At 31.7% G+C, this 59,500-nt stretch overlaps 5 protein-coding genes across 7 annotated transcripts; 2 read left to right on the forward strand and 3 right to left on the reverse strand.

Moving 5' to 3' along the window:
- Positions 1-13,868: 13,868 nt before the first annotated feature.
- Positions 13,869-16,219, forward strand: LOC129886476 (probable WRKY transcription factor 41). The gene is made up of 3 exons (XM_055961173.1): positions 13,869-14,379; positions 14,493-14,618; positions 15,380-16,219. The coding sequence occupies exons 1-3, from the start codon at positions 14,045-14,047 to the stop codon at positions 15,954-15,956; spliced, it is 1,038 nt and encodes a 345-aa protein (XP_055817148.1). The 5' UTR covers positions 13,869-14,044; the 3' UTR covers positions 15,957-16,219.
- Positions 16,220-26,982: 10,763 nt separating this feature from the next.
- On the forward strand, positions 26,983-28,703 carry LOC129886477 (hydroquinone glucosyltransferase-like). The gene has a single exon (XM_055961174.1). The coding sequence runs from the start codon at positions 27,075-27,077 to the stop codon at positions 28,497-28,499; it is 1,425 nt and encodes a 474-aa protein (XP_055817149.1). The 5' UTR covers positions 26,983-27,074; the 3' UTR covers positions 28,500-28,703.
- A 5,644-nt stretch (positions 28,704-34,347) lies between these two features.
- On the reverse strand, positions 34,348-37,848 carry LOC129886478 (protein trichome birefringence-like 25). Its single transcript, XM_055961175.1, has 3 exons — positions 37,399-37,848; positions 36,482-36,759; positions 34,348-35,315 (listed from the first exon to the last, which is right to left on the reverse strand). The coding sequence occupies exons 1-3, from the start codon at positions 37,682-37,684 to the stop codon at positions 34,560-34,562; spliced, it is 1,320 nt and encodes a 439-aa protein (XP_055817150.1). The 5' UTR covers positions 37,685-37,848; the 3' UTR covers positions 34,348-34,559.
- A 3,007-nt stretch (positions 37,849-40,855) lies between these two features.
- LOC129884023 (putative pentatricopeptide repeat-containing protein At3g18840) lies at positions 40,856-42,757 on the reverse strand. The gene has a single exon (XM_055958403.1). The coding sequence runs from the start codon at positions 42,755-42,757 to the stop codon at positions 40,856-40,858; it is 1,902 nt and encodes a 633-aa protein (XP_055814378.1).
- A 754-nt stretch (positions 42,758-43,511) lies between these two features.
- On the reverse strand, positions 43,512-49,071 carry LOC129886479 (uncharacterized). Of its 3 annotated transcripts, XM_055961178.1 has the most exons (6): positions 48,550-49,071; positions 46,810-48,294; positions 45,723-46,707; positions 44,995-45,055; positions 44,681-44,904; positions 43,512-43,921 (listed from the first exon to the last, which is right to left on the reverse strand). In XM_055961178.1, the coding sequence occupies exons 1-6, from the start codon at positions 48,662-48,664 to the stop codon at positions 43,867-43,869; spliced, it is 2,925 nt and encodes a 974-aa protein (XP_055817153.1). In that variant the 5' UTR covers positions 48,665-49,071; the 3' UTR covers positions 43,512-43,866. The 3 variants fall into 3 exon arrangements, with proteins under 3 accessions (XP_055817153.1, XP_055817152.1, XP_055817151.1); XM_055961177.1 differs by having other exon boundaries at positions 45,723-48,288; XM_055961176.1 differs by having other exon boundaries at positions 45,723-48,294.
- Positions 49,072-59,500: the final 10,429 nt, after the last annotated feature.

Here is a 59,500-nt window from a genome sequence, read left to right on the forward strand (position 1 = left end):
ATCATTAGGTACCCCGGTGTGAAATGTTCATCGTATATATATTACCAGTTGCGGCAGTAGCAAAAGTTGTCAAATAAATAAATAAATTATTGTCACGTCATCGATACATATTAATTTCTCTAAAGTAGCTAGGAGATATATTAGAATTAAAGGTGAATTGACGGTGATGTATGAATTCAGACACTTTCCTTGCTAAAGTAGGAGAAACCAACATGACAAAAGTTGGGAAATAAAGGGATGAGATTTATTTGTAACTTTCCTTTTCATTTCTCTTGTGTTTCCTAGCTAGCTAGCTAGATAGTTTTCGGACAAAAGTATAGTATTCACCATCGGAGAATGTTAGTAATGTTAGATAGTGTGTTAAATTGGATATCCACTAATGGATTATTTAATATACATGGGGTCCACTGAAAGTGGGCAACCCACCAATTTCTAATCTTTTTCTAGACTATATATAGCCTTGTTTTGGCATGGCAAGAGTAAAATAAGATACAGAAATAAGAACATTACTTTCTCCTATTTTCTTAATCTATTTTGTTCTAATTTTCTTCTTCTGAATTATTAATCTAGTCTATTTCACAACACGTTATCAGCACGAGGCTCCGGCTAATTTTTCAAGGTAACAAAAGTGGTAAGAATTTTATTTAATTTTATTTTTATAAAATGGCAAATATTTCCAAAATTGAATTTACTGCTCTTGATATCTCTGGAAAAGGCTACTCATCATTGGCACTTGATGCCGAAATTCATTTAGAATCAATGGGTCTGGCAGACACCATTAAAGATGACAATATGGCATCCAATCAAGACCGTACTAAAGCCATGATATTTCTCCGTCACCATCTTGACGAGGGGCTAAAATTACAATATCTCACATTAAAAGACCCCCTTAAATTGTGGAAAAATTTAAAAGAAAGATATGACCACCTGAAGTTGGTCATGCTTCCACAAGCTCGTCATTATTGGCTAAATTTGAGATTAATGGATTTCAAAAATATAACTGAATATAATTCTGCTCTATTTAAAATTATAGCTCAGTTAAATTTATGCGGAGAAGAGATCACTGAGCAGGGTAAACTGGAAAAAATATACTCCACATTTCCACCCGCGAATATGCTCCTGCAGCAGCAATATCACGAAAAAGAATTTAAAAAATATTCTGAATTACTTTCTCACCTTCTTATTGCTGAAAGGCATAATGAACTATTAATGAAAAATCATGATAATCGGCCAGTTGGTTCTTTGCCACTCCCTGAAGTGAATCAGGCAAATTCTAACCAACGAGAAAGAGGCCATGGCCCCAGTCGTGGTCGTGGTCGTAGTCAAAGAAGAAATTTTAATCATGATGCTCGGCTGGCACCGAGAAATAACCAGCAATATAAAAGGCAGGGTAAAAAGCCAAAAGCTTTACCGAAGAATAATTCAGAAATAATATGTCATAGATGTGGAGGTGTGGGGCATTGGTCGCGAATTTGCCGGTCATCAAAACGTCTTGTTCAGCTATATCAGGCATCTCTGAAAAGGGCAGAAAATAATGCAGAGACGAATTTTATCTCTGAAGATAATATTGAGCCCATGCATTTGGATGTAGTTGATTTCTTTAATTTTTCGGACGAAAATATGAATATTGATAAAACTAATAATATGTAAATATATTTCTTTTTATCTGTATTAAATATGATGTTTGTATTTTCCTAGACAATGTAAATAAATAAAATTTATGTAATATACCATGTGTTAATACGTATTTTATTTCTTATTGAAGAAAATATGGAAATGCCTCAAATCTTATTTGGATCAATGATAAATCAAGAAGATATTTGTGTAATTGATAGTGGAACAACTCATGCTATTTTTAAAGACGAGAAATATTTTTCCAATTTGCTTAGAAGAAAAGCTAATGTTAATACAATATCTGGTAATTCAAAAATCATAGAAGGCTCCGGAAGAGCTACTATAATTCTGCCTAAAGGAACAAAAATTGTTATAGAAGATGCATTATTCTCTTCTAAATCTCCTAGAAACTTATTAAGTTTTAAAGATATTCGCAGAAATGGATATCATGTTGAGACACTAAATGAAATGATTACTGAATTTCTTGGCATAACCAAGAGTGTCTCAGGCCATAAATATATTTTGGAAAAATTATCAACTTTGTCATCTAGTCTATATTATGCAAAAATTAGTGCAATTGAAGCAAATATGATCGTAAACCAGAAGTTTACTGATCCAAATATATTTGTGTTATGGCATGATCAAATAGGTCATCCTGGATCAATAATGATGAGACGAATTCTTGAAAATTCAACTGGACATCCGTTAAAGAACCAGAAGATTCTTACAAATGATGAATTTTCATGTGCTGCTTGTTATCAAGGCAAATTAATTGCCAGACCATCGACCCTGAAGGTTCGCATCGAATCTCCTGGCTTTTTAGAGCGTATACATGGAGATATATGTGGACATATTCATCCACCTAGTGGATTGTTTAGATATTTTATGGTCCTAATAGATGCATCATCTAGATGGTCTCATGTGTGCCTGTTATCATCTCGCAACCTGGCGTTTGCGAAGTTGTTAGCACAAATAATAAGATTGAGAGTGCAATTCTCAGATGCATTTACTGATTTGAAACGGATAACTAAGTCACATATCCCTGCAGTGAATGTACCTATCCGGATTGATGTCCCAAAAGGACCATCTACAAGTATCATAGCTTCTGAATTCCAAACACGCCAGAAGCGTGGTAGACCATTGGGTTCAAAGGATAAAAATCCTAGAAAGAGAAGCGTGAGAAATAATAAAGATGATACTACAATAGAACCTCCTGAAGAAGGCCAAGATTTGAGTAATCTTGATATTCCTGAAGAAATCAGTGAACCCGAGACTCAAGTTAATGAAGAACTTTCAATAAGTTCTTTCGGTGATGAGATAAAATTTGATCGATCTAAAATCACGGTTGATAATGTTTTTGCATATAATATTGCACTTAACCTCATGCAAGATAGTGAAAGTCTTGAGCCTAAATCCGTCGAAGAATGTCGACGTAAATGTGATTGGCCAGAATGGCAAAAGGCAATTCAATCAGAATTAGACTCACTTGCTAAACGTGAGGTTTTTGGACCTGTAGTCCAAACCCCTGAAGGTGTAAAACCAGTTGGTTATAAATGGGTTTTTGTTAGAAAACGAAATGAGAGAAATAAAATTGTAAGATATAAGGCACGCCTTGTTGCACAAGGATTCTCTCAAAGACCTGGAGTCAATTATGAAGAAACATATTCACCAGTTATGGATGGAATAACTTTTCGATATCTCATCAGTTTAGCTGTACATAAAAATCTTGAAATACATCTAATGGATGTAGTTACAGCTTACCTTTATGGTTCACTTGATAATGAAATTTACATGAAAATTCAGATGGATTAAAATTGCCTGAAGCATGTAAAAAGTCTCGGGAAATGTACTCAATAAAACTGCAAAGATCATTATATGGTTTAAAACAATCAGGGCGTATGTGGTATAATCGCCTCAGTGAGTACTTGATAAATGAAGGCCATATAAATGATGTCATTTGTCCATGTGTTTTTATTAAGAAAACAGAATCAGAATTTGTTATACTCGCCGTTTATGTTGATGACATAAATCTCATTGGAACCCCTGAAGAGGTCCAAAAGGCAATTGAATATCTAAAGAAAGAATTTGAAATGAAAGACCTTGGAAAGACAAAACTTTGTCTAGGTCTGCAAATTGAACATTTAGCAGACGGAGTTTTTGTCCATCAATCTGCCTACACTGAGAAAATCTTAAAAAGATTTTACATGGACAAAGCACATCCATTAAGTACTCCAATGGTTGTTCGATCACTTGAAGTGGAAAAGGATCAGTTTCGACCTCCAGAAGAGGATGAAGAAATTCTTGGTCCCGAAGTACCATATCTCAGTGTTATTGGCGCACTTATGTACCTTGCTAACGCAACTAGGCCTGATATTACATTTTCTGTCAATTTGCTAGCAAGATATAGTTCATCCCCAACGCGAAGGCATTGGAACGGTATCAAACATATTTTGCGATACCTGAAGGGTACTATTGATATGGGTTTGTTTTATACTAACAAAGGTTACGCAGACCTTATTGGTTATGCAGATGCAGGTTATTTATCAGACCCACATAAAGCTCGATCTCAGACAGGTTATCTGTTTACACACGGAGGGACTGCTATATCATGGCGATCTACAAAACAGTCCATTGTTGCTACTTCTTCAAATCATGCTGAAATAATAGCAATTCATGAAGCAAGTAGAGAATGTGTGTGGTTGAGATCGATGATACAGTTCATCAAAGAAAGATGTGGTCTGAAAAATAATGTTAAAGTACCCACAATTATATTCGAAGACAATGCCGCGTGTATAGCTCAATTGAAAGGTGGCTTCATAAAAGGAGACAGAACGAAACACATTTCACCAAAATTATTCTTCACACATGATCTTCAGAAGAACGGTGAAATTGATGTACAACAAGTTCGTTCAAGTGATAATCTTGCAGATTTATTCACAAATGCATTACCAACATCAACTTTTGAGAAGCTAAGGCATAAGGTTGGAATGCGCCGTCTCCAAAATATCAAATGAAGTTTTCATCAGGGGGAGTAAAATACGCGCTGCACTCTTTTTCCCTTAACCAAGGTTTTGTCCCACTGGGTTTTCCTGGTAAGGTTTTTAATGAGGCAGCAATCAAGGCGTATTACCAGATCTGTGTACTCTTTTTCCTTTATTAGGATTTTCCCACTGATTTTTTTCTAGTAAGGTTTTAACGAGATACAACATCAGAATAACTTAGTATATTATTTCTTGTAAAGTATTTTTATGGAGGCACATTACACGTGGACATCCAAGGGGGAGTGTTAGATAGTGTGTTAAATTGGATATCCACTAATGGATTATTTAATATACATGGGGCCCACTAAAAGTGGGCAACCCACCAATTTCTAATCTTTTTCTAGGCTATATATAGCCTTGTTTTGGCATGGCAAGAGTGAAATAAGATACAGAAATAAGAACATTACTTTCTCCTATTTTCTTAATCTATTTTGTTCTAATTTTCTTCTTCTGAATTATTAATCTAGTCTATTTTACAACAAGTAACTCATTTATTAATATCTGAATTTTCATTTTATTGATGAAAATGTAAGAGTTTGATTTTCTACCTTATAATCTCCTCGTCATTTTTGCCTTTCCCTAATACCCATCCCCAAGTAAAACGATAAAAGTAGTAGGGACCATCACTACAAGCAATATAATAAGCGTACAATTATTTGAGTTCCTTAGTTCTATAAATTTCATCAATGGAATAGAAGAAAAGGTGAAATATCGACCCCAAAATGCAAATTGTAGTAATTAGTGGTGAATCCAAGATTTTTATCGATTTAAAATATGAAAAACTAAACACATAAAAAAATTCGAAAAGAGTTCAAAATCTATTATATATATATAAAATTAATTTACTCATATATGTATAATAAATATAATTTTTCGTCCAAAAAAAGTTCGGATGAGCCTTAGACAAGTAGCTCCGCCTCTAGCTCTAGTAGTACTAATTATTAAAAGAAAATTTGAAAAGAAAGTAGTAATAAAACTAAGAAAGAAAACAGGAAATGTCTTAGAAAAAGACTAATTAATTAATACTGTTGTTGACAGGAAGAAAATCTTCTGAACAAACATTAAAAAAATTCAAAAGTTAGGTTGAATTGTATGCCAATCCTAAGGACAAATTATTTCATGTCCGTACGAGATTGATATCCCAAATTTCATCTCTGCTTTTCCTTTTTCTATTTAATTTCTTTTTCTTTCTCATAATAATAACATTTCCTAAAGTTTAGGGTCGGGAAAAGGTTAATAGGGAACTTTATAATTTATCTATAGTGTATTATGGTTCATTGCTATTGTACAGAATGCCGCTAGAAGAAACAGGTAGCTATTCGTCGATATGTCTCCTTTTAGTTGAAGGTATTTTTAAAAATTCAGTATTATATCCGTTTCAATATGTTTGTTTTATTTTTTTAGTCTGTATATATTTAAAATTAACGTACTATGAATCATGGTATTTAACATTTTAAAATATTTTTAGATCATATAAAAAATAAATTAATTATGAAAAGTCTATCAATGTCACATAAATTGGGACAGAGAGAGTAACATATATTATTTGAAAATTACGTAAAAAATACTATAAATCACAATAACTAATAACTAAAAAAAAATTAAAATATATAAAAAATTATAAGTACTCTCAAAATTTTATTAATGTCATATAAATTAGGACAAATGTGGAGTAACATGCCACGTAAATGCTCTTTATTGGGTTCTACTTCTTGACTTGACCTGGTAACACAAACATTCGTATATATCTGCAGTAAAGTAGCTGAATTTTTATCCCCACGCGTTTGAGAAAAAATGAATTTATGAAAAAAGTGCCCAACTTTGGTTGGTTGGTATATATTTCTTTGGAACTTAATTAATACTCGTTCAAAGATTCTTATAATACAAAATCATGTTGTGATTATAACATCCCGCAAAATCCAACGATACAACTCCAATAAATAGACAAGTCAGTAGCACTTGATGGAACTCATTTACGTAGATGTTGTTTGGTGGAATACACGGTATAAAATGAGATAGAATAAGGATAACTTTCACCTTTTTTTTCGAGTTACAACACTGTTTATCTTAAAAAAAGGTCCAAATAAATTTTGTTACGTAATTTAGAAGACACGTAAATTGAATTAATTGATAGGATAATAAAATAGAATAATAAGTAGCTAGAAACATACTAACGAATCAAAATGCGAGTAAGTAATGAAATTAATAAATAAAATTGAATTAGCCTAGAATGGAGTTATCCTTGATGAAGATAATGCTTGAATATCCTCGAAAAAAAATAGGAATGTTGGCATTTTGCTAATAGCGTATATGACAATTAATTGTTAAGCTTAGAAGTGGATGCCATTCAACGTCAAGGTCAGGCTCTCTTTATCAGGACGGGCATTAAAGTTTTAAGGATTGAATTAAAATTACTCTCTCAAAATTGACATTGATTGAGAAAATAAAAGATCTGTAATAGTTGATAGTGTACTAGACCTTTCACGTATGTTCAGCTAACTTGGCCATGTGTCTTACCCACTTCTACCTTGTAGAAACTTTTTTTTTTGGAATAGGACAATCCCTTTAATTATTCTCCCTCTCATCCATAATAAGTAATCGTCTGGTCTTTATTTTGGGGCAAATAAGTGTCCTTATACGTAATTAAAAAAAGATATTCACTTTATTTTCTCAAACTTACCCTTAATTACATATTCATAAATCATAAGTAGGCTTTTTTTTTAATTCCTCTATTTTTTTATGAAGGGTAATTTAGTCAAACACTAAATATTTTTAAGAGTTACTCCCTCTGCTTAGCCCAACTTTTCCAATATTTAACTTAGACACATCTTTAAAAAGCAATAAAATAATAATTTTACTATATTACTCTTTTTTTATATAATAACTTTAATATTAGAAATACATTGGGGGATGACTATCGTTAATAATGAAGATAAATGAAGAATTATCTTTTGATTATTTAAATTAAACAAGTAAAAGTAAAGAATCTATTGTTATATATAATAGACAACTAAAAATAGACTAAAAGAATAATACTTTTTCTTTAAGGGATGTACTCAAGATCAAAATATAGTCAGCTGATATGAAGTGTAAATAAAAAAACTGTTAATTTTTGAAGGTGAGGGTTGGGTGTTATGGAAATTAAGAACCAAAGATTTCCCAAAAATAAAAAAGAAGGAATAATTCTTGACTTTGTCGTATCGTACACTTCGGGATCACTTTTTTAAAAAAGAAAAATTAATACAATAGTGGGTTACAACTTTCAAGTGGTTCACTTTTAGTTTTTCATGTCCAAAAATTCTGTCCTGATTGATTTTTGTAAAATCTTTGGGATTATTATTGAAAATGAGATTTTAAGGATTGTATTTCAAATGAATCTTTCTATTTTGACAATTTTTGTCTATCCGACAGCAAAATCCTCTTGATTTGAACTCTTTATTGATACTTGTGATCTAGATGATAATATTTTATTTTTTTCGTTTTAAAATAATTGATATTTTTAGTTTTTTATTTTAACAGAAAATAAGTAATGTTTTAGATAATCAAGAATGCATTAATAATATTCTTTCAATTTCATCCTTCTTTAAATAGAGAGAATAAGTAAAGATATATCTCACTTTCTAGGAACGAGTAGTTTTCTCAAAGGGTGTGTCCAAACTAAAAACGACACTAATTTTAAAACGGATGGAGTATTACATTTTCCAAATTCATCAAGGGTGTGATTTTCCATTATCATTTTCAACTGAAGGAAGAAAAATCGAATACAAATACAATGGAGATAATATGTGGATTAATTAGACAACATGCTAATAGGGTTCAAATTCCTACCTAATGAAGTTGAATTAGTGAAATAGCTAAGCATATTTCTTTCGCAATACCTTTTTTGGTAACATTAATAGAACGGAATAATTCTTTTAAATAACTAAAGATTAGGTGTAAAAAAAAGGGCAGCCCGGTGCACTAAGACTCCCGTTATGCGCAGGGTCCGGGGAAGAGCCTGACCACAAGGGTCTATTGTACGCAGCCTTACCTTGCATTTCTGTCAAAGACTGTTTCCAAGGCTTGAACCCGTGACCTCCTGATCACATGACAGCAACTTTACCAGTTACTCCTGCCATTAGGTGTAATATCATCAAAATATTATTTCATCAAAATTGACAAACTACGTTTAAAAAGTAACACTAAAATGAATTGAGTCGATAAATCCTTATGACACAAAAGACCTGCCCAAATCGTGTTTAATTTGTGTTAACATATTGTTTTTTTTTTATTAGTTTGGGCTAAACAATTCTATAAGGTGGACACCATAAACAGCAATTTGAACATTTTATATTAAGCAATTTGACAATTTGGGCTGTATAGTATAATTGTTGGCGCAGCCTCAGACTGATAAAGAATTAATTAGTACTTAACTTCAAACGATTATAAATTTTAATTGAAGTTTGACTTTTCATGTTTGTTAAACAAAACCTCTAGTTTTCATGATTTTGTTTAACATGGCTTGTACATTGTACTACTATTAACTTAATCCAAGAGAAGAGGAGGATATGTTAATTATTTCTCAATTAAGCACAACTCACTGCCAGCATTAACATGAACCCATAATTAATGTTCAAATTTTATATTCAGCTCTCCATGGGTGTTGTTTTATAAACATAGGTATTATCATTAGTAATTTAAACAAGAAAAAATAAAAATAAACGGATTATGTAATATGCATATCGAAAAAATGAAGTTCGAAATATGATGTACTTCAATTCAGGTTATTCGTATATTTATATTTGATATCGGGTCGACGAATGTTTTGTTTTTCTAAGGAATAAGTAATTTTAAGGAAGAATGTAACAAATTATACAAAAGAAAAAAAGAAGAAGTTAATATTAATAAATATTTCTAATTTCTAGATTGTATATAACTCCTTTTTCCATTTCTAGTCTACCACACCTCATCGAATTTCAGTAAATAAGAGAACTTTATATCAGGTGTTATTTCTTAAAGTTGTAAAGATATTATATTAATAGTCTCACTGACTTTCTCAAAGAATATTCTTGAAACAAAATAGAGCACTAAAGAAGCACACACATTAATTCTACTTACTAACTTTATTTTTGCATGTACCAAACTAGCTGGATATAACATGGCAAGTCAAATCCAAACGAAACATTTTCGAGAGACTCTGTCAAAATGAAAAGAAAGAAATTTCAATTGAGAAAAAGAAAACATGACCAAAAAAAAAAGGATCTTGACATCATATAATTTATTTGACTACTTAGCAATACATGAAAAATTGAATAAATTGTTTAAAACGTTTAATTGTACGAATGCCATAAGCAGATAATATATATATTACCAAGTTATTTGACGTAATGAGCTACATATATGTTTTTTGTTCAAAGCCAATGAAACTATAACCGTATAAATTCCGTCATTTAGTATGACAAAAGAAAACATATTGTTTTCGATCTCAAATATTATTTATTATGGTACGTAACTAAATTTATTTAAAATATTTGATGTTTTAGAAAAATAACGAGTTAATTTATTTTCTCCTCCAAATCTACCATTTTTATTCTAATTAGCAAGGTGTTAGTTAAATAAGATATTTAAAGAAAGATGAAGGATAGTTTTGACAAATAATTCTAGATATGATTAGAGGTATGCAAACATTTTCTCTAAAAATAAAATAAAATATTACATGGACATAAATACTAGTAAATGTGTTGTTACTAGCTTAAAGATCTTGAATTGCCTCAATGTTAGCAAGGAAAAACACACAATCTATTATGAAGAAAAAAAAGCAACGCTATCTAACTGTTTTTTAATCCTATATTTGATAAAAATAGTTATTACTATACAAGTGAAATTCTTTGCAGTATCATTAAGTTTTACTTATAAAAATTGAATCACCAAAACAATTGCTATTTTTCAATTACAAGAATTGAAAATGATCATTTGTAAATTTTAACTATTTATTTTATGAGTTCATATCCCAAACTTAAATATGTATTAAACATTTGTCAAAAATATGTGGATATAATAAATTGAGAAACTAATAATAAATATGAATTAGAAATTTACTACAAATAATTAAGAAAAAGAATCAGAGAGAACTCATAAACATAAATTGTAAATGTGTAGATTTAGAGTCTAACATCAAACTCGAAACGGAAGAAGCTTCTTAACTTTTAGTTGAAAATATTGAGATAACAACAAAACAACATAAGCCACAGAATAAAAAAATAAGATTGCCAAATCAGTCAGGAAGAATATTCAAACGTGGTTCCGCGTTGTTTCCTTTAAAATATTGCTACTATATATCATAATATTAATTTTATTAAATAAGACAAATAATGTGAGAACAAGTTGACGTAGAATCGTGATGTCACATATATACAACCCCTTTGTTACGTTTATGTAATTCTCTTCTTTTTTTTTTAACGTTAATTGTGTAATTCTCCCACCAACCATTTTAATATACTATTGCTTTCTTAATATAATGCCTTTTTTTCCTCCTTTTTTTTTGGGTTCCAAAATTGATGTATTGGGATAATTAACGGTTAGAGTGGTGGGTTCCAAAATTGATGTATTGGGAAATGAATAGTACTTATAAATAAGAATAAAATGATAAATTATTTATATATAATGAATATCTATTTTTAATATAATAAATGGATGAAATAAATATATTTTATTAAAAAACATGGTGTATTTGGTTTAATTATGCAAAGAGGTTTTCTCTTCTTGCTGAAAAACCATGGGCTAGATCTTGCAGAATATCTTGGGTTTCACTAATTTGACCTTCTTTTATTTTGGTGCATATCTAAATTATTTTTGCTCTTAATTAATTAGTTACCCTTGGTTGTTTAATAGTCTTGATCTCTCTAAATGTTGACGTGGCGAAACATAACTACAATTCCTTTAGGCATATGGAATTTTATATATACATATAAAAAAACTTCTAAATATAATATTTTTCAACCGTCAGTTACCACAGTTAAAAAAGTAGGCAACGATAATTTCAGTAGTCTTGCATTAAGGAAATCTCAAATAAGTCATTTACGGTTTAAGTGTCTTAAAAAAAAAAAAAGAAGAAGAAGAGTTAACAATTAAAGCGTATAAACTTGACATACTTTATTATATGCACGTCTAAATTATGAGAAGTTTTAATTATTTCTTCAAATATAAACTTTTAGAACTATTTACCCCCTAAACTATGAGAAGTCTTTAATTACCCCCCCCTCCTTAAACATGAATTTTTGGAAATATTCCCCCCTCTAATATGCCACATGATTAAAAAAAATTACTCTTTTTAAATTTATATGACTCGCTTTCCTTTTTAATAAATCTCCAAAGGAATGACACATTTTTATATTTAGTAAAAATTTAACTTTAAAATTTTCATTTTACACCTAATGAAATAATTATTGCCACACAAATATTTATGACTCATTTTAGACCAAATCTTTCTTAAACTTCATTTCAAGTCAGATTACATTATATGAATAGAAACAAAATTAAATTTATACTAATTATAGAAATGTGTCATTTCTTAAGTAATTGTCTAATACAGAAAGTGAGTCATATAAATTGGACATAATATTTTTTTTGTCTTGTGACTTATTAGGGGTAAATAGTTTCAAAAATTCATATTCGATGAGGTAATTAAGATTTCTCATAGTTTGAAAAGGTAAATAATTTCAAAAATTCATAATTAAAAAGATAATTAAAATTTTTCATAATTTAATTATGTATTTAATAAAATATGTAAAGTTTAAGGAAGCTTTTAATTATTAACACAAAAAAATGGAATCGGCAAGGAATTCTTTCAATTAAGTCATTTTTCTAGAAAGAAATCCAAAACGAAACGGATGCGAATCTATTTCCTAATCTAAATGCAGTAGAAAATTACTGCACGTGTTTCCACGTTCACACACAACTTTTGCTCATATAATGTTTTAAATACTAATACAATGACAATTGAGATTTGCTTCTGCGTCACATTTGATAACTGAAAATATTATTGATTTTTAATTATAAAGTTTATATTATTTAAATTGAAGTATAATATTATGTGATATTTTATCTAAAAATGACTCATATTTTAAAATTTAATAACCTATTTGATTAAGCTTTTCAAAAGTTAAAAATATTTATTTTAAAAAGACGTGTACTATTTAGGAGTAATTATTTATCTAATCTTAGAAAGAAGTTACAAATTTAAGCATTAGTAGGAAGTTAACTTTTTCAAGATAAAATAATTATCTGATTAATTTAACTCATATATTTTTCAAATATTAATACAATCCTCTTAAAATAATTTCTTTATTTGATGAATAATACTAATTGTGAAATGAACCTTAGTACTGCCTTTTTATGACATTGATATCCACTTCAAGTTTAATATTTTAATATATAAAAATACGCTTTGAGAAAATTGACTAAACAGAGTATTATATTTTTCAACCATTTAAAAAAATAAAATTTCAGAAACGTATTGGCCAAATACGGATTGTTTCTCTTATAAGCTTTAACCAAACAAATTCTGTTCTTAATCATGGCTAATTACGCGCTCAATTCTTGTTAGTGATCCAATTTATTTATGATACTAAATGTGACATTTGTACCTAAAAATGGAATCTTCTCGTTAATCAATAACTAACGAAAATAAAATAAAAAAGCCCACATAATCTTTAATTTGGAAAACACTTGAAACTTCAACATCAATTATTGATCAAGAATAATAAAGATTACCGAGTAAAAGAAGAAAAAAAGGATATGTAAAGCGTGGTGGCCCAAAAAACGCACTCTTTGAAATAGTCATTGTAGGGTCTCTCTTGAATTTAATTCCTCCATAGTCCATTGTAAAGGAAAAACAAATCCTATTACTAATTTATTCTTAATTAAAAATTTTAAATTCAAACTTTGAATATAAATAAAATTATATTGGAAGCATCGTCTTAAAATAAATCTTGCAATTTACGAACATCGGCTGCTGAAAAATAGATCTTGCAGTATTGAACATCGGCTGCTGAAAAATAACTTTAAAAAATTATAAAACCTAAAGAAAGAAAAAGAAAATTCAAACAAAAGTATAATCTCACAGTCAATATTTGTTCCCCTCCCCCTCTCTCTTTCCACTTTTTTTCCTCCTTATATCCCCTTCACTTCTCTTTTTTTCTAACTATCCTAAATGCAACTTCACTTGCTCTCTCCTACTTCTTTCTTGGCAACTCTTCTTCATAATACATTGATTTTTATACACACACAATTTTTCTCCTTTATCCTCTATTTTCATTTTTCTTGTCCATTTGTCACCATTTATATAGTGCTTAGTTGCTTACTCATCTCAAATTAATTACCTATTTTTGTCATCATTTAAGTTACACAAAATGGAGAAAGTAAAAGGTTTGGAGAAAAAGAAATTGATGAATGAGTTAACACAAGGGAAGGAATTTGTTAACCAACTGAAAAATCAGATTGGTCCATTGTCTTCTCCTGAAGAACGTGATTTACTAATTGGGAAAATATTGTGTACACTTGAGAAATCATTGTCAATTCTCAATTTGAAGGCACTTCTTCTTGAAGGTGGAATTAATAATACTAACAACTCTACAGCTTCATGTTCATCAATGTCATTTCTTGGTAGTAAAAATAATAGTCCCAAGAGTGAAGTTTTGGATTCTTCAAGGGATCAATTCGACAAAAATATTGTCTCCAAGAAAAGGTGAATTTCTTTTACTCTTTTAGACCATTTTCTTGTAATTCAATTTATTTCTTGGATTTTAAAAAAAAATCTTTTTGGCTCATTTTTTAAAATTTTTTGGATTGGATTTGCAGAAAGAAAGCACAACCAAGGATTAATCAAACAAGCATTTGTGTAAATGGGCTTGAAGATCCACGTGAAGATGGATATAGTTGGAGAAAATATGGCCAGAAAGATATTTTAGGGGCTAATCATCCAAGGTAAAAATCATTTTTCCTTTTATTTTGCTATTTGTTAACATTGATTTTTGTCTTTTTAGCTCTTTGCTTAAGGTTAAATCTCATTTTCAAAAAAACAGTCTGTCCTGAAAATGGAAATAATTTGGACTTTTGTTTTTGTCCCATAGACGCAACTACTTAATCAACTGTTGAATTAATTAATGTAACTGTTATTTCACTAATTTAATAACTTAAATTAGTGACTTAAACGAATCTTTACTTTGAAGGAGGTGGTCAGCTACATCAATGGCAACTTCCCACTTGCTCCAAATATAAATTACCATGAAAAAGATGGCAGTAGATGGGATCCTTGAATTTCCCTTTTTATTTTCATTATTATTGAAAACCCCGTCATAAAAATATAAAAATAGAAAAAAGTAAGAAAAGAAAACATCATAGGTCCTAGGTTTTGTCTTGATAATTTTGATGTTTTAGGCTACATTCAGTGCATGAATTTTGGATCATTTCATGTGGTCCCTTCTAAATAAAACACTTCCAAATATCTCTTGTACTTCAGTAGCTGGATAAAGTAAACCAACAACTTTTTGAGTCATAAAAGCTCTTTCCTTTGGCAATGAATAATGTGAAAAAAATCCTTGATTTCATAAATGAAGTACATCGTATCGAGTTTAACTTATATACGTTAACAATGACAACATTTTCTTAGTGGTAGAGTATAATTTAACCTGTTATAATATATCGATATGTTGTCTTGATAGTTTTTTTTTTTTGTTTAAATGCAGGGCTTATTATAGGTGCACTCATAGGAACACACAGGGTTGCTTGGCAACAAAACAAGTCCAAAAACGAGATGGAGACTCTACAATCTTTGAGGTTACATATAAAGGAAGGCACAGTTGCAAAGTTGCACAATCAGATATCTTTTCACTTCAGAACCAAAAGCGCCAAAAACACAACAAAAAACAAGAAGAAGAGATGGTAATATTCAACTCTGCACCAAACTATAAAGTTGAAAACTCTAACATCACAACAACAAAAGAAGAAGTTTTCACACCCTTTCCATTCCCTCCTACACCACTAAACCTCGAGAATATTGAAGAAACAAAATTCTTCTTCGATGACATCGCGCCATTTTCATCTCCAATAGCCTCAGAATTACCCTCGTACTTCTCAATGTTGACGTCCCAAAATGAAGAATTTGGAATGGAAAACATGATTCTTCAGAACTCAGATTCAGATCTCACTGAATTGATCTCGACCCCGACTTCGATTTCATATTCCTCGTTTGGTGGAGATGGGGATTTGGCTGTGGATTTTGAACCTAATGTTACATTTGACATTACAGAGTTCTTCACTTAATTAAATATTAGATCATAATTCCTTGCAAGTTTGTAATAGCAGCAAGTTAGTTTTGTGCAATATTTTTTATATTTTTAGGCCCAATTGATCCTAAGCTAAAGTCAATTGACTCATATTTTAGAGAAATAATTGTAGTAAGAATTGCAACCTGATGAATTCATGTTTGTAATTACAAGCTTTGGCTATTGAAATTCAAGTTGCATTTCAATAATTCTTGCTTAGTAAACGAGATATTAAGGACAAATTAACGCACTTACAACTTACATGTACTTTTTATAAATTCAAAGTCAAGGTGTGTAATAGTAAGAGTCTCATAGGTGTGATAAGAATTTACCATATCTAAATAATTACACCAAATCAATATAAGCATGATACATGTTTGCACTTTGCACATACACTTCTACCATTAAACTTTGATTAATTATTACTATATATTTCACCTCGTTAAATTATATAACTTTTTCTCTTCTTGATAAAAGTAGTGAGGGGGAACTCGTTCATTGATTTGGCTGGTTGGAATATTCTTCTTTTGTGTATTTAATTTTTTTTATCAATAATCTAAAAATCAAAGTACATTTGACTTATAGTTTGTGTATTTATAAAGCGTAGCTACATTTGATTTATTAGAAAGAAGAGCTTTATCAAGCGGGTATCAGTTATATCAGCAAAGTAGTTAGTATTCAGGTGGCATATATCAATTGTATTAGCTGAAAACGTGCAAAAAAGTTATATCAGTGCATACTATATTAACATGCGTGTGTATTGTGTATTTGCCACAGAACTCAAAATATAGCTATGTTTTCTAATTTTTTTAAAAATGAAATGATATGTAAATACAGTCTAAATATTTGTCACGTCTTAGTTTTTTCGTCATTATTTTCACATATTTTAGAAAATTCTCTAATCAAAGCTCATACGCTAGTTCTATTGTAAAATGAGGAATTTTCAAAAATAGCAAAGATTTGAACCTTAGCTACAGTTTGCCTAATTACCTTCCATAGTTATAGTTTCAATTGATATATCTATTTCCGTTTGTATATCTCGTTGCATTATACAAATTGGATTTTCAAAGAGATTGTATATACAAATACAAATTTGCTTTAGTGATTTGTATATGAGCCCCTAAACTCGCTTTGTATACAAATACAAACCTTTAGATATTCTTATATGAGCCTCCGCAGATTTGAATTGTCTATGAGACCGAAAATATACAAATACAAAAGAAAATACAAATTTACTTTATAGATCTGTATATGAGCTCCTAAATTCGCTTTCAGATTTATACATGAGCTCCAAATTTATATAATAATAAATTTTATTAAAGTGTATCCGTAATTTATAATTATATAAAACTATAATTATATTAAATAATAAGCTAGTAATGCTTGTCATTTCGCTTAATTTTTCCTTCTAAAATCATATGGTCGAAGGGTTCTCCAATTTGGGTATTCTTGGATTTGATTGAATCGGGCTTCAGGTGAAAGGGCCTCTGATTGAATTGTGAGGCACATTCATAAAAATGACCCATTTATAATTAAATAAGAATTGTCCTTGAAAGTCCAATTAAAAAAAAAAACTATTTATAAATGTGTGCCAATTTGAACTAGATTCTGTATTTATTTTTTCCCTTCTCTTGTAATTTTTGTATATTTTGAATTTGCTGTAATTTTTTTAAATGATTCTAGATAGAATTTCTTCATGATAATGTCCTGAAGATTTACCTGTAAAATTTTAATCTCCATAACAATGATTTTTTTATTTTTTATTTTATAACAGAGGGTGAAAGTAACCATTTGTGATTTTTGCCTAACAAAACAAGAATGGACAAAGAAAATAATGGTGAAAATGTCATAATTTACAAATTGACGTATTAGAAGGGGCAAAAAGATTGCCATATCATGGATGATAAAAAAAAAAGAGAGAGAAAATTGTGTCGTATTCTCATTATTCATCCACTTTTTTTTTTTTTTTTTTTTGTAGTGGATCATATCTTATATTGGCAAACTAATTTTATTAATACCAAAGATAATATGTGATGATGAGCCAGCGTGGATCAAATTAAATTGTAATGTGTCGGATTATGGGTCATGGGTTGTTCATGTGGATCGATTCGATTCGATTTATTTTTTGTTTTAATTATCTGAATAAAGAAGATAAGAAAAATATAACCTACGGATTAAAGAAAGAGGGAGGAACAGTTACTCAATAACTGTTTATCCGCCCAAATTTTCCTATACATATTACTTCTTCTTTTTCAAATAACAGATAAAAAAGAAAACAAAAAAAAAAGGAATTTCTTGAGTATCAAAACACATTTCAAGGTATAAATACCAAAAAAGAGATATTAAGTTTGTGACACAATACTCTCTTTTCAAGAGAGACGAAGTGAATTTGGGGCAATTCTTTCAGTAGCAAAATCAACACCTTCTGCTGTAACCTATCAAGGGACACATTGATTTTTGCTCAATATTTCATTACGCCGAGGTTCATTGCCCTATTTTTTCAGGTGAAATCTCGAGTTTAAGTGTGAAAAAATTCTTGAAATATAGTGTACTACTTACCTGATAGAAAATGGACATAACCGGATGTAATCAAAATGGTGAACTCATTACGCCGTGGATTTCGTTATAGATCTTACTATTGACTTCAATTTGGAGAAAATAAAATAAATTTAGTCAAATTTGTATCTGCATTTAAATTAAAAAAAAAAAGAAAAAAGAAAAAAGGGCAGCCCGGTGCACTAAGGCTCCCGCTATGCGCAGGATCCGGGGAAGGGCCTGACCACAAGGGTCTATTGTACGCAGCCTTACCTTGCATTTCTGCCAAAGGCTGTTTCCAAGGCTTGAACCCGTGACCTCCTGGTCACATGGCAGCAACTTTACCAGTTACTCCAAGGCTCCCCTTCAAAAAGAAGGAAATTAAAAAAAATAAAGAAGAAAATACTAAATTGGACTATTGTTCCAAATACTCTTTTTTTTTGGTGGAATATACTGGACTGAATGAAGTAAGTTGTTATTTCTTTGTTCCTATTCTAATAGAGGAAATATATAGAGAAGTTTTTTTAAAAAAAAGAAGTTTAATGAAAGCTTCTTCTTGAAGAGGATAGTGAAAAATGTGTAAAGAAGTAATTGAACTACACTATTAAACATTGTACTACACACTTTAAAAAATAATAATAAATAAATATTTGGTGTACATCTTTTTCAATTATCTCGTACTTTTGTTTCTTTCAAGAAAACTATGGTACATAAATATGATTATGTCTTTTGCTATTATTTTAGATATTTTAGTATGTAAAATGTTTATTAATTAAAGTCATATTTTTTTCCGTATAAATATGTATAGAAAACTCTTTGTTTTAAAATAAATTTGACCAATTTTGTGACATGTTTATAAATTTCATAAGTGAATAAATATGACTTGATATTTTTTCTGTCTTAATAAGTCCCTAAATATTTTATAATAAATTTTGCCTTCTACAATAAATTGTGACATAAAATGTCACATTTAGTGTTAAACCATTCTTATTGTTTCTTGGTTCCTATTTCAAAAATGGTTGAATGGGAACAAACTCAATCACTCCAAGTGGGAGTTCTGGATGTCGAGCAAAGAAACAAAGTGGAAGAGCACGTCATCGAAGGGCATATTTTTGAGATCGTGAGATCATACGAAATGGTGTCACCAGAGTGATACAAAATCTGTTACAAAATGAAAGGGTTATACGAAAGGAAAGACAGAAGAAACTAATAGAGTTCAAGTCCTTTAAGATGTCCCCAAATATTTCTGTTGCTAATTTTACCATTTGTTTAAATTAAAGAGTGTAGAATTAGAAAACTATTTAGAAATCTCGAATTGGGAAGCTCTAGCTATTTTAGCAAAATTCTCTCCGTGATTCTTGGGGCGAGAGATTGATTAAAGTTTACCATGAAATTTGGCCTAGCGAGCCTTTTTGGGTGTACATAAGTCGTCTCGAATATTTGTGGGATGATTTTCATCTTTAAATTGACTTGTAACTTGAAGATGTTTATTAACCTTATATATGTGAAGATGTTCATTCATTTGTTTGAGTTTATAACGACTTAATTTAAATCTATCATTCTAATACACATTAAGAAATTAATTTCTAATTTTGGTCAAATATTTAGTTCGTAGATGATGATCGAAATTTTAAGTGTTCTTTCGATTTTACACTAAACATGAAACCTTTATGTGAAATGATTTGCTTGAATGTGTAAATTGCATGCATAAATGATAAAATACTTGCGTGATTGTCTCTTAATTATAGACATGACATCAAAAAGTATTATTGTTCACTTGAACAAAAGTGAAAAATTGAACGGTGACAATTACGATATCTGAAGTTGTAAAATATGATACATACTGGAAGAGAAAAATACTCTCGAAGGTATAAATCATGTTTTGAATCTACCAGAAGAGGGTAACACTACACAACACAGAAGAGAACTTGAAACTTATAAAGCTTGAAAAAAGGCTAATTCCACTGCATATGAAATAATAGTTATTTTTATGGTTGATGACCTCATACATGAATGTGAGGAATACCCAACTGCTCATGCTATGTGGGCTCATTTGCGAGCAACATATGAGGGTACCTATGTGACCCGCCTCTGACAGCTGACTATCAAATTTGACACTTACAAAAAATGTCATGATCAAAATGTCAAACAACGCCTTAGGGTGATGTCAAACATGATGGCCCCACTCAAAAGTGCTTGTTATGTTCTCTCAGAAGAACAACAAGTTCAGGCAGTTGCCCTAATTGGGAACATTTGAAGGTTAAATTGACCCATAATGATAGTATCAAAACCTTCTCTGATGTTGCCCACCATGTTGAACTTAAAGACGAGTAGCTTGGTGTTGCCCATGTGGACCGATCCGACCCGATTCATTTTTTTGTTTTGATTATCTGAAAAAAGAAGATAAGAAGAATTTAACTTACGAATTTGAAAAAAGAGAGGGAAACAGTTACTCAATAACTGTTAATTCGCCCAAATTCCCCTATACATATTACTTCTTCTTCTTCTTCAGACAACAGATGAAAAAGAAGAAAAAAAAAATTGCTTGAGTACCAAAACACATTTCAAGATATAAACACCAAAACTGAAACATTTGGTTTGTGAAACAATACTCCATTTCCAAGAGAAACAAAGTGAATTTGGAGCAATTCTTTCGATAGCAAAATCAACACCTCCTACTATAACGTATCAAGATACACACTGATTTTTGCTCAATATTTCATTACATAATGTCATAATAGTAATTCAATAAAAGAAAGGTCGAGAGTGGGGTATTATAAGTTACTAGGTTATTGGCACTTTAGTCTTGCATTCTTGGTGATTAATATAGAAAGGCACTTTTGAATGAGAATTATTGATGGTAGGACTTTTCATTGCTTTGAACTTTTGGATAAGTGGCCAACACATTAAATTTAAACCAACTTTCATTCAATTGGATAAAAATACCAAAAAGTAGTTGCAATAAAAGTTTTTAACTTTTCCAAGATTTGGACAAATGCAATGTGCCAAACAGCATTCACCACGCTATTGCCCTTCACTTTTCTGTTTCCCATTTCGTTCTTCGTTCTTTCTTTAATTTATTTCCAACTCCTACTATCAATCATAATTTAATTCTTATTATACAATTCTTTTAAATTTATAAAATGAAATTGTACTTGTTAGAACTTATTACTTACGGTTGGAAAATATGATTTAGGTCCATTCATAAAGGCGCTAATTAGCCAATTAAACCATTACTTTACCTTTTTATTAATTAAATCGTAAAGAATTTCCTATAAATGTATCATTATGATAAGAAAAATAATAGTTTTGTTTCATGTTTCTCGTAGGAAATAAGAACGGATAAAGAGGATTTTCGATGATCAAACTATATACTATATAGATCCACTTCCACACAAAAACTCGTAAGTTTATTAAATTAATATTTATAATTAAAATACTATACACTTACCAACTTTGTAATATTTGCAATTTCTTATTGAGGAAAACGATGTAATATGTGGGATGGGACCTTCTTCTATTCATCAACACGAGACTTTAGATCTTCTAGAAGAATTGAAAATATGAGTCGATTAATGTAATGGAAAGAAATAAATTTCCTCCTTAAGTTATATCGAAAAATTAGTTACACATTTAAATTATCATGGCGATTTATTACACGTTTAAACTATCTAAAAGTGAAACTATTACACACCTGAACGCATAACTCCACTTTTATAGTATGAAGTGTATTACACTCGCTGCCACATGACGCCACATCATAAATTATAATTTTTAATATTCTTTTCTTTTCTTGATTAATTAACTTTTCTTTTATTAACAATATTTTATATTAATTAACTCTTAATTAATTATTAACTATTCATTAGATTTTTTATATTTTTTCTTTTCTTTTCTTTATTAATTAACTTTTCTTTTATTAACTATATTTTATACTAATTATCTCTTATTTAATTATTAACCACCCATTCGAGTTTTTATATTTCTTTTCTTTTCTTTTTTCTTTATTAATTAACTTTTTTTTTATTAACTATATTTTATGCTAATTAAATCATAATTAATTATTAACTACCCATCAATTATTAACCATCCATCCAATTTTTTATCTTTCTTTTCTTTATTAATTAACTTTTCTTTTATTAACTATATTTTATACTAATTAAATCCTAATTAATTATTAACCACTCATCCGACCCCCGTCCCCCAAACCCCAATCGTCTTCTCTGTCAAAATGGGGAGAAAAATTCTTCTTCTTCGTAATGGATTTTGAAAAAAATAATAATCAAGATTTAAAGTGGGGAGTAAATAGAGGTGGGTGTAAAGAAGAAGAGGGTAGGTGGGTGTGAAGAAGAAAATGACGTGTGGGTGGGTGATTTTGTTTTTAATTTTTTTTTTACTTTAATGGATTTAGAAAGAAAAAAAAATCAAGATTCAAAATGGAAGTAAATGGAAGTGGGTGTGAAGAATAAGAGGGTATGTGGGTGTGAAGAAGAAGAGAGTAGGTGGGTGTGAAGAAGAAAGCAAGTGGGGTGGATGATTTTTTTTATTTTTTTATTTTTAATTGACTTGTATCGGACTGACGCGCTGCTCTTTTTTTTTTTGCCACGTCAGTTGTAGGGGGGTAATTGTTTCAATTTTAGATAGTTTAGGTGTATAATAGATCGCCATGATAATTCAAGTATGTAACTGATTTTTCGATACAACTTTAGAGGAGAATTTATGCTTTTTCCCATTAATATACTTGATAAAGGAACTTTTTAATGGGAAGACTCAACCCATAAAATCATAACTCGTACAATTCATTTAAGTTTGATGTCGTCAGAATTGTATCTTCTTCAACTATTATGATTTTCGTTTTAAAAGTATTGAAATTGGTCCTCTAACCTGTCCATTTGTCTATAATCTAGATGATAAAATGGTCAAGATGCTAATGCTGCAATAATGTTCGATACTAAAATGTCAAAGAAAAATTGCTATTTTCTTTGGGAAAATCATTGTTTGATGGAAATAAATTTAGTGTTTTTTCCCTATAATTTAATCTTAAGATTGTAACAAGATCAATAATGCCAGATTGATTATTGAGTTAGGTGATCAGTGATATAATTAAGAGGCTCTTGGTGAGTAAACCTTAATTGACTCTCTAAATTATTTTCAATTTTAATTTTGTGAATTGCGGATGGGGTTTATTTGAGATTCATTCAAAAGAGATAATTTAAATTAAAATTGGGATAATTTTTGTTGATTTGGAGAATTTCATCCAAATGAGTCATACTTTTAAATACTTTGATAATGATATGGATATTTTTAGCCTTATCGTATAACTAGAATAAAACGACCCCTTAATATCAATAAGAACACAAGTATTTAAGAGGAAAATAATAATCTATCTTTATTAAATAAGTATAACTTAGTAAATCAAAATCTTGTATAGTTATTTTTTATTTAACATGAACCGAGTTAAAGCAATAATTAAAATGGAAAGAAGTGAGCAATATTGTTTTGTTTTCATTGATATCAGGTGCTCATTTTGAAGTCTTAATTGATTAAAATGATATTGCATATAATCCGTTAAATGAGGAAACATTTTCTTTCAATATACCTAAGCCTTGAAATCAAAATATCTAATTAATCCGATAGAGATTCTATTCATCGTACCTCAATATTTGATGGTAATTATTATGGGGTCGTTTGGTAGCTTGTTAGAGTTATGTAAATATAAGTAATGTAGAAATTAGTTATGAGCGAATTTATGTATTATTTTATGCAATTATTATTTATATAAGGATTAAGTATTCATATATTATTTATACATGTATTAGTTATTCCACATTCTATCATGTATAAAATAATACATATATATTCCCTAAATTGTCAACCAAAAACTCGTATTAATTTTACACATGAATAACTTATATCATATCTACTTGCCAAATTTTATATAAGATATGAAAATTAATACATAAATAACTTATTTCTTATCCAATTATCAATTGCCGGGATGAATTTCAACTTAATACAAATATATTGTTTTACCAGAAAAATTCAACCATATAATATACAACTTTAGTTTGATGAGAAATATGAGTTGACCAGCCAGCCATGCGTTTGCCCTCCTGCTAATCAACGAAAGTGCAGTGTTCCGGTACGGAACTCTTTTGAGGCCTTTTCTTTATAATTTATTTGGATTTTCCCTCTAGTACATTTTCGAAAGGTGTCATGTTAATTAAGATGGGAAAGAAATTAATTAAAAATTCCCAAATCCAAAGAGATGCAAATACTACAGTTCAATTATTAGAAAAAACACAATTTAATTTAATTCTTTTAGTGGACTAAACCGCGGGTGAAATTTGAAGACATAACATTTAATTTATGTATTTTGATATTATATAAAAGGTACAATTATTTTATTTTAAAAAATTGAACTATAAAAAAGATCACACTTTAATTATTTCATTGTCGTAACAGTACCAATATTTCTTTTTCCTAACACGTTGTCACGTCCAAATGCAAAGAAGGAAATCAAGTTCTTGTAATATAGTATTTGTTTTTTTGGCCTCTACAGTTTTGACTTTTGATAACCCAAATCTTATTTTCTGTTTATTTAATTATAATACATTTGAACAAATGTACATATGATGAGAAATGTCTATATTAACATCCACATACAACATCAATTAACTTGTAAGTGAAATTTTCCAAATTCGTAGCAACTTTTACGGGCATTTAATTTTAGACCCCTAATCTAAATACTTAATATGTAATCTATCTCCAGGTTAAATACGAATTAAAAACTTTATTAGTCAAGTTATTAATGAGAGAATCAGTGCATATAATGTCACCGTTGAGGATTTATTAGAGAGGCATGCATGTTATAATCCTGGCACATACGTGTGCGTATCAGCCACTTCAGTTGAAATCAAATTGATTAGAATTTTGAATTTTGTTTCGAAATACAATTTGGATTTATTTAAGTTGTATATTTTCATTTAAAGATAAAATAGATCATAAATTGTGAAAAGTATCAAATTTTTCATAATTAACTATCATATCAAATGAATAAATATAGTTTATAAACCAAGATATCGGAATATTTTAAGATACCGTATTTATAAATCACATAACTCCATATTTCTTCTATAAATAAATATTTACAATTACAAATTTTTTAGTACACATAATTTTATAAAGATCCAATAATCAACAATTGTAAAAACTAGTTCTATATCATCCTTGCTCATTATACGTAGAATATTTTCACGTCGAGCATGAATTTAATTTCACAAAAATTTAAAATTATGGGTCTATTTTATTTTTAAATTTTTTCAAAATATAAATCCACGGATCAAATTTTATGTATATTAAAAAAATAAATTGAAATAGTGATTTGGGATCTCAAACCATGTACATTGAAAAAAAATAATTTTAAACTGCACATTCAAATATTAATTTAAAATTATGACTTCAATCACACATTTAAATAAATCAATTTTATATTTTTTAATATTCCATTTAATTCGAATTGTGCAATACAAAATTCATTTAATAATAACGCTTTCAATATTTATTTTTTTATAATCGAGACATCTAATAAAGAACGACAGTTGCACCACTAGACGTAACCATGTTTTTTAAAATAGATGAATCTAACCTTGAGATTAGAAGTGGCCACATGCTAATTAATTAGCAAACTGATCCAATAGTGGAGGTTTATTAATTTTGTCAGGGCAAACAAGGAAATAAAAAATAAGTAATGACATGAGGCTAACGTGTGCCTTGACATCACCGTACAGTTTTATCATTACAATAAAATGTTGAATTTTCTCATCTACCGTACAAATAAAACAACACCAGTCCCCTTCAAACAATTAAAAACCGACCCCTTTTACAAATATCACCACACGCACATATGTGGTGTATATTCAAATTATTATACATATGAAAATGAAGTAAATGAATAAAATTAATTTACCTAGTTTTATTATTAATACTATTTATAAGAATTTAGAAACAAGAAATATATGTTTATTAATTTATCCTTATTTCTCTTCATAAACAAAATTTTTGAACAATCATAACATTAATCAACAATTATTTTTAGAAATACTTTTAGCAACTTTGACCAATGGGAGAATATTCCTCCGTCTTAAATTATATTTATCATATTTTTTAATAATTGTCTTAAATTATTTTTTATTTTAAAATTTTAAGACAATAATTTTATCCATAATAATTTTTCAGTTTATTTGACCCCTATTCTTAAAATGAATAATCAAAAAACTTTTATTACATTTTCTTCCTATTATCCTTAGAATTAAATAACTATCTAAAATATTACTAATTTAAAGTCTCACCTCTTTCGTAATTTATATTAATTTGAGATCTATGGGTATACTAATTACTACTCTGTATATAGTAACAAACTAATCAAACGAATCTGTTATTGTCATCACACACTTACCAATGATACCCTATTTTTCTTGTATAAATATAGCCCCTCATTCTTCTCATTTTCTACCATTACAGCAAAGCTCAAGTAATTTTTACTTCTTCTCTCCTTTGTTGAACCAGAGCTCAAATACCTATGGCGACGCAATCACAAAATCCTCATATTGTAATTTTACCTTCTCCTGGTATGGGTCATTTAATTCCTCTTGTCGAATTCTCTAAGAGACTCATTCTCCATCACCAATTTTCTGTTACGCTTGTTCTCCCTACTGATGGCCCTATCTCTAATGCTCAGAAAATTTTCCTTAATTCACTTCCTTCTTCCATGGATTATCACCTTCTTCCTCCCGTTAATTTCGACGATTTACCTCAAGATGTTAAAATCGAAACTCGTATTTCCCTTACGGTTACTCGTTCACTTCCTTCACTGCGTCAAGTTTTGAAATCCATAATCGATACGAAGAAAACTGTTGCTATTGTTGTTGATCTCTTTGGTACTGATGCATTTGATGTTGCTATTGATTTCAAAATTTCCCCTTATATTTTCTACCCTTCTACTGCCATGGCTTTGTCTCTGTTTCTTTACTTGCCGAAGCTTGATGAAACGGTGTCGTGTGAGTATAGGGACTTGCCTGACCCGGTTCAGATTCCGGGTTGTATTCCTATCCACGGAAAGGATCTTCTCGACCCAGTTCAGGACCGGAAAAATGAAGCTTACAGATGGCTTCTTCATCATTCGAAGAGGTATGGAATGGCAGAGGGGATAGTAGCGAACAGCTTTAAGGAATTGGAAGGAGGAGCCATTAGAGCTCTTCAGGAAGAAGAACCCGGTAAGCCAACCGTTTACCCGGTAGGACCTCTTATTCAGATGGATTCGGGTAGTAAGGTTGACGGGTCGGAGTGTCTGACGTGGCTGGATGAACAGCCACGTGGCTCCGTGTTATACATATCCTACGGGAGTGGTGGGACCCTCTCTCATGAGCAGCTCATTGAACTTGCATCAGGCTTGGAAATGAGTGAACAAAGGTTCTTGTGGGTAATTAGATGCCCCAATGACAAAATATCCAATGCTACTTATTTCAATGTCCAAGATTCAACAAACCCTCTTGATTTCCTACCAAAAGGTTTCTTGGAAAAGACCAAAGGTTTAGGTTTAGTGGTGCCGAATTGGGCCCCACAAGCCCAAATTCTCAGCCACTACTCAACGGGTGGGTTCTTGACTCACTGTGGATGGAATTCGACTCTGGAGAGTGTGGTCCATGGGGTACCACTCATAGCTTGGCCACTCTATGCAGAACAAAAAATGAATGCGGTTATGCTAAGTGAGGATATAAAAGTAGCACTTAGGCCAAAAGTCAATGAAGAAAATGGGATTGTGGGAAGATTGGAAATTGCTAAAGTTGTGAAAGGACTAATGGAAGGTGAAGAAGGAAAAGGAGTGCGCAGTAGAATGAGAGACCTTAAAGATGCAGCAGCCAAAGTGCTGAGTGAAGATGGTTCTTCAACAAAAGCATTAGCTGAATTGGCTACTAAATTGAAGAAAAAGGTGTCAAATAATTGATGTAGCTACCCATTATTTTGTTGCAGAAAGACCAGGAAGGACGCAACCAGTTATCGTGTCCACGATCGACTATACAAAACTCTCCTATGTCTCTAGCTAGTTCCCCTCCTAGTTTGCAATTGAAAAGTTAGGCATGTTTTGTCTTATGACTTTGTATACATCTATGAAAACTACATATGAACTTTCAACATCGTATTCAAAATATCAGTCGTTGTGACAGATTGAATTTGTCTCGAATTAAATCCTTACTACTCCAATTAGTGTATATGTGATCAAGATTATTAAATATAAGATCTAGTATGGAAAAAGTTGAAGTTATACATAATATTTTGATTAAAGGGGGTAATTTATTTTCCTCTTTTCTGGTTAACAAATTTATCTTGGTAATTGATTGTCGTATTATGTAGTAGTAGGTAAGCAGGATGAGATCATCAGTCATCAGCAGCAGGGGAGGAGGACCCAACCACTAAGAAATTGTATGAAAATAATGGTGGGCACTAATTGGGAATAAATGGAGTGGTTGGTTGGCATTGACATATGTGGTCTATCACCAACAAAAAAGATATCTACTCTTATGTGTCGTGTAGTGTGAGTAGAACAAATTAGGGAAGTGTTTTTGCATGCAGGGACAAGAGTACAGCAACCTAAAGTGTTTATTGGATCACTTTGAGCGTCTATCTTATAAAATTAGCTAGGCCCCTCGTGTATCGTATTTAATATATCAGAATTTTAAAAAGCATATCAGTTTATTAAAGACAAAATTAAAATGTAGTAGATGAAAATCATGTTATCTAGAGAATATATTTTTTCAAAACTAAAAATAAATTAAATTAACATTAGAACAAAATTGAGTTTTAGTCAAAACAAAGAAACAATTCTAGATTTCAACACCTCAAATCTTTTTCTCATTTCGACAACTTTGATACAAGCAAAAAGGGAAAATTTTGGTTTTAGGTTAGATTTCTAGTGCCGGATTGTTAATCGCGGTTATTAACGATCTTACTTGTTATATCTTAAATTTTGAGAAGGGCTTAAACAATATCTATTTTATTGAATTTATTTTAGAATTGTCGACCCATTAATAAAGCGAATAATATTATTTTCTGTCTAAAATATATTCATGAACAATTTAAAAGGTCAGAATATGACCGATAGGTTAACAAAGGGTTTATAATTTGCATATCACTAATTTTAGTAACCATTGTTTATTTATTTATTGGGAAAGTTAAATGAAATTTGTTCCTTCAATCACGTGATGAAGAACAAAAGACTCAACCAACTAAGCTTGTTAATTTCTTATTTCTGGAATAGTGTTTTGTTCATTGTTTATTGCTTTTCGGGTCCTGGTGCAACCTTTTGTAATTAGAATGTAATTAATGGCAATATGACTTATATAGGCTTTTAAGTACAATTAGTTTCTGAGAGAGGGAAGAATAATTTAAAATTAGGAGGACAAATTCTAATTAAAAAGTTTCATATAACAGAAGGAAAAACAAAAAGGATCATTAATTTCATTGATCTCCTCTCAATTTCTGCTTCTATGTTAAATTCTCTTATAGTTTTATACTTAACTTCTTTCTTTTTAAAATCTGAAATATTTTACATAATTTAAGGGTAAATGGACTTCTTCCAATTTCCTCTCGTAATAAATGTCTACGTTTCGAACCTGTGACATCACCGATTGTCATTAGATATTGCTTCTTTCATTAGATCACACTAAGGAAAATCTAGCTAGCCAGGAGTATATCTAATTATCTCGAACTATTAACGATGCACAAATTTGGATCATTTTTATAATTCAAGAGTAAATTTGACTTTTTTCTCTTATTTTAAATTTGCTCCTAGCAAGGGCACCCTAACAAGTTTTACCTATTATATGATTCACAATTATCTAAATAATGCAATAACTTAAAAAAAATAATTATGTTGAGAGCGTTGCCTTCAAATAAATTTGCAATTTGCGATTCAAATTAAATCGAATTTCAATGTATACGTATATCTGGTAGAAAAAAGAAGAAGCAAAAGCCTTTTCCAGGCTTTTCTTCCTTATGCAGGCATTATATCTATCTCAATCAGTTCAACAAGAAATTAGCTAGAGAAATTTATTTTGTTTGTAATTATCCTTGTCTTTTGTCATATTCTTGGACCACACAAACACAAAGGCATCAAAATTAGCCAGATTTCATTGTTATCCTTGTTCTTTCGTTTCAGACAAAAAATTATTGTTGGGCAGGATGGCCCAATATAATGTAGGTGATCAAACCAGATTTGTATATATATATATAGCAAATTCCGCCATTTTTGACTTTGATTTCTTATATATTTTCCACACGTTCTAATTACTTCTAATTCCTTATTGAGTTCATTTGTGGCTTTTCTAAAGATATAAGCAATATAATGGACATGTACAACAAATGTAATAGTTAGGTGCCACGTTAATAATTGAATGAAGCTGATTTTCACAAAAACAAATTTCTTTGCATTTTATAACTTGGCATAGATTTGCTCTTTCACAATACAAGACAAAATTAATTAAACCAAATACACCAAAAGACTAATTCATCGTTAATTACTTCTAGAACTAGAATATTACTCTAGCTAATATATATTGGTCTACAACGTAATTGGCAACGTTTTCTGGAAGGAGAAACATGTCATGTCGTCCTTAGTGATGGATACTTGATAACTCACTTATGTTACATTTTTTCATAACCTGTTCATAATTATGAAATATCAAATCTGCCTAAGATAATAGAAATCGCTGACGAAATAATAGAGATTGAACACAAGAGAATTGCTAAAGGAAGCTTTGTATTAGAGAGAACTTGAATTCATGTTTGCTTGATGATTTACAAATAAATGATCCCCTATTTATACTAGTCATTTAGGGGCTACTATGTAAATATTAATGCTACACAAGTTCCTCGGTATTTACAAGCAAATTCCTTCTCTATACTATTTTTCTACACGCTAAAAACTTTTAAGGACTTTCTCAGAGATTCACAAAAAATTAAAGTCTTCCAAGAGAAATCTCCATAGCTTTTTAGAACTTTCCCTTGCGCCTCCTTCTTATGTAAGTATCCCACGTTAAAGATGTGTGCCAAATGATACCTAGATCGCATGAAGATGTGGCGGGTCATAATAAGTGTCACAGAGACTCCATTTGGTTCCTTGAATTAGGGTGTATTTTAATATAGATGAGAATGTTTTTCTAATTTTTCTCATATTTGACTGTCTCAAAAACAATTTTAAAAACATAATATTTTTTTCAAAAAAAAATGTGTTTTGTTTAAAATCGACCAGGAAAATGATTTTTTTAGGAGAATATTTTGATATTTGAAGCATGATACGTGATGAACCCACTCAGAGAGATGTACATACTACTTTGCATCACAATATATCCACAGTGACAAAATAATGACCTAGAGATGATGCAAGTTTAATTTGGATATGACTTTTTAGCTGATTGATTTCTCCAGTGTAATTGTTAAAGAGAAAAATGTACTAAAATAGTACTTTAATTATGAGCATGACATTACACGATTGAGGGAAAAAGAGGTGTCATCATTGATGATAGAGAACCAAGCCTTGATTTATCTAATGTATTGATTGGACAAAAGTTAGAAAGGAGTAATAAATTCACTGATAATGAGTTTTTTTTGATAAGTGTCCCACTAGGACACCACTATATTTATTAAATAAATTTATATGTATATACATGTTCATACAACATACCAAGGCTGACTTATTAATTAATTATTATGTGGAAGTTATCCAATATTCAGTTCACTTTTTAGTCAAATGTGTGAATTAAAAAGTAAAGGGAGATTTATTTTCTTAAATAAGAAAGAGGAGAAATTTTGTATTTATACATCGAAATATTTCTGTTAACTCTTAAAAAAGTAAAAGAAATTCTCCTACTCAGATTTCGACTTTAGACAATTGATTGATAAACTTTTTGGATAATATTTATTTTTTTATTTTTATTATTTCTGTTTTCAGTTTTTAATATTTTCCTTCGAATGAAATTTAATTTAAAATTTTGTAGAATATTCCTGATGGTAAATCTGACCGTTTGCGTCTCCTTTGAACAGACAGGGATCTTTTTTGAAAAGGTAAATCGCACGGTTGATTCTCAAATTTGGTTACAATTTTCGGTCATTGAAAAACTCTTCCCCCTCTACTGCATTCTGCATCGTTTTCGAAAGAGAAACGTATATATACAGTTTGTGATTTGCTTCATCATTTGAGTTTGCTAAAATTCTATAAATTAAATTGTCGCTTTTACAGAAATTTTTTTCCTTGTGAAACAGTGAAAGCTCGAAATAAATTTTTGCTTCATCTATTTTCTGATTTATTGTTTTGAACATATGAAGATAAAACATGCATTTATGACTTTCTTGTTTCATATTTTTCTTAGCATGGGCCTGGACCTTTAGATTAGACTGTATTCGCACCTTGCGAGTAGACTTTCGGCTTCATGACTTGTAAACTTTTTCCATTGATACATGTATACTAATTAAGTTTCCAAAAATTTACTTCTTCCATTCAATTTTAACCATAGTTTTAACTTTTTTCGTGTTCATTAAAAATATAATTAAATAAACTAAAGTATATAAAAATACTTTTATTTATTAAATATTTATTGAGAATTGAAAAGTATTGATAGTAAAATGTTACCAACAAGAATTGTGGTGGAATGGATAAGATCCTTTTACCTTTAACGAAAGGTCTTGGATGTGGGCTATGAATATGAAAAAAAAAATCTTGTTAAGTAGCATTGAGTCTTACCTCGAGTATGGTATAAGGATCCACTCCGTTCCCTTTCAAGGAAGTTTAATGCAATAATAAGCCCCGCCTATTTATTTGCATAGTTGAAAGTCAAACGTTCTTTGATCCCACTCGGTCTTTCTTTTCTATTTTCTTCCAATAGTTTGATCCAACTAAAAATTGTCGGTCTACGAATGTGGTAATTTCGATCCTTCCAATGATGCCAAAAGTCATTTTGATATAAGATTTTATCTTGTTTCCATTTTATTTATTATTCTTGATCCGAAAGCAAACTTTTCTTTTCCTTGGCGCGAATCACAATACCGCCTAGCTTGTTAAAATTCCCAAGTGAACTTACTCTTGAGTATGCAAGTTTGAGTGTGCCAAAGTTAGTAAGGGCACACTAGGCCATGTTGGGTTTCTTTAAGGTGGAAGTCTTAAAAGAAGAGCTGAAATGTGATTTGAGAAATGGAGTGAAATAAGATAGAGGGAAGATAAAGTGCATTTCTCCTTCATTCGTGGCGAAGAGGAGATGTTTTGTGCATTTAATAAGAAACACTTCTTCAAGCTATTAAAGAGCTTAAAAGAGGGTCTTTCCTCGTGCCATCGTCGTCGCTCGGCTCGGGCTCTAGTAAATGATGTGATTGAAGATAAAATGCATTTCTCCCTCATTGGTGGTGGAGAAGAGATGTTCAAAGCATTTAATAAGAAACACTACCTCTAGCTATTAAAGAACTTAGAAGAGGGCCTCCCTTTGCTCCGTCATCGTTGCTAGATCAAATGCATTTCTCCCTCATTGATAGTGAAGAAGAGATGTTTTGTGCATTTAATAAGAAACACTACCTCAAGGTTCTCTCTATTAAAGAACTTAGAAGAGGATTTCCCTCTCGCTCAGCTTTGGCTTAGATGTTCTGGTTGTGTGTTTTGAACACTGACAGGCCACTTTGTTTTATGGTTAAGTTACATAGGGCTATGAATTCAGAGTTGTGAGAGTGAATTCTAAGAATGCATATCTAATCCATGTGTACTTAGTTTTGCAGATATATAAAGTTTGATCTCTAAACATTGGACTAATATGTCTACTCATTGTTGGAATTTACATTGATTGCTACCACTCACCCCGCAAGTATCAAGTAACTCTATCCACCAATACTTGAATAAATAAGAAGAAATCACCTACATGTATTTTTGTGTCAAATGAAATTCGAACTTAAGAACTCATGATTCATTGACCACTAGTTTACACTCTTCAATGCTCATATCAGGGGAGCAACATCAATAACTTTAATGTCACAACATTTGCATCATTATATCGTTCCACGAGTCTATTGGACCAGGCAAACACCAATGTAGACAATCATTCTGGACCTTTTTGTTCTTATTTTCTACACCAAATGGCTGATATTGCCTGTAGACTCCGGGATGCCCATCTGGCCTCAGCAGTGAAAGTAAGGTTGTGTCAAACAATTTCATGTTCATCCCCAATTCAGATGCTCTCTCAAATTCTTCCAACTCGACTTTGCGCATTACCTCATCAACATAACCAATATCAACCTCACCTTCTTTGAAAGGTCCTGTTCTGTTACAATATCCTCCAGTATTCCATTCACCATTTTCGAAGTGATCAGGGGTAGTGGTTCTAAAAAAAGTATACGCCTTGTTCTTCGAGCTTGTGATGAATTTCATAGTCGTATTCAATGCTTTGCGATATGCGTACTCAAATCCCACTTGCGTAATGTTCTTACCAGGGCAGTTGTGACAGCCAACAATCTTTCCATTCTCAAGGTAAATTGTAGACTTCAGGTACCATTTGCCACCAGCAATAAATACATAATCAAAATTGTCAAATTGTTGAGTCCAGACATCATCCAGTTTGTCAAGATGAAGCTGAGTAATATCCGTTGAAGCTCCATTGTCATCTTCAAAAACAGTCGATTTTGCAAGAAAAGGTGACCAAATGACAGAAAGATTGAAGTCGTGGATCGGAAAGTACCATCTTCTGCTTTTGTATTGCTGGTCATGGTAGACGTCATCAGCTTCTTCCTCCTGCTTAACAATGTAAACGTGATTAGAAACAAATAGTACCTTTCCCCAAAAGTTTCGGCTGCACCGGACAACCCAATGCATCTCAACACGATGAGATTTTATGAAAGTAATCAAATAATAAAGGAAATGAAACGACATGGATATAACGTGCAAACATTGCGAATGAAGCTTGTGTATAAGAAGAGAGCAAAGGGTTACTCAACAATATCGAATTATAATTCTGTCTAATTATGCTAGAAACATTCTGCAGGAAAAAATATTTTATGCTGGTTATTGATGTTTATTAGATTTACTAATTTAGGATGGAGATTCTCCAATCAGTAGCCTCTGATTTTATGTATAAAGAAAATTCCATATTCAGTCAGTCATTCCCAAGTTAAATAAGCACTGTAGTAAAGAAAGAATCAGCGTGATCAGCCAACCGCCCATAGAACATTTGTATAAGAGGGTTCAATTGGAGACGCAACAGGTGATCATCATTAAGGTTTTATTCTTCTTAAGTGTGCAATTTGAGAAGATCAACTCCTTAGAGGTTATTATTTCATCTCCTTTGAAAATCTGTCCCATCTCATACAAAATTCTTGCTTAAACCTCAAGGAGATAATAATGAGGCCAGCTAATTTTTTTGCTTCAAAGGAGATGGCACAACAGCAAAAGTTGAGCAATAGTCTTAAATGTTCACCTAGTTAGGTTTGACACTAAGTTTGAATCAACTTGTTAACAACTTTCAAAAACATATGTTATAACTACAAAGAGCCTTTACAAGCTGGCTCATGGGACCAATATCCATGTAACTGAGAGTGACATTACCGATAAATCCAATATGTAGCTATGCCCACCTCATACACAAAAAAGATCATAATTATGGTTTGTGAGATACAACTAGATAAGACACTAGCTTATAAAACACAAGAGTGCCCCACAAATTGTAAAATGACATACACTAACAGCCACAAGAAGCTTGTATTTGATTTGATATCCACATTGACCATTTAAGAGCAATTATTGATGTTAGCAAGTAGTTACGAGAAAAGCAACTAAGTCACGACGCTTGCAGTTACCAATTGCACTAACAATCAAAGAAACAAAACAAATGAAAAAAAAAAAAAAAGTAGAGCAGCTAGTTGCCTAGTTCCAGTCAAACTCTTTTTGAGCTTGAAATGTACCTGTGAGAGAATACAAAGCAATGACTGCACTTGATTACGCATAATTGAATCGCCTATGAAGGTGAATGATTTGTTTCGCATCAAATTGAGAAATTTCTTAGGGCTAAATCTTGGTAGCTCACAGTCTCTAGGATTCCATCTCCAGTAAAGATATTCAGTATCAGGTCTCCCATTTTTCATACAATTCTGATGAGATTCAATTGAATAGCAAGTGACGTTTGTGTAAACTGGACCATTTGGATCATGAACCCAATTTCCTATAAATAAATCACATGTTCCTGTAAAAAGAAAAAAAAGATAGACACAGTTTGTAAGGACAAATACACTAGTGACCTAAGCTCAAAGTGCAAATCTAATAATTTACTCAAAGTTGTTCCTTTTTGCTGTTACTTAAATTCATGACTACTTATCAGTTATCAGTCAAAGACAATATCATAAAAAAAAAAATCTGCCATCCACATTTTATTATACCCAATAAAGTACTAATTCCCTGTCCAATGTTATCCCACTAGAAAATCTTAATAGCTCAATTGATTTAGCTAAACGAACTTTGCGGCGGTTCGATTCCCAACTTCTGACTCTCTCCCTCATTAAAACAATGTTATATCACTACTCCGTTTTACATGGAGAATGTTAAGTTTCTCCTTTTCTTAAGGGGTTTTCACAACAAATTGATGAAAGACTTGTTCATCTAATACCAAAATAGACAAAATTAATCACAAAAATGCAGAGAAGTGAACCAAAATTACCCACGTCATTGATACCACAAAATCCAAAGCATACAAATTACATTAAGCTAAAAAGAAAGAAAGAAAAACCGAAAATTTTCAACTTTCAAGAATCAATTTTTACAAGAACTGATATGGCCATTCATGCATGGCCAAAAAAAAAAAACAAGAAGAAGAATCATAACTAACCATTTTGCAAAGTTTGGTTCTCTGGAAGATCAACAGCCACCAGAGATTCATTCACGGTCACCGGAGGTTCATTCATGGTCACCGGAGGTTCACTCACGGTCACCGGAGGCGGCAATGTGTTGTTGGAAAACAGAGCTGTATTATTCATCTCAATCTGAGAGAACTGTTCAAAACTGGATAAGAAGAGACGATAGGCAAGACCCAACAACAGAAAACAAACAGTAAATTTTACAAAAACTAAGGAAAATTGTTTCTTGATAATGTTGTTGCCATTAAAAGACTTCATAATTGTTGGTTTTTCTGCACTTGTTGTCACAGAGACCAAATAGTGTAACAAAAATACTTGTACACATTAAGGTCTCTGCCACATTATAAGAAAATAGAAGTAGATAAAGATAAAAATAATTAAGAAGATGATGATGGAAAAAATAAAGGTTTATTTTTTTATTAAAAAAAAAGACTATTTTTGAGCAACCAACTGTTACTAGGAAAAATTAAAGAAAGGAAGGGGTCGTTAGAAATTAGGCAAAGTAAGTTACACAAAAGTACAAAAGAGAAAGAAAAGGGTACAAAGGGAATAAAGTGAGCTTCACTTTAACAGTGAAATGGTGCAGCCTATTGTGTGCTCTATGCTCTGGTTCGCGCCGGTAATTTCCACGTTAGAGGTAAATTATTATTTTTAACAAAGATGATTTTATATTTAAAAATTAAAAAAATTTAAATTTAAGATTTCTAATTAAATTAATTAACAACACAATATATTTAAATTAACAATATAATACGATCTGTGAAAACCAGCCAAACAAGAGGCTAGGTATGCAGCTTATAAGATTCTGCAGTCTCTTCACCGACACTAAATAAATTTTCTATCTCAAATAATTGTACACTAAGATATGCTTTTTTTTTAAATAACTAATATAGTTGCAATTCAAGATCTAAGTTGTGAGATCATCGTGATATTGATTAGGCAAATCTTGCTAGAGATTATTAGGGAATAAAGACATCCCTATTCCCACTAATAAAGATTATTTGTCAGCTTTCTGGCCATTCCCTATAATTATCTACTTGTATTAATTTTCAGCAAAATTCATACTCAAATTTATTATTATTATTATTATCATTATTATCACTATTATTATTGTTATAACTTTTGAATGAGATTGGAGAGCATTAAGGAGCATTTCACGTGAAGCGGATTGCGCCAAGTAACTTTTGATATGATAAGTTGCTTACCAGTGGCTCAAGATCTAGTTGAATGAAAGAAGGAAACATACCAAAATTGCACTAGTTTAATACTTTATTACTTAGATATATTCATATACTCTAATTTACAATATTATGAATCTTACCAGATTTTGATGTGTCAATATACATGTATTTCAGTACACATGTGGTTAATATTAGGTATAATTTGTTCTAGATATACTATATACAAATGAATTTAGATATATCTGAAATACAAAAACAAATTTTATGCGCCTCTCTCCCATCTCGCTCGCCACTCTCTTATGTAACTAGCATCTCAAGTACATGTGAATCACATCAGATACATACAAATACATATATCTGTTAGTAATCTGTATTGTAAAACGTTGAAACAGTAACAATAATTTCTGGAAATAAAAGACAAACTGGATAGAAACTTAAAATAAGAACAGTATCTGAAAAATTATGTAAGAACAAAAATCGAGCTCACTGAATGCATAGTGTGTCCTTAAGGAAATTATTCCCCTCAATGTACCCGAGGTTTTTGGAATCTTTCCTCCCAGAATAAAACGATTTACTCACCAAAATAGCGGTACAACAAATTAAGGTGGCTGCGAACCACTCGAAGACAGTATATCACACATTTTTTAAAAAAAAGTGTAGAAAAGAAGAAGAAGATGATTATCAGAATTATTTTTTTTGTTGTCAATTCTGAGGATCAACAAAGATTATCAATCAATCAGATCATTTGACCATATCCAAATCCAAATCTAAATATTCGGATCCGGATCCGAGCCGAGCGACGACGGCGGCACGAGGGGAGACCCTCTTCTTGACCCTTTAGCAACATGAAGGAGTGCTTCTACTCTTAAGTATGAGACCTTTTCTTTTCACCACCTATGTGGGACAAATGCTTATTTCATAAAGCAAGAGGGAACAACTCATTTTTCCCTCCACTTCTTTTTCCCTTCATTTCTCATTCAACCTATCAATTAAACCAACAATATCTACTTTGATTCACATGTATATGAGATATATGTCTATCTCGCTCGCCTCCCTCCCCATCTCGCTCATCTCTCTCCTTATTTTTTGTGTATCTGGTAGTAAAAATATATGTATCTAAGTGTATCTTCCTCAATATATGGTAGAAAACTCTTAATTAGTGGTAAAATATAGAATTATTTGAAAGTGGAGGTAGAATAAATATAGGAAAAATTACGCGAATAATCAAATATGTACTAGTTAATTAGTTAACATAGCTATAGTTTAACTAATTTATAATTCACCATTAACATTTAACATTACGGTTCAAAATTGTATAATTCACACATTTGTATAATTCGAAATTTGTATAATGTAATTTTGTATAATATAATTTGCATAACTATTTAAAGTTCAGATGTTTGTGTTTGTCTAAATTTGTTATTTCGAGTTTATACAAAAATAACTTAATTATTTGCGAATTATACAAACGAGATAGTTTAAACTATAGATATAACCCGTAAATACGCAAATTATAGCTAAAGAGCCTAATTGAATTTATTATAATAATTATTTGTAAAATTTCCCCATAAATATATATGGTATGGATATATTTCTAATAAGGTAGTTTCAAAGAAATGTAAATATAGTTGTATCAGGATATTATGGTGCATGTGGCCGATTTGAAGGCCCACTACTAAAAATTATGGGATTGTGTTATAGGGCCAACATTCCTTCTTTATTACCTTCATCTCATTCTCTTGTCCCTCTATGGCTGCCTATATTACATTCCATACCAGCAGGCAGCAACCATTTGAATTGGTCCTATTAACTTGTTCATAACAGTTTTTGCCCTGCACTCATGCCACCACCAATATTCTTTTCCAAATACAGAAATAATTTGCACATCCAATCAAATTTTGTTTAGAAAAGATAATAACTCATTATATCATATCATATGGATATTTAATGATCTTTAGCTAAGATTTCTATATAACATGAATGACATTTTGAGTATTTTAATGATGGTAGGTTTACATTAAAGACATGCTATAACAATCTTTAGAGGAAACTGTGGTATGGTTTAGGAAGAACATGATTGTATCAGATATGAAGTCTAGTTTGTATCCTTTCTTGTACCTTCATGGTACTATGAAATCTATTTACTATCTTTTTTCATCAAAAAAGGAAAAAAATAAATAACTCCACCCTCTAGCCAAAGGAATGTAATTAGAAAAGGAAGAAACTCAATGATCTGAATGGACATTAATCAACAGAGTGAACAGAACTCTTCTTCTAAGAATATAGTGGCTGATAGTTTTGTTAATTCTTCAATCAAACAACCTAAAATAGTATATATGGCGTCATTTTCAGAGTGAGATCTGTCCCCTGAGATAAAGGAATGAACTGTGTCTCCTACATATACCCAACTGCAACCAGCAGTTTTCTTGGCCTCTCTTCCTCTCATCATCTTCATTACCCTCCCCATCTCATTCCATTTCCCTTCCGAGGCATAGATACCAGCCAACTGCGCGTATCTAGACCCGTTCCCTCCTTCAATTTGCAATAGCTTATCCTCTGTAGCTTTTGCAAGCTCAGCATTTCTGTTCATTTTACAAGCATTTAGAAATGCGCCCAGAATTACAGCATCTGGTTCCATAGGCAACTTTTCCATTAAGCTTACTGCCTTATCAAGTTGATTTGCCCTTCCATACAAGTCGATCATACTCGCATAGTGGTCAGTTCCAGGTGATATTCTGTAATCTTTGGTCATGGAAAAGAAATACTCTTCTCCTATTTTTACTAATCCACGGTGTCGGCAAACTGATAGAAGGGCAAGAAAAGTGACTTCATCAGGTTGGAAACCTCTCTCTGTCATCTGACAGAAAAGCTGAATAGCTTCATTTTCATAACCATGAAGAGCATAACCAGCTATCATACTATTGTAAAGGATAGTATCTCTATCAACAGACAATTGAAAAACCCTCTGTGCATATGTTACATTTCCACTTTTTGAGTACACATCAACCAATGAATTGACCAACTTAGCATCCAATGCGGTGCCAGTTCTTAGTATACAGGCATGTATTTGCTTCCCATAATTAAAGGTGGCATGTATGGCGCATGCACCAAGCAGGTTTATGAAAATCAGTTCATCAGGAACAGTTGTTTTCTGTGTCATTAACTCTCTGAAAAGCTGAAAAGCATCTTCACATTGATGCACTTTCACGTATCCAGATATCATAGTAGTCCATACAACATGATTCTTATCAGGCAATGAGTCAAAAAGCCTTCTTGCTTCTAACATATTACCCGTTTCTGAATATCCTACGATTAATGGTGTGACGGCAAAAGGGTTCTCTTTCTGAGTAGTTGTACAAACTGACTGTGCATAATTCAAGAGACCACACTTGCAATAAAGATTTACGAAACTACTGCTAAGAAATGGATTCAAACTCATCCCTTCCTTCAAAATCCAAGCATGAATCTCTTTCCCAAGTTTCAAATTCTTCACGCTAGAACAAGCACTTATAACGCTGGAAAAACTGTGTTCATTCCATTTAAATCCCTCCTCCATCATGCTCCTAAACAACCGGATGGCCTCCTCTTCATACCCGTTTTGGGAAAAACCCGAAATCATTGTGTTCCAAGAAACTTCATCATTCAACTGTAGCCTACTTGTAAACACATCCCGGGCCATTTCCACCTCACCTTCTCTAAAACAAGCTGCCACCATAGTATTCTTGGAAACCGTGTCAACAAACCCGACATCAGATCCATCAAAGACCCTCCAAGCATCTCTGAAACACCCGCATTTCGAATACATAACAATCAAAGAACTTAGTGAATACCTACTTAAACTATTTCCAGTCTTCAACATATATGAATGCAGTTGCCTACCATATGACAAAATACATAACTTTGTCACTAAACCAAGCATGGTAGTCAAGGCATATTCAGATACTTTGTCAACAAATTGCATTTCGGCAAACAATCGAACTGCTTGATCCTGAAATCCTTCAGAATTGACATAACCAGACAGCATTGTATTGTACGTGACACAGTCCTTTAGGGGAGCAGCATTAAAAAGTCTTCTCGCTTGCGCAAAGTTTTGATCTTTAACATAGGTGTTTATAATAGCATTCCACGTGAAAACATTTCTTTCAGGCATTTCATCGAACACTTTCTGGACATCTTGAATAAGAAAGTGCTTTGAGTATATTTGAATAAGGTGATTGATATCAATGATTCTTGGGGTTAGACCCGATTTGATGTTACGGGTTTGAAACTTGGCGCAGTCTAACAGTGATTTCATTGGGAGTGTCAGGGGGAAAGAGAGCCGGGTGCAGCACTAAAAGTTGGGCTGAGGGTCTGGAGTATTAATGGAAGCACTATTTAGCCCTTGCTGGCATAAACCGTAATTCCATTCAGATAGGATATGAGCTACATAGACACATATTACATTTTAACCTTGTTGATTGAGAATCGTATTTGTGGCTACTGCTATTTTATCAGTCTGTCTATCCCCAATAATTAATTTTCGCTGATCACATCCAGATCCATGATGGCCATTTTATTGATTTTGGAGATTGAATCTAGAATGATGGAGAAATCTACTACATTGTTTCTATCTTTAGAGTCAAGTGGCTATATGCCCCTCAAATCCAAGAAAACATGGAGTGATCAAGAAAAGTAGTCATATCTGGCATAGAAACCCTGCCATGTCTAAACATGTAAAAGAAAAAAGGAAGACAAAATAAATTTCTGCTATTGAAAGTCTCTCAAGGAAATAATATTTTTAAACATACAATGGAGATTAATAACCTCTTGTTTTTGAGAATGACAATGGAGATTAATAACTAAATTCCATGTGAGTAGTATTTAGTACCACAAACATCTTGGTTTAATTTAAACAGAGTTACAAATTAGACAAACAATCTGCATTAAAGCTAGAAAGCTAACAGAGAAAAGGAGTTTTAATACAATATTCCCACCACCATAGCCATGATTCAGTAGCCAGGCAAACTTTCTTCAATACTACACAAGTGCACACAGCAACTACATTTTAATGAATTTACATCGACTCAGAATAAGAAGAAGAAAAAAAGTATATCGATCTGTAAGACACAAATTTCTCACTGGCACGCGACAAAATAAAAATAATCTAACTTCCATTTTACATGTCTCGATCACAATAACCTAACATTCTCTACAGCTCCAGATTTTCCGTATACTGTAAGCAGCCTCCTGGTAAAGCCAAACTCTTTTTTTTATGAACAGTTATGCCTCTACTTTGGGAGGTCTCATGCCAAAACCACGCTTTGCTTTCTCAACGCTGAAAAATAAGTGTTTAGTTAGCACGGCCTGAAATCAAAATATAATTCAAGATGTTCTATAATTATGAGAGATGGCTAATATCATAAAAATGTACATAAGTCATTACAAATGTCCACAGCAAAAATAAAACTAGGCATAATCGAATGGCTTAGTGAGGATAGTGAAACGGTATTAGGAAACTAAACACCCAAGATTCATGCCAGCTAATGGTACCAATAATTTCATTATCATTTTCTCCATGGCAGTAGTGGAACTCTGGAATAGCAGAAACCTATCGTTTTGGTTGATGAATGTCAGGACAAGCTAGCCATTTGAGAAGAGGACCCAAGCATGTACCATGACAGTGACGGATAGACTAAGCTTTTTTCCCTTGCAAAGCGTCATTCATAAAATATGAAAGGTTGAAGCAAGAAATAAGGAACAACGATCAAGACTACAATAGATAGTAGCTATATTTTAAGGCAGCAATGAGTTATCATAGGTCTACAGCAAAGAGTACATCAGTTATTTATCTTAATCATTGATCTCAACTGTAAGGTGTCTGGGAAATGGTCAGTGAGCATGTTTGTGTTGCCTATGGGTTCTGTATTTAGTTTTTCAGAAGTGTGTGTTAATGTAGATAGTTAACATAAAGTAGGCCAGGGGTCATTCAACCAACTGAGACAGCAACATGAACCTTTACGGAGCAATATGAACATTTAATTGATCATGAGAAATAATTATTGAAAACCTAAAGTTATCATAGAATGATACTCACGTCGGAGCAAGTTTTCCCAGGCACTCCAACTCTACACCAGAATCCTCGTCAAGGACTCTGCCAGAAATTTCAAGAATATAAGACCCGTCTCTGTCAGCTGGGAGGCCTCTACTCGCAAGCAACCTCAGATCCTTTGGATTAAGCTCTCTCCCATTGACAAATACTCCAGTACTTCCACCAGCACAGTTATCAGGCATGGGATAGTTAAATTCTTCAATAAATGGCTGCAAGAAGAATAGTTATAGTATGGGAAAGCATAACAAAAGCAGGAGAGTACAGACTACAAGTATCTACTGGAAAATAGTAAATCTTACAGGGATAATGCCCAGACAAGGACCACCAATCACTCCCCAAAATCCAGCTCGAAAATCATACCTAGCATAGGAAATTAAGTCAAGATGCAATATAATCATAAATGTGAGGATAAACCACATTGTGGTATAGGACTAGTTAAAGGGAATCTTTGCAGATGAATAAATGTAGACCAATTGAACTGAACCATCAAAAATAGGAACCCGCTTACAAATACAAGTAGAACTAAAACTACAAATCATGTACACCATCAAATGATCAATACTACATTGGAGTTCTTTCCAAGGTATTTAGGATCTTTTTCTCAGTATCTTAGAAACAACAGTGCTATATGCATATCGGGCTATTGCTTCCAAGAGGTTCCATGCTGAAGATTTGACTAATGTAATTTCTCATTGTAACAATGCAACAACTTCACGATCATACTTATCGATGGATTTTATGTTGCAACTTGGTTAATGAAATTCTACAAATTTGTATAGATTAAATAGGAAAATCATAGTCACTTGAGAATATTTCACCAAGCAAACTAGAATTATATAGAGCTTTATTTTACGCCCGCCCCCAAAATCTAAAATAAATAAATAAACGAACAGATATATAAAATAGTCACTTATGCTATTTCTGGCCTCCTACATGTACATCAGCAACAAGATAAAATCTAAGAGTAAAAGACATCGTATTTAAACTTAAAGAATGAACAAGTTGAATGATTGAAGGTCTCACTTACCAGTAATGTCCAGGTTGTATTGGTCCAGCACGCTTTTCTGCCCTTTTAATCAACCGATCTGGTATAAGATGCCCATTAACTGTAATATTGGCTTTTTCCCCCTCAGAAGAATCAGATCGGCTGAATTCTTTAAAACTGTTCTTTATAATGCCAGAGAAAAATGATGCTTTAGTGGCTTTCAGCTGGTCTGCTTCTTTACTATATACACCAGACCCTAAAGATGAGCTAGTGTTACCATACTCATTGGATGGTATGTCCATCTCAGTTGCTACAGCTAAATCTTTAGAGGAGTTTTGCTCTGAAGTAGTCTTTTTCTGCATCAGCTTCTCTGCATCTGAACGCGCACTTCTGTTTCCATGATCCAGGCGGTTGGCAACATGATATTTGTTAGAATGGTCAAAGTATTCTTGGAGTGGTGAACCAGCTGGCGGTGGAGATTCTTTACCCTTCATTGGCAGCTCAGGGTCAGACTTTTCCATTGTGGCAGCAAATTTATTGATGCTGCCCTCTTCCGTTGAACTGCGTGAAGATGTAGAACAAAGGCTTCTCATCTCAGCAGATTTAAGGGAACTTCCACGGCCTGTTGACAGTGACCTGAGTTCTTGATCCATTGCATGGAAATCATATTTAGAAGTATCGTAATCTTCAGAGGAAAAGGTCATGCTAGGACGGTTTGTATGACCATTGGAGTATCGATTCCCTTCATTCGACATGACTCTATGTTGATGACCCATCTTGTTAGTGCTTTTATCTACTTGTTCAGCAATAGAAACAGACAGTTTATTGTCTGAAACTGCAATAATCATAACTGCAGAACATGACCCACATTTCATTTTTTGCCTTTTACCACCATGAAAGACTTCCTTGGGCAATTGCAGCAGCTGAAAACAATTGAAGCACGTTAAAAATGGGGCTCCACCAGCCACAGGTAGACATAGTTGTCCACTAGGCTGACCCCTGGGAGGAAGTCGACGAGCATAACCACCTACAGCAGCATTCAGGTCACCAGAATGAGCCATTTGTGATTGAGGATTCTGCGACTTTAATGGGAGAGGATTGACATTTTGAGGATTATAATCTTGCTTACCAAATGCACCACTATTTTGATGACGGTAGAACATTGGGTTTTGCGAAATGTCAGAGAACCTTTTCTCACCAAAAGCATTGGGTGGACCTCGTCTACGGATTTGATTGACGTTGCAGCAGTGAAAACAATTGCAAGATGGATGATGAGGATTAGCCTGAGGCGGGTAAGGTCGATAAGGATCTGTAGGTGGGATTTCATTGTCCATTGACCGCCCAGAAAAATGGGCATGAGATGGCTGCAATTGAAACGGAGACGGGGCTTGGTATGGATCTCCACCAAGAAACTGGAACCTTCGAGGACCTCCATATCCCTGGATATGGTCTCTAGGTGGATAAAATCCACCATCATCCATGTCATGAGCATTCATAAAAGGAGAGGGCGCATTGTAGTGGTTCAGGTAGGGAGGCCTTTCACCAGAAACATGATTTTGTGCCAAAGATCCATTCATGATCCTTGTAGAGCTTTCAGGAAACCGATCAATGGGATTTCCATAACCTTCATGATGAGCCATCCTCCTTTCAAGTGGGACTTTTTCGTTAGGCAACTCAGACACATCACCAAACCGACTGAGCTTCTCTTTTAGCTCATCAAACTTCCTCAAAAGCTCTGCTCGCTCATCAAATGGACAATCAACCTGACTGAACTCATCCACATCCTTCCTATACAACCTCTTATCATTATCATAATTTGAACCCGACCAGTAACCAGAAGGACCCTCTTCTGAGTTAATGGAGGACGCGTACCTCACACCTTCAGGATCAACTCTTCTTGCCCTGGGCAACACCTCTACCTCGCTTCTCTCCTTACTTCTCCAATCTGGAACTCTACCTGTTCTTCGGGATTCAATTTCTTGTCCATTCTGAGAGTCAAAAAGCTCAAATTCTTTAGCCATATTTTCTTGAATTTCTTCATCCTGATTGAACCCAACCACATCCTTCCTATACAACCTCTTATCACTATCATAAATTGATCCTGAAGAGTAGCGCAACCGATCCTCTTCTGAGTTGATGGAGGATGAATACCTCATATCTTCACGATTAGCTCTTATAGACCTAGGCAACACCCCTGCCTCACTTCTCTGCCTACTACTCCTATATGGAGTAACTCGGCCTATTCCTCGGTTTTCAATTTCTTTTCCATTCTGAGAGTCAAAAGGTTCAAACTCGTTGGCCATATTTTCTTGTTTTTGTTCATCAATGCTAGTCTTATACATCACCCTGTCATCCTCATTAACCCAATTATCAGCAACATTCCTCAAATTAGTCCTGTAAGTTTCAGGTGCATCGCGCAAGGCCCTCCTTCTCTCCCTTGTGCTGGATGAATTAGTATTTGACTTGACATCATACCCGGAACCATCAGCCATGTTCATAAGTTTCTTCTCTGAAAGATCAAAATTCTCAGGCTTCTCCACAATTCCTCCCACAGTTTCTTCTTCAGACTTGTCTACAAATTTATCCAACTCCCCATTTTTATTTTTAGCTGTAACTTCAACAGGAAAGGAAAAAAAAGAAAAAGAGAGCAACCTCAGAAGACTTCAACGGCAGAAAGACCAAGAAAAATCACTAATGCAAACAAATCAATCTTCTAATCTGAGCCACATAACAAAAGGGACAACAGTCAAAGAAAATGAAATCACACAACTTGAAGAACAAATCAATTTCAAGAATTGGTTTTTACCCATTCTTCTAGGAAACTAAGCAGAAAACAACAAAGGAAGGAAGATTAAGAAGTGAACCGTACCTCGTAAAACAGCACCACAACCACCACACTGGTAAACAGAATAATCAGTGAGCTCCGGTAGCAAATTCTCACACTTTGGACAACGAACCAAACGAACCTTTGCTTGTTCAGACATTTAAGGATGTCTTGAAAACCCCAAGAAGGAAAATCATACCAAAACAAACACCTTTAGCCTTTATCAAGAAATTAGTATGTGTGGCCCTTTAGCTCTCAACAAGTTTCAGACATTTTTTACAAGGTCCTTTGAAACCCCCCAACAAGGAAAAGATCATTTCCAAGAACCTTATGTCCTCTTTCAAAGTTGTTCAGCTATCATCAATGTCTTTTGTATAAGAATGCATCTGAAGAAAAAAAAAGAGGTTGTTTTGCAGAAAATTCAAGCAAGAGAGCAAAAATCTTTGTAGGTCTGTTGCAGATACCTCTGCTTTCTCACTTATTTGTTTCACATTAGACTTTGGGAGAGGTACGGACTTGAAAATGTTTCATATTTTCTTTTCTTCAGAAATGGTGTCAATATACAAGTTACAACTATCAAACAAATATGCACCAAGTCAATAAATCGCGTTAATTTTTTTTCTTTGTTTTATTTTATGAATAGACCAAAGGCTTTTTTATTTATTTTATTTTATTTTATGTTAAGTGAGATTTTTAAATTTCTTAAAAAAGAAGTGGACCATAATATAGTTGGTAAATTGAAAAAAATAAAGAAGTGAGTTCCAGGCACCAAGCGAACCTGCAATATCTCCAGTGTTCATTTTTTAAGATTCTTCCGACAAAATAGTTTAGTGTTAATATAGTTTAGGGAAAATCATTGGAATTATTTATGAATGCAAAATCAGTACCAATAAATTATTTTTTTAATTTTCTGTTTAGGTTTGATATTTATTTGGGATTTGAATTTGCATCGTGTAAGGACCTCATATAATGAAAATGTTATATGAAAACTATATACTGAACTCAAACATAAAATCTCTAATTAAAGATGAAGATATTTTTTCTATTTTATTCGGTGTTCGGTACCTACAGGAGCGTGATTAAATCGAATTCGCGCAGAAAAATCCTACATTGGGGGTAAAACGCTCCATAACAAAGATAACTCCGTACCCAAAGAAATTTAAATTCAAGACCTCTTGATTAAGAATGAAGAAACACTTATTATTCCACCGTAATTTTTGTTGGTTGGGGTAGACTACTAATTTAATACTCCAAAAGAACTATATTTGGAGGAGTTTCCAGCTGTGAAATTTGTGGGAGACGTGCACACCCTAACACAGGCGGCAATTTATTTAACATTTTCTTCCACAGTGAAAGGTCTTTTAATTTGTGAAATAATAATGTATTTAGTCACCTCAATATCGTTTAAGCATATATTAAGTTTTATTATTTGAAAAATGTTATATTTACACGTTAATGCAATTTGACCGACTTTAACATGTTATCTACTTTTTTTCATGTCCAACATAAGATATATTTTAATGAATTTATTTAACATTGTTATTAGAAAAACTTATTTTTTTATAAAAAAAATCCAAATAAAGATAGAACAACTTTAACCTCCCAATTCCAGTAAAAACATTTTTATGTTACTTTTTTTTTTTTGATGATGAATGGCATTTGTTAATAGCTCGGATTTACATATTAATAATTTCAACTTTTATTGAGGAGGTACTAATAATAATATTATTAATAACAATAGATGTGAAAAAAAAACAATTAAAAAAAACGTCCTTGTCCTGGTATGGCTGTCTTGTATGACTTGGTAACATTTCGCGTGAAGTGGGATACGAGTGAAAGAAGAAAGGTCAGAAAAAACAAACAAATAAATATAAAAGCAAAGTACTTAAACTATATTTAAAAAAAAAAAAAGGAGAGAGACAAAAAGAAAAGCAAGGTTTTGTATTTTGTAAAAAGAATGTGAAACAAAACCCTCAGTGGAAGCTGTTGTTAATTTTGTTGTTTTTCTTCACTTTGTTTGGGAATTGGGAGGAAATGAAATCATACCTAAAACATAAATAAAACTCATGAGAGAATTACTTGTTTATCAAAATCTGTTTTCTGACGCAGCTTTCCTCATTTTCAATTATATTTATCTAATTCTATTGGCTCATCATTATAAAGTTTGAGCTACCTCTTCTGGCCCTACAACTCTACAACTTTTATAAATATTCTCATATATCAAATTGTATTTAAAAATACACAATATAGTACACTAAAGTTTAAATACATGTCTGTTAGGAAAAGGCATAAATATCCCTATGAAATTATAGTGAAAAGTCACTTAAACACTTTAACTATTTTGGCGATTTATTACACACTTATACTATTTAAAAGTGTAACTATTTATCCCTTCCTACATCCAACCCCAGGCGCGTTTCAAACAACGTTTATTAGCTCGTCGGTGGAGATTTTTTATTTTTTATTTAATTAAAATAGTCCTCCAACTGTTCTTTCTTAGAACCTAATGTTAAAATCCTTATTCAACCTTAATTTTTATCCAAAAAATTGAAGAACCCTAAATTTCTTTATAGCTTAGTTCAATCCCCAAATTGAAGATCAAGCTTAGTTCTTTTCAAAGGGAATCAAAGGTAAATTTTTATTCCTTTCTCTCCTTTCTATTTTAAGTCAATACTCTCTTTTCTATTCTATTTTTTTCGTAAAATTTATAATTTTTGTGGTACCGAGTTGGATGAATTTTTTGGTATTGAGTTGCTGTAGAGTTTTTTTCTTATTGAAGGTGCTATAATGGCTCGAATAAGCTTGACTAGATTGTGTATGCAAGAAGAAGATCATGAATTGGAAGAGGTGCGATGCAAACATGGATTTGTTCTACCTTTGTTGACCTCTTGGACCAAAAGAAATCCTGGTAGAAGATATTCGAGTTGTCCTTTCTATGGGATAAGTTAAAACAAATTTCAACATTTGATCTTCAAGAGTCATAGATTGATTTTTTTTCCCACTTTAGAATACTAGATCATGTGATTTTTGACTTTGGAAGGATGACTATACTGATCCAAGATCCAAATTTGTGATTTTAAAATTGTTGGGAAGAATGACTGAGCTTGAGCAAAGAGTTGAAGCTTTAGAAAAGGTTGACAACAAGTTTACTAGGTCGACCAACTCTGTGGAAAGAAAAATAGATATGAACAAGATAGAGTCGAAGCTGGACAATTTTGATGATGATTTGAAGAAGATGAAACTAATTGAGAAGAAATGGAAAAACAAATTGGACAAGTCTAGGAAAAGGGAGAAATAACTTTGGATTGCTCTCTTGTGTGTTTGTATTTCAGGTATAAGTTTTGTATTTCAAAACATATTTCCCCTTAAAGTAGATTCAAGGAAGTTTCCATGATCAATTTGTGCAGTTGTATTTACAATGTTGTAATGAACATTTTCATGTATGTAATGAATATTCCCTTTTGTGTAATGAACATCTGTTTGCGTACAGATTTGTGTCGTATATGTTGGGAGCCCTTATTTGATTTTGTAAAGAAGTGAGGTCTTATAATAACTTGTCTAAAACATCACAAATGACTTGTACATTTAGATTATGTAGTGAGATCTCATACTAAGATGCAGTCACAATTGCCATCAAACTAAATAAAAAGTAAGTCATTACTAAATAAAGGGACAGTCATAGCTGCATAATATTAACCAAAAAAGAAGTGAAAGTTGTTACAACCACAACTGCCATCAAACTAAATTAAAATGCAGTTACAACTGCCAAAAAATTCAAACTAAATTAAAATGCAGTCACAGCTGTCAAAAAATTCAAACTAAATTAAAATGCAATCATATCTACCAATTCATTGTCTTAAACACTATCACAAATGATGTTACAATTGCCAATTCAATGTCTTAAATTACAGTCACACTTACTAACTAAACATAGTGTAAGATTGCATTAGATGTTGGATTGAGTATTGGAGCTCTCTTAGCTCAAATGTACAACCTTGAACCTTGTTTCACTTTATTTTTCCCCCCTCATTTCTTCAAGTTTCCTTAAGGTCATAGGTTGTTTCCCCTTTCATTTCATACCACTTGCTGGTTTATACCCAAGATCTCCAGTGACAAATGCTGAAGACTTCACATTTCTAAATTTTTCACTGGGCATTCCAGGCTGCTAAAATGAATACAAATAATCTTAGTTTGTGTTAATAAAAGATAATAAATGACAGTAAATGATATGTAAGTATAGAATATTTACATTAATAATAGTTGCACCATTTTGTGTATGTAGTAACCCCTTTCCAACCATTCTTGATCTCCCAGCAGCATTATCCTAAAAAAATAATAAAATATTAGGTAAAACAATTAATTTAAAACTTATACATGAAGTAAAACTATATCACCTTTTCTGTTGAACTCCTTGGTCTTTCTCTCCCTCTTCTCGTTGGTGCATTAAGTGTTGAACTTGGGGGATGAGCAGGTGTTGATCTTGTGGAAGCAGCAGGTGTGGAACTTGGACAAACAGCAGGAATAGAACTTGGGCCAGCAGCAGGTGTGGAACTTGGGCCAGCAGCAGGTGTGGAACTTGGGCCAGCAAACTAGCACTTGTGCCAGAAGTAGGAGCACCAGTAGAATACTTTCTTTTATTGTGACCTTTACTATGACAAGTGATGCATGACATCTTAAGCCCTCTTTTAGATAGTTTTCTAGTTTTGTTACTTTCACCTTGCTCTTTCCTCATAGCCTTCCTAGCATCTTCCTAACATGAAGTGGTATAACAGAGATGTTTTGTGATTCTGGCCACATTTTCATATTCAGAACTGACTGAATGAAGTAGTTGTATGTCTTCATGTTAGTTTCTCTGTTATACCAATGAAAAATGTAGTCAATTAGCTTCAATGTTATGTGGTGAAGAGCAGCTATTTCATGAGGACATGATATGTCTTTCAACATCTATGCTCTGCAGCTACAGATTTTTCTATTAGCATCCACAACATGTCTGTATGCTTCATGAAGCAGTTCATACCCTGTATCTGAATTCCATTCCATGCTGCATTTTATAGACTTAGCAGTGTTCTCTTGCAGAACTTTCATTGTCATTGGAGAAATGTTACTGATCTAACTATTATAAAACTCTCTCATCTGTCCTATTCTTTTCATCATTTTCACCCTAATTTCTTCAAGCATTGTAATTATAGTTTTGTGTCTTGTTGCTAATATCCATGCATTGAAATATTTAGCCATGTTATTATCTACAATGTCACATTTTATGGTGAAACTAAAGTAAACCTTGCTCCATCTTTCAAGGTTATAATACAACAAATCATCAACTATCTTATTTCCCAACCTTTTCATATAGTTAATGCTATCCTTTAACTCAGCCTCAAAAGTTGACCTTACACACCTTCAGAAATAATTTTTCCTTTCAATACCTCTCCAAGTCTTGGACCAGTTGGCAAGAATGTGTCTAGCACACATTTTATGCTCAACATTTGATAAATGAATACCTATTGCATTTTCAAGACCCTATAACAGTCATAAAGAAAGAATCAAACTAGTAGTCATAAAGCAAAAGGAAAAACTAACGAACATAAATCAAGAATCATAAACCAATCAACCAAATAGTCATAAATCAAGACTAACAGTCCTAAAATAAGAATAAATCAGTCATAAAGCAATAAATCAAAACTGTCATAAATAAATATTTAGTTATAAACCAAGAATGAAACTAACCTTTTGCATATCTGTTATGACTGCGATGTCTGTTCTATTTTCCATCTGAAGATCTTCCTTTAGAAGCTTGACGAACCAGCTCCAAGTGGTTTGATTTTCAACCTCAACTACTGCCCAAGCAAGTGGCAGCATTTGATTGTTCCTATCGTTAGAAACAGTAACCAGTAATTGACCTTTAGATACTCCTTTTAAAAAATAGCCATCCAAACCATTGCACTTTCTACAACCAGCCAATTAAGACTTCTTCAATGCATCAAAACATATGTAGAAGCTTTGAAACATTTTTCTACCATCTTCAAATGTTTCCTCATGAAGCTTGACTACATATGTACTACCTGAATTAGTTCTTAGCAATTCATCTCTATAGTCTAAGATCCTTCCAAACTCAAGAACATGGTCACCCATTATCTCTTGTAAAACTTTGTTTCTTGCTCTCCTACACACTGTTCTTCCAACATATAAATCGAATTCTTTTTTAATAATTTCTTGAAATTCAAAAATTATAATGTTGGATTTTTCCTTATCATCTCATTTTAGTGACTGAATAAGAACTTGCTATTACAAAGTTTGTTCCTATTGGTAGGGTCACATTTGTGAACTGGATTATAGGTTTTCACAACAAAATTATTTGATCTAGAATCAAAGCTAGCAAATAGCAGCTAAGGACAACCAACTGTACACCTAACCCTTACCCTATTTGGTTCATTAATATACATTTCAATAGCAACATGCTCATCAATAGCATATTTGGTAACATCAGTTTTAAATTCACTAACACTTTCAAATACAAGACCCAATTTCCACACTATTTTCTATGAGGTTGCATCAAATACAATTCTTTTCAACTTCTTTCTCATTCTTGCTTTAACTCTCTGTTGAACCTCTCCCTCACTCTCTGCTGAACCTCTCCCTCATCATCACTGTAATCATTTGTATCTATTTCAAAGCTGACAGCTTCATCTGATGGATAGTAAGGCTCATCATGAGCTAGTCTTCCTTCTATATTATTTTTATTTTCACTTGTAGATTCATCATATCCAGCATTTGGCCCTTGTTTTCTGTTCCTAATTTCACATGATCAGGCAATGAAGCTTTTACTCTCCTTTTTCTTCTCTTTCTTTTCCTTTTTTCCTTCCTAAAAATTCTTAGCTCCTCGTTTATATCACTCTCATCATCTAATCCTCCATTTAATGACTCTATATCAGAATCTTGTGCAGTAAAAGAACTGACAGAAGTAGAAGTATGATCAGTAGAAAATTATAATTCCATTTTTCAGAAGAAAATAATAAAATAAACAGAGGTATAGCTAGCAGCAAATTAAAGGAGCATTGTCCATGCAAGTGTAGATAAAGTCAGTAAACCAAATTTGACCTTCTTTCTCACCATCTCGTTGAAAGTGTAAAATCTCCCTTTGAATTTTAAGTAAAAATGAATTCATAATTTTATATATATATATATATATATATTAGTTAAGTGTATGTGTTTTGCACGTATATATTACGTTAATTAATAATAAATATATATAAGAAATAAATTATTGTGTTTATGTTATATTATTAAGTACAAAAATATTAACCCAATGAAATTAAATAATAATTTGAGAAAAATAGTAAATAAAAATTTTGTCTATTATAAAATCTTTTAATGAAGAATAAAAAATTTAATTAATATTTGTAAAAACCTTCATACTTTTAATGCACATGGTTTACACGTGATGTTTAAGGCACTTGATGTTAAATAAATGTAGCACTTGATGTTAAATAAATGATATATTTACCTAAATAATATAGTTTGACATTATAATCTATTTATTATCACTGCAAAAATCAAAAATAAAATTTGTTTAAGGCAGTATCTCCCTCCTCCACCATTAATAAATTTATTTATGGTAAGTTTGTTATTCCCACGTTAGGATCCAAGTAAGTAGTATTCCTATTTTACGTAAAATTACATTTATCAAAGCCTCAATTCTTTTTACTATTTATTTAAAAAGGATGAGTGATCATTTTAGATTTGCGCAATCTTTTCAATTGTTGAAGTATCTCATGTCGGATATAAAAAAAAATGAGTGATCTTTTTAGATTTGCACAATTTTTCCATCATAAATTGGCTTTTAGAATTAAGTTGGACACAAAATTTATTTATTTACATATATACTATCAAAGCAGTACTTAGCTCAATTATTATGTATTTGATATTGAATTGTTCATGCTTCAAATGCCTAGCCTTGGATGTGATGTAGGGTATTGAAGAGTATCCAATACATAGGAAAATAATTAACTTTAGACCCAAGAAAAATGAAAGTGAACTCTTGTGCACCAGCTAAAGAAGCTTACAATTAAAAAGAATTTCAAATAGAAAAAAAATATGCAACGCCGAAATCCTTGTTGTAAGCAACAAACAGAAAGAGATAGAGAAAAAAAAAAGAACAAAGAAGGAAAGAGCATAAAAAAACAGAGAAGTAGGGAAAGTAAGAGAAGAGTGAATGACGTTTGAAACAAAATAAAAATATCTTCTCTGATTAATAAAAAGAAAGGAACCCACAAAAAATTATCCCAAGCAAGTTATTGAATTGTAGTACATTATAAATCTATCGGCCAACAATAGAAAAAGTTTGATCCTCCTTATACGCAATATGACGAAAAAGACTAATATTCAACGAGATATCCCTGCTGATTGCAATAAGATTTAAAATTAGTTTCATGAATCTATTAGTAAATTATCACTAAATTTCTTACTAGCAAAAAAATAAAAATTATCACTAAATTTCCACAATGAAATACATTTCCACCATCCTATAAATTTTTGTTTTAAATGTTTATATATTTATTTAATTTTTCTTTTACATTATTTTTTGAAGAATATAATTATGTTTGGCAAAAGTCATATACCCTTAAAGCAAAAGCAAAATAAATGGATTAAACGCATGCAGTTTCTTATTTGCTTTATAAAAGTTTGACTTGTTCATCTTAGACGTGTCATTTGTCAAGTTGGCAAATCTTCCTTCTTAATTCCATTTTGTCTGCAAATCATTTTTTTCTTTTATATATTTGAAAGTTTTGGAAATTTTACACAGAAAAATAAGCCGTTTCGTTAGAAAGAATTTCTATATTTTTCTACTGTATTCAACTTTTAACAAGTAAAACAAACAAAAGTTTAAATAAAGGCTGTGTCATCACTACATAAATTTATTTATGTTTGCTCATTCCATCTGACTTTTTCGTTGAAGGCTACCCAAAGTTATAATATAATTCACAACATATGCTTATTGATTTAAAGAGGTGTGTATTTTTCCTAAAACAGTTGCTAATGTCAGAGTTATACTTAGATTTGGAGTTATTTTAATGTCGATAACTCGGTAATTTGATCTTTGAGTTATTACTCAAAAAAAGAAGAAGATATAATGTCATATGTATAAATTTAAATTAGTCGGAGTAGTAAGTTTAGAACGTCAAATGCATTAAAAGAATACAAAAAACATTCAAATTGATATTCATGTACAAGATGTATCGTACATACAAATCTAATTTAATAAAAGTGCATATTTTATTCTGAAATTAAATGACACTAAATTGTGGTTGCAAACCTTGCCGTCTTTACACTACTGAGATTAATTAATTAACATTTCAGTTTCGAGATTTTCATACTATACAAATCTACTGTTTACTTTTTTTAATCGATATATATATATATATATAAATTATACATTAATTATATACATGATCAAACCCATAATATACATGAATTATACATATATTAAATATCTATTTTAATCAATAGGGTAAAAGGCTATTTAGATTAGTTCTTTATTTTTTAGGCTGCAAATTCTTTTCTTTTAGTTTTCGAACAGTTTTAAGAAAATTATTCATTTTATTTATAAAATCAAAGTCAGCTGTTTCGTTGGTAAACAAAACTTTTAAATTTCTATTCAACTTTTTAATTACCATTTAAAACAATTTCATCAACGTAAGGATATCGTCATTTCGAGAAGTAATTCTTTTGCTTGGCCTTGTTCCACTTGACTTTTTCTCTGAAAGCTACCCAAAATGATCATCCAAATGCTAGTTGGATGCATAAATCATCTTTACCTTTTATAATTAGTTTGATTCGTTCTAATTGAGTCGGGTGTCTTTTGAAAACAATTTTTCTATCTTCATGAATTAGTTAGAAGTAAGTCCTGAGTACATTCTAGTTCCTTTCTCAAATCCCACTTTATGAGATTAGACGGAATATATTTTTGTTAACCTGATAAGAATTTCAAAACTAATCGTATGTAAAAATTAATGAATTGTGTGTAAAGGCTTGACGTCAACCTATCTTGAAAGTCCACGGAATATGGAAAGTTAATTATATTAGTTTTTTTTGGTCATCATATTAGTAATTTATACAATTATTATGATTAGGAAGATTGTGTTAAGGAGAAACATCATTGGTTAATACATATTAATGCATGTTATAATATTGATTGGGATTTGCTAATTATTTTTGGCTGTCATTTTCAATGTTTGGTTGAAAATTTCTTAATTTTAGAAAAGGCATTACCTAGTTAATTGAGTTTGACTTCAAAAATAGATTATGCACAAAAGGGCAATTATTTGTTGGTAAAATGGGGCTTCCCATGCCATCAGTATGGGCCGGACTACAACCTAATCAAAAATGTCTTAATGACCTACTTTGTCCCATTAAGCCGTTTGTTGAAATTTACGTCACTATCCATTCTTTTTTGAGACAATTATTTAGTAAATGGTTTGTTTTTTGGTAATTTATAAGCTTTTTAGGTCATGATCAAAAAATTCATTTCGAGTAAATTTAAAATTTTATGAGAATTTTTTTTGATTATAGTCTAAAATTTTGTAAGTTATTATAAATGTTAGACGATAATGTAGTTTTTTTTAATGGTTAAGCAATATATGAACAAACATTAGACATGAATCTAACATTGCCCAAAAAAATATTTTGCACAATTACAGAAAAACTATAATCTAAATGATGACCCAAAAAAAGAACATTTGAGTAAAATCAGTCCACATTTACGTTTCTGGTCCACTATTTCTTTTCTTTTTCCTTATTTTTTTTCTTCTTTTTCTAGTCATTAGTTTTGATATTCCCTCCGTTTCAATTTTTTTTAAGAAAGTAAAGAATACTTTTGAATCTTGTATGGTCTTAAACTAAAAATACGAAAAATATATCAAAATTTATTTTAATATTATGATCTTAATTAAACATATCATGTGAAAAGTAAAAATTAAAGAGTTACGAAAGTAAGAGACAT

This window comes from Solanum dulcamara, chromosome 4 (assembly GCF_947179165.1).
Source record: "Solanum dulcamara chromosome 4, daSolDulc1.2, whole genome shotgun sequence".
Taxonomy (NCBI): Eukaryota; Viridiplantae; Streptophyta; class Magnoliopsida; order Solanales; family Solanaceae; genus Solanum; species Solanum dulcamara.

Excerpts from the sequence above, each read along its gene's own strand:
- LOC129886476 (XM_055961173.1), top strand. The coding sequence starts at position 14,045 with ATGGAGAAAGTAAAAGGTTTGGAGAAAAAGAAATTGATGAATGAGTTA. Across the intron at positions 14,380-14,492 it reads AATATTGTCTCCAAGAAAAG|AAAGAAAGCACAACCAAGGA; the intron begins GTGAATTTCTTT and ends TTGGATTTGCAG. Across the intron at positions 14,619-15,379 it reads TTAGGGGCTAATCATCCAAG|GGCTTATTATAGGTGCACTC; the intron begins GTAAAAATCATT and ends GTTTAAATGCAG.
- LOC129886479 (XM_055961176.1), bottom strand. The coding sequence starts at position 48,664 with ATGTCTGAACAAGCAAAGGTTCGTTTGGTTCGTTGTCCAAAGTGTGAG. Across the intron at positions 44,905-44,994 it reads CTTGTCTGGGCATTATCCCT|CCATTTATTGAAGAATTTAA; the intron begins GTAAGATTTACT and ends TTCTTCTTGCAG. Across the intron at positions 43,922-44,680 it reads CTGGGAAAACTTGCTCCGAC|CGTTGAGAAAGCAAAGCGTG; the intron begins GTGAGTATCATT and ends CTTATTTTTCAG.
- LOC129884023 (XM_055958403.1), bottom strand. The coding sequence starts at position 42,757 with ATGCCTGAAAGAAATGTTTTCACGTGGAATGCTATTATAAACACCTAT.
- LOC129886477 (XM_055961174.1), top strand. The coding sequence starts at position 27,075 with ATGGCGACGCAATCACAAAATCCTCATATTGTAATTTTACCTTCTCCT.
- LOC129886478 (XM_055961175.1), bottom strand. The coding sequence starts at position 37,684 with ATGAAGTCTTTTAATGGCAACAACATTATCAAGAAACAATTTTCCTTA. Across the intron at positions 36,760-37,398 it reads GAACCAAACTTTGCAAAATG|GAACATGTGATTTATTTATA; the intron begins GTTAGTTATGAT and ends TTCTTTTTACAG. Across the intron at positions 35,316-36,481 it reads TGCTTTGTATTCTCTCACAG|GAGGAAGAAGCTGATGACGT; the intron begins GTACATTTCAAG and ends ATTGTTAAGCAG.